Raw genomic sequence first — 72089 nt, 5'->3', positions numbered from 1 at the left:
TTTGTCTATGTTTGTGTCTTGTGATCATTAGTGTCTTAGTGTCTATGCCTTAAAGTTATGAATGTCCTATGAATCCATCACCTTTCTTAAATGAAAAATGTTCTTAATTGAAAAAGAAAAGAATTGCATGAATTTTGAATTTTATAACAGTTTAATTATTTTGATGTGGTGGCAATATTTTTGTCTTCTGAATGTATGCTTAAACAGTGCATATATCTTTTGAATTTGTGGTTCATGAATGTTGGCTCTTGAAAGAATGATGAAAAAGGAGACATGTTACTGAGGATCTGAAAAATCATAAAAAAATGATTCTTGAAGCAAGAAAAAGCAGTGAATACAAAAAAAATCCGAAAAAAAAGAAAAGAAAGCGAAAAAAAAATAAAGAGAAAAATAAAGAAATAAAGTTGTGATCCAAGGCAAAAAGAGTGTGCTTAAGAACCCTGGACACCTCTAATTGGGGACTCTAGCAAAGCTGAGTTACAATCTGAAAAGGTTCACCCAATTATATGTCTGTGGCATGTATGTATCCGGTGGTAATACTGGAAGACAGAGTGCTTTGGGCCACGGCCAAGACTCAATAAGTAGCTGTGTTCAAGAATCATCATACTTAACTAGGAGAATCAATAACACTATCTGGATTCTGAGTTCCTAAAGAAGCCAATCATTCTGAATTTCAAAGGATAGAGTGAGATGCCAAAACTGTTCAGAGGCAAAAAGCTAAAAGCCCCGCTCATCTAATTGATACTGATCTTCATAGATGTTTTTGGAATTCATTGCATATTCTCTTCTTTTTATCTTATTTGACTTTCAGTTGCTTGAGGACAAGCAACAATTTAAGTTTGGTGTTGTGATGAGCGGATAATTTGTACGCTTTTTGGCATTGTTTTTAGTATGTTTTTAGTATGATCTAGTTAGTTTTTAGTATATTTTTATTAGTTTTTAGTTAAAATTCACTTTTCTGGGCTTTACTATGAGTTTGTGTGTTTTTCTGTGATTTCAGGTATTTTCTGGCTGAAATTGAGGGACCTGAGCAAAAATCTGATTCAGAGACTGAAAAGGACTGCAGATGCTGTTGGATTCTGACCTCCCTGCACTCGAAGTGGATTTTCTGGAGCTACAGAAGCCCAATTGGCGCGCTCTCACCGGCTTTGAAAAGTAGACATCCTGGGCTTTCCAGCAATATATGATAGTCTATACTTTGCCCAAGATTTGACGGCCCAAACTGGCGTTCAAAGTCACCCTCAGAAATCCCAGCGTTAAACGCCGGAACTGGCACCAAAATGGGAGTTAAACGCCCAAACTGGCATAAAAGCTGGCGTTTAACTCCAGGAAGAGTCTCTACACGAAAATGCTTCAATGCTCAGCCCAAGCACACACCAAGTGGGCCCGGAAGTGGATTTTTATGTCATTTACTCATCTCTGTAAACCCTAGGCTACTAGTTCTCTATAAGTAGGACCTTTTACTATTGTATTTTAATCTTCTGATCTTTGGAATCTTTTGATCTTTAGATCTTTTGATCATTGGGAGGCTGGCCTCACAGCCATGCCTAGACCTTGTTCTTATGTATTTTCAACGGTGGAGTTTCTACACACCATAGATTAATGTGTGGAGCTCTGCTGTACCTCGAGTATTAATGCAATTACTATTGTTCTTCTATTCAATTCCGCTTGTTCTTGTTCTAAGATATCACTTGTTCTTCAACTTGATGAATGTGATGATCCGTGACACTCATCATCATTCTCACCTATGAACGTGTGACTGACAACCACCTCCGTTCTACCTTCGATTGGGTGAATATCTCTTGGATTCCTGATACACGATGCATGGTTGATCGCCTGACAACCGAGCCAGCCATTCCGTGAGATCAGAGTCTTCATGGTATAGGCTAGAACTGATGGCGGCATTCAAGAGAATCCGGAAGGTCTAACCTTGTCTATGGTATTCTGAGTAGGATTCAATGATTGAATGACTGTGACGTGCTTCAAACTCCTGAGGGCGGGGCGTTAGTGACAGACGCAAAAGAATCACTGGATTCTATTCCGGCCTGATCGAGAACCGACAGATGGATAGCCGTGCCGTGACAGGGTGCGTTGAACATTTCCACTGAGAGGATGGGAGGTAGCCACTGACAACGGTGAAACCCTTGCATAAGCTTGCCATGGAAAGGAGTAAGAAGGATTGGATGAAGACAGTAGGAAAGCAGAGAGACGGAAGGGAAGGCATCTTCATACGCTTATCTGAAGTTCCTACCAATGAATTACGTAAGTATCTCTATCTTTATCTTTATGCTTTATTCGTTTATCACCATACCCATTTGAGTTTGCCTGACTGAGATTTACAAGGTGACCATAGCTTGCTTCATACCAACAATCTCTGTGGGATCGACCCTTACTCGCGTAAGGTTTATTACTTGGACGACCCAGTACACTTGCTGGTTAGTTGTGCGAAGTTGTGTTTATGCCATGGTATTGAACACCAAGTTTTTGGATTCATTACCGGGGATTATTTGATTTGTGAAAAGTATTGATCACAATTTCGTGCACCACTACACAAATAAATAGAGGAGAAGAAGAATTTCATTGATTCATTGGAATTACAATAGAGCTCCTCCCACTAATAAAATTGGGGTTTAGTTCATCATTGCTCTAGTACAAAACAGAAAGAAAAAATGTAAAAGATGAAAAATGAAAAATAAAAATGGAATTGAGTGCAGAGCTTTCCAATTTGGGTCTCTCACTCCCTCATATCTACTTGCCAACTAACTAAAAAGAAAAGAACTCTTCATAAAATCAAATTATTTTCTATTTATACACTTTCTACTTTAGTCATCAAGTACTTGGATTGAACTTTTTGGCCTTGGTTGAAACAGATCAGAATGGGTCTTCAGTTGGTACGGTGGGATCATACTTCAGGAGAACATAGCGTTCATTAAGACAACGTAGCACTCGTTCACCAACGCGTACGTGTCACCCACGCATGCGTGTCTATTGGCGTTTTGAGCATCCACGCGTACGCGTAATGCACGCTTGCGCGTCCCTTGCAGCACTCTCCAAACGAGCGTAGTGTTCGCGCCACGAACGCTACCCACGCGTACGCATGACCCATGCGTATGCATGGATTGCAAAATATCACTTCTGCGCTGATGCTTCATCCACACGTTTGCGCCGTTCATCACAAAATGCCCCATCCACGCGTACGTGTCATGCACGTGTACAGGTCGATAGCAAATCTTCCTTCCCAAATATGAAAGTGTCGCAGGCGCTCGTTGAAAGAAAGCGTAGCGCTCTTAGCTTGCGAGCACTGATCCCCCACCCACGCGTACGCGTGGATTTTTAAAAATGCCATTCTGCGCGTGCACATCCCATACGCATACGCGTTGCTGGAGAGCGTGGCGCTCTTTTGAAGGTGAGCGTAGCGCCAAGGGTGAGTTGCAGGGGAACGTAGCGTTCTTCAAATGAGCGCTACGTTCTTCTGCCTACCTCTATCTCTGCTTCTTCTTTCCATCTTTTCACTTGCCATCAATCAAACATGCAATCAAAGCCTCACCAAAATCATAAGGTTTTGCATCATTTCATAATAATCAAATAAATCTTGGATAAATCTCATGATAACGCATAAAATCAACAATATTTGATTGAGTCAAGATAAACATGAAATTCCAATCCATTCACTTACTTATTATGCAAGAAAGTGCATGAAACCTAACAAAAACAAATAAAAATGCTAGTAAAACTAGCCCAAGATGACTTGTCATCACAACACCAAACTTAAATCTTGCTTGTCCCCAAGCAAGCAGTAGAACATGAGAGAAAGTGAAAGAAAACAGAAGAGCATACTTGTCCTTATTTGAAAGCATTCAACCTAAGTTCACGGGGTTTCATGTAGAATGTAATTAAAGCTCTACTTTTATTAGTTTCTAGGTTTGAGATGTCCCTTTAAGTGTCAACTATGGTGCTGCAGATGAAACCTTGTTATATACCCATCCTTGGTGTTTGATTTTTTTTTGTTTTTCTTTTGCTGAGAAACTTATTCTCAATTGCAACTTAGTGTCATGTGTTAGCTTTGTTTTTTTTTTCAGTCAACACATATTCACCACAGACACTTGGCTCACAATTCTTCTTAAGAGCATTGATGCCCAGCACCTCTTTGGGTACTAAATGCTTTGTAGCTAGGTTGCTCTTGATAGTGACTTTCAGTTGATAATCCCGGGTTAGTTAACCCAAGTTACCAAGTTTCAAAATACTCCTTAGAACCTAATTGTCCAAGCAAATCCTAGCACAAAAAGCACCACAGGCATATATTCCTAAGGTCCAAGCTATTGGTGTCTAGCTTTATTCCTTATTTCTTTCATTTTTTTGTTGCCAATTCTTGGCTTTTCTTTCTTTCCTTCTTTCCAAGGATATTTACTCATTAAGGTTTCATCAAACAGCAACTAAATTCACACTACAAGGTAACCTTCTAACCTTTATCTTTTATTAGTGAGCTTACTGAACTATCACACATATATACCACCACTAAACTTTATTCTCATCCTTATCAAATTGACAATTTCACTTTCTATTTCAACATTTTCTTTTATTCATGCAAAGGAAAACAAAGCATACATTCAAGTAGGGTGCATATAAAGCAGACACTCAGACTACGACACTTTAAATGATAATTGAAAGATAGTACTCACACAGAATGCAATCAACTTAAACTAATCATCAAGGTACACTTAAACTTCCAATTTGGAGCATTTCAAATCAGATGGAATTAAGTAACAATACAACCTCTTGGTGGTGTCTTCCAGCTTTTTCTTTGTTATCATCCTCCATAACTTTTGTATCCTTCTTTGTGTCTGTCGATGATGGTGCATAGTTCCTCCAAGAGATTGATTGAATTCCTGCAAAGTTATTGGAAGTTGCTTGTTCCCCAAGCACTTGAAAGACGGTTAGCATGCATGAATGGTTGTAGGCTTTTTGAACTTATTTTTGGTGTGTGAACACCAAACTTAGTTCCTTGCCACTGTCTGTTATGCATCAGATTAATCACATACATGAAACCTTGTGCTTTTATTAAGGAAAGAAAACTATAAACTAGAAACCAAACAATGGTTAAGTAGTTTCTCTGATTGTTTGGAGCCAGTGACCATTTATGCAGAGGGTTGAAATGTGTTTTTAATGAGATCTTTGGTGGACCACAAAAGTTAGCATCTTTCATTCACCCTTGAATTGTTTTGGTGTGCAACACAAAAATGAGCTCCTTGCAATACAGATAAATCTGCTTAAACCTTTTTTGAAATAGCTAGGAAAAGAAAACTACCTCTGGTTGGGTTGCCTCCCAACAAGCGCTTCTTTATCGTCATTAGCTTGACATTAGATCTCTGTTAGGGTGGTTGATGATTATAGTGCCTCAGCTTGTCCCCTCTCACTGTGAGTCTTTTTCCTATGCTTTGATGAACAATCTCTATATATTCCAATGAGAGTATTTTGTTAACAGTGTAATAATCATCTGATTGTGGGAATGTCTCCAACTGTTGGTAGACCAGTTTCACTTTGTTTCCTTCTGAGAACTCTTCAGTTGGGATTTTCTTGTTTCTCTACCCTTTTGAAACCTTTTTCTTACTCTTCTTTCCTTTCTTTGGTGACCTTTCTTTCTTGGCAACAGGCTTTATGTCATTGGCTTTCTTCCTAATGATTGATCTTGTAACCCATTTATGTAATCTTTTTTCATCATTCTTATCCTCATAACCCTTTTGTTTTTCTTCAATGTCAGTCTTCTGCACCAAGGGTGAGTTAATGAGTACTTCCTTGGGTTTTTCCTTCTAGTTTAAATTTTCCTCCTCAATTTTCATGCAGCCTCTCTTTTCAGCAGGGTGTTGCATCTCCTTAAAGACATGTAAAGTTATCTGCTCATCATGTACCCTCAAGGTCATTTCTCCTTTCTCCACATCAATGATGGCTCTTGCTATAGCTAGAAAAGGCCTTCCTAATATAATAGAGTCACCTCCTTCTTCATCTAGATCCAGGATCATAAAATCTGCTGGAAATATAAACTTACCCACCTTGACTAAGAGATTCTCAACCACTCCATTGGGAATTACCATTGATCTATTAGCAAGTTGCAAGGACATTCGTGTAGGATTTACTTCTTCTATAGACAACCTTCTCATCATAGATAGAGGCATCAGATTGATACTTGATCTTAGATCATACAGTGCCTTATCAATGGACATGTTACCAATGGTGCAAGGCAAAAAAAGCTCCCAGGATCATTGAGTTTTGGTGGAAGACCTTTTTGAATTATTGCACTACATTCTTGTGTCAAGATCATGGTCTCCTTTTCATTCCAGCTTCTCTTCTTGTTGATGAGTTCTTTGAGGAATTTTGCATACAATGGCATTTGTTCCAATGCTTCAGCAAGTGGAAGATTAATTTCTAGCCTCTTAACAATCTCCAAGAACTTGGGAAATTGTTAGTCCTTGAGATCTTTTTGTAACCTCTGAGGGTATGGCAAAGGAGGGGTGTAAGGCTTCACCACTTTCTTCTGCAATTGTGGTTGCTCTTCTATGACTTGCTTCCCATTCTTTGAGACTTGAGGCTCTTCTTCCTTCTTGTTGGACGTCTCTTGGTCATTCTTGTCCTCCTCTACTTGCTTCTTACTGTCAACTTTGTCATTCTCCAGTGTCCTTCTACTTCTAAGTTGAATGGCCTTGCATTTTTCTTTGGGATTAGGAATGGTATCACTTGGAAAAATATTGGTTGACTGTTCAGCTTGTCTGGCCAATTGCCCCACTTGTCATTCAATATTCCCCATTGTGGCCTCTTGTCGCTCTTATCCTTTGGCTAAACTTTGTGTAGTCTGAGCAAGTGATTGTGTGATTTGGGACAGAGCTTGCAAGGTTGCTTCAAGATTTGAGATCCTGGTTTCTTGATGGTCAATTGGTAGTGGTATGTTGGGGTATGATTGTTGTTGCTGGAAGTGTGTGAAGAGGTTATTCTGGTGGGTATGAGAATTGTTATTGGTTGGTTGATATGTGTTTTGTGGTTTCTTGTATTGGTTAATGTTATTGGATGAATGGTTTTGGTTGTTTGTGTTGTGGAAGTTGTTGGAGTTGTGGTTCTTTTGCCATTGGTTTTAATTGTCACCCCATCTGAAGTTAGGATGATTCTTCCAGGATGGGTTGTATGTGTCACCATGGAAATTATTTTGGAAAGAGCTTGAGGTGTTGTGCATGTACTGAACTTTCTCTGGTTGCTGCTCAGTGTTTCCTTCTTTAATTTGGCCCCTCACCACTAGTGGTTGATTGGTCATGCTCACTACTGCTAGTTGAAGGCCATCTATCCTCTTTGCCATCATCTCCATCTGCTGTTGGATTTATTGATGCATCACTTTGTTCTGTGCCAAGATAGTGTCCACACCTTCGAGTTCGAGTACACCTTTCTTTGGGGCTGTCTGGCGTTGCCTTTGATGAGCATAAAAATATTGGTTGTTGGTCACTGTGTCTATGAGATTCTGAGCCTCTTCAACTGTCTTCATTAGCTGTAGTGAACCTCCAGCAGAGTAATCCAATGCCTCTTGAGCTTTTAGAGTCAAGCCCTCAGGAGAACATTTTATAATAAGGGCTTTGTATCTCTCTCATGCCTCATAAAGTGACTCTCCATCCATTTGGGTGAAGGTCTGTACTTCTGTCTTCAATCTAATGATCCTCTGAGGTGGGTAGAATTTGGCTAGAAATTTACTCACTAAATCTTCCCAATTATTGATGCTCTCCTTGGAAAATGTCTCCAGCCATTGGGATGCCTTGTCCCTTAAAGAGAATGGAAACAGTAGCAGCTTGTAGATATCTGGATGCATACCATTTGTCTTCACTATTTCACATATCCTCAAAAAGACTAATAAGTGTTGATTTGGGTCTTCAAGAGGACCCCTTCCATAAGAACATTTATTCTCACCAAAGTAATGAGTTGAGACTTCAACTCAAAGTTATTTGCATAAACATTTAGGGTGAGGATACTACTCCCACAGTTTCTTGGATTGGGGAAAGTGTAAAAAGCTAGAACTCCTTGGAGGCGGGCCATTTTTGTTGGCCATATCCTCTGGTGGATTAGGGAAGTTACCCTCCATCTCTTGATCTTTCTCTTTTGATTCCTCTTCTCCAATCAATCCCTTCCCTCTTGCTTCTCTTCTCAATCTCAAGAAGGTTCTCTCTGGTTCAGAATCAAAAGAGGTGGATGCACATCTTCTCCCTCCTGGCAAAAATAAGAGTTAATAGGCTTAACAAAAATAAAGAAAAATGCTTAACAAAATCACAAACAGTTAATAGGCTTAACAAAAATTAGAGTGAAATTAGAGTTAGCAAAAACTAGAGTTAGCACTCTATTGCTAGAGTGAAATTAGAGTTAGCAGAAACAAAATCACAAACAGTTAATAGGCTTAACAAAAATAAAGAAAAATGCTTAATCTAGATTATCACATACTTAATCATTGTCAATCTAAATCAATCCCCAGCAATGGCGCCAAAAACTTGATGGGTGAAAATTAGATTTCACACAAACTAATCAGCAAGTGTACCGGATCACATCAAGTAGTAAAACTCACCGGAGTGAGGTCGATCCCACATGGATTGATGGATTAAGCAATTTTAGTATGGTGATGAATCTAGTTAAGCAAATATTTGATGATTTGGGTGGAATTTGAATAACAGAATCTAAATTGCAAGAAATCTAAATTGCAGAATGTAAAGAGCTTGAAAAGTAAATGGCAAGAAGCTTAAATTGCTGAAATTTAAAGTGCAAGGAATTGAAAGGACTGAATCTTAAATTGCAAGAAAGGTAAATAACTGAATCTTAAAATGCAGAAAATTAAAATTGTAGAAACTTAAAGGACAAGGAAACTTAAATTGCATAAATTATAAAGGGATTTAGATGCTGGGAATCAAAATAGAACTGGACAATGTAAATTGCAGTGAAATCAAAGATATCTAAGTTGAAAAAATTCAAAGAAAATGATTCATCAGGGATTGGAGATATCATAATCCTTCATGAATCAAATGGGTCTCAACTCCTTTCTCAATCATATGGGTAGATCTATGGTAGATTGAAATTGATTGGATCCCAATTCCTTGGTAATCCAATCTCTCTAATCATAATCAATCTTGCCAATTCCTTGATCTAATTGTCATGAGAAGAGGTTAAGTGCATTTCTCCCATCCATAAGCCACACTAACTCTCAAGATATCAATTCCTCCCGAATAGTGTTGATCAAGAGAGTAGTGAAGGATAGAGCTCCAAATCTAATGCAAGTGATTCTCCTTCCGAGGCTCACACAAGCATTCACTGAATTAAACCCCCTTCTAGAGTGAGTAATTCAAAATCAAAACAGAAGACACCCAATAGCTACACAAATGAATAGAGAAGAAGAAGAGTTTTATTGATTCATTGGAATTACAATAAAGCTCCTCTCCCTAATGAAATTAGAGTTTAGTTCATCATTGCTCTAGTACAAAACAGAAAGAAAAAATGTAGAAGATGAAGAATGAAAAATAAAAATGGAATTGAGTGCAGAGCTTCCCAATTTGGGTCTCTCACTCCCTCAGATCTACTTGCCAACTAACTAAAAAGAAAAGAACTCTTCATAAAATCAAATTCTTCTCTATTTATACACTTTCTACCTCAGTCATCAAGTACTTGGATTGGGCTTTTTGGCCTTGGTTGAAACAGAATCTTCCTTCCCAAATTTGAAAGTGTCGCAGGCGCTCGTTGAAAAAGAGCATAGCGCTCTTAGCTTGCGAGCACTGATCCCCCACCCACGCGTATGCGTTTATTTTCAAAAATGCCATTTTGCGCATCGCTGGAGAGCGTGGCGCTCTTTTGAAAGTGAGCATAGCGCCAAGGGTGGGTTCCAGGGGAACGTAGCGTTCTTCAAATGAGCGCTACGTTCTTCTGTCATGCCTCTATCTCTGCTTCTTCTTTCCATCTTTTCACCTGCCATCAATCAAACATGCAATCAAAGCCTCACCAAAATCATAAGGTTTTGCATCATTTCATAATAATCAAATAAATCTTGCATAAATCTCATGAAAATGCATAAAATCAACAATATTGATTGAGTCAAGATAAACATAAAATTCCAATCCAATCATTTATTATTATGCAAGAAAGTGCATGAAACCTAATAAAAATAAGTAAAAATGCTAGTAAAACTAGCCTAAGATGACTTGTCATCACTTAGTCCAGCTCTGCACAGAGTCCCCGGATGGTAGCTTCCACACCTGTTGCATGTCATTTCGTTTTGTGGTTGCTCCCCAAACCTTCTTCCCTAATGGTTGTTGGTATTAAATTGCCGAAAATTGTTCTAACCCTGAGGTTGTTGAGGAACATAACCTCCTCGCTTGAAAGTCCTTCCTCTAGGTGCAAAGTTTCTTTTTTGTTTTCACTGAAAGGGTGCTCTATGACCTCCTTTCTCCAATGCTACTTTCTCCCACACAATCCTTAGCAACTCAGCTCTTATTCACCAGTTCAGAGAAGGTCATGATCTCTATTGGTCCTACTGTGCTCAAAATAATGCTCCAGAGTCCACCTTTGTTCTTGATACACTTCCACTCCTCAAAGTCTCCCAGAGCACCCTGACAAATCCTGGAAAGTCAACACAATTTCTCAAATTTACTCGTAGATTCAGCTACCGACATTGAACCCTGCTTCAATTGTAGCAATTCAAGCTCCTTAGTCGTCCTGACTGAGTTGGGGAAATACTTTTTGTAAAACTCATATTGGAATGCATCCCAGGATATCGCAGCATTGTCTCGCTGTAGAATACGTCGCATTTCTTGCCACTAATACTGAGCTTCATCCAGTAACTGATAAGTCGCAAACTCCACACATTGATCTTCAGGCACTTGTTGTGCTTGTAAAGCTTATTCCATTGCCTGAAACCAATTGTCAGCCTCTGTCAAGTTCGTGGTTCCTCTGAAAGTTGGTAGATTTATCTTCAGTAAAGTTGCAAGTATCATCGACCCATTATCACCATTATCGCCATTCCCATTATTAACTTGATTTTCTAATGCCTCTGCAATAGCCTGCATAGCCGCAACCATATTTCTAGGGTAGCCATGAAGTTCACGGGGTTATTTCTAGTCGTTTCGGGTTCTATATTGCTATTCTTACCTCCCCTTTGGCCACGTTCGCATCCACGAGTCGCCATCTAGTCCCTGTTCACACCAAACAAGTGATATTAAGGTGATCAGTCTCAATATCTCAAGTCTAGTATTTCAAAGTCCCAAATGCATACTCATGAACAAATATGCCACATATATCAGTTAGATATCCTTATTCAGTATCCACAAACACTCAGAGTATGCCCAAAAGTATGGCCATTCCATCCCTCAGGCTCTACAGGAACAAACTATTCTGATACCATCATGTAACTCCCTACCACACAGAGCCTTATGCTTAAGTTGTAGAGAAGAGATGGCAAGGTATTACGAGCTCTAAAAGAAAAGACATATATATAAATATAGTTGAAGGAAGATTATAAGGAGGAGCCTTGAAGGAAAGCTTAAGCAAAAACTGCAAAAGAAAAGCGCATCGCACACATAAGAAGATAACCATGTACAGAGGAAGGATGAAGCTTATATGCATAAAGAGCAGAATGTCAAAAGATAAAAAAAATATCGAGCTCCGAACTCAACCTGCAAAGTCAAGGCTGGCCAGAGTGTAAATACATACATATACAACCGAAATATCCCAAAACAGAAGAACCGACAACCTGTTTCTCCAAGTCACGTCTAAAAGGACAAACATAAAATAATATACAGAGGAGAATCTATTTATATATATACATAGCATAAAAACAAAATACAAAATCCCAAAATAAAACTTCGCTTGCTCAGCAAATCTCCGGACGCTCAGCAAGGTGTCTCTCGACCTGCATCTGAAAAATAGTAGAAATATGTATGGAATGAGAACCAGGGGTTCTCAGCATGGTAATGGTGCCAACATAGGTAACATATAAGGTCCCGAGAAAGTCAAAGGCAACCCCAGAACTCCGACACTCAGAATTAAACATAAAGAAGTATATTAAACCAAAAATTAGGTAAGTTATCTAAGGTATTCAAATTCTATGTCTATCTTTAACCTAACACTCCACTTTTTGTCTCCTCCAACCCTCTGTATCACCAGTAGAACTACCCTCAGCGTCACATCCGCCAGCATGAGAGATCTCTCAATTGCAAATACATACAAGACAAGCAAAAAAAACACAGGCAGAATGCAATTACAGCAAGTAAGACATACAGCAGATAAACATGGTTAATCAATTAGGCAAACCAAATAATGCACACTCAAGCAAAACAGACAACTACATATGATGTATATCTGCCCTATAGCTGATGAGTCTCATCTGTTGATTATATAGCCAAATTCGACATGTCCGGTAGCTAACCCTGGACAGTCCCTCTGTGCGCGCATCCCCAAGAGTCTATGCATATAATCACAATCTTTCATTTATCATCTCATTGGGAGAATTTCCAAGGAGTTAAATTGCCCAACCACATCTTGCGACATAGTGTCAACAGAGTATTGAGTCTCAACCTGGAACAAGTGATGGTAAGCCACCACGTCTATCCAGAAAAACTCGTATCTCAGATAATAGAAGTGCAATAAGCCATATAATGCATTCAATATCAATCATTCATTTTCAACACAGCCTTCATTCATTACATATACAACATTTTCGCACTTCTGAAGCATAAATCATCACTTCATAATCTTTCTTCACTACCAAGTTAACTCCCTCTCTAGGTTCACCCCACTCCTTATGATTAGGAACTAAATTTGAGATCTTAGATAGAAGTTTAGAAGCTAGAAAATATTTTTAAATCACAAAAATACTTTTTCAAAACAAGGTGGTCATGCATACGCATGCCACCCCATGCGTACGTAGGTGCCGAAAACATATGGGGTTGCTCGCGTATGCATACATATCGTCGCGTACACATGCGTTGAAAAACTGGGCATTCTCGCCTACGCATCCTCATGTGTACGCATGTTTGCAAATTTTTGACATTCTCACGTACGCATCCACTCCATGCGTATGCGAGTATTGAAAACAGAAGGAATTCTCGCGTGCGCATGCATGTGCCCGTGTACACATGCCCTGTGTTTTTCAGAAAAGCTGTTAAGTCTGCAGAAATCAATTTTTCATACCAAACTTCAAACACGCATAACTTTTTCGTTAAAAATCATTTTTAATCTGGTCTTTGAACGGCATAAACTTCACGGATCTAATTTTCAATTAAAACAAGTTTGACAAAATTTAAGGATCCGGAAGCCAAGTTATGGCCTGCCAAATTTGGTCAAAAATCAAGTTTTACCAAAAGTACCAAACCTCTATTTTTATCAAAACCTCAATTCTTAACCAAAATTTCACACCCTAAAACAACACCAATTATATTCAAAGTAATGCCATATCCTTTCCATAACAAGCCCATACTCAATTTTACTACTTTTATTCCAATTATTCCACAATCAAAACCACATAATTCATTAAAAATCAATCTATCATCGTCACAATTCATTGCCATAATAAATCATCAATAATCAACATGTTATCATAATAAACTCAACATTTCCACCAAATTTATTAAACCTTATCAAATTCACAATGTTCAACTTATCCTATGGTATTCTAGCCTAAGTTTTCACGTTATATTAAACATTATCTATGAGAAACTAAAACCATATCTTGGACGATTCCTCTCTAAGTTCAGAACACCTTAAATTTCCACTATTCACAAACTCCAAGCCTCTACCAAATGGATTTTCAGCACCCAAAACTCAACTCAAGCCTCCAACTTTATCAATTTGGTTTCAATTCATATAATTTAATCTAATTGCACACAACATCATCATAATTAACAATATGGTTCGTTATTTCAACAATTTCATAAGGGTTTTGAATTCCTTATCGTTACCCACATCTGTTTTGAACAAAACACCACAATTCCCACAAGCTAGTTTGATCCTAACACATCAAAACATCAAAATCCTCACTTACCAAAATTTTTGTATGGTTTCAAAGAGCTCGACATGGTGGTCATGTGACCACAGACGGTGCGGTGATTCGAGTTTTCATATTGAGAGATATGTAAGAAGGTAAGTGTTTTGTGTTCAACCCTTACCCCCTTATTCAACGTGATTGCATTTCATTTTGGAGAAAAGAAGGTAAGTGTTTGGCTTTTAGGCCTTAGGTTCAGTTTGGATCCGGTCCAATTGGTATAGTCTGTTAACCCAGTTTTGGGCCAAATTCTTTAAAATTAGTATCGAAATTTATATTTTTAATATTTCTACTTCACTAGATTATAAAATTTAATTCCCTAATTTCTTTGAATAATTATTAATTTATTGGCTAATTATTTATTAATTTTCACTACAGATGACGACATTGATGATGAGCCTGAGCTTAGTGCATGTAATTGTGTTTATTTTAAAGTTTAAGTTTAATTGTATGGTATTTTATTAGTTGGTTGATTTATTTTTTGTTAGTGTTCGATAATTTTACCTGATTATTTGGACTAACATGTTAAATTCAATTTATAAGCAAGTGTTATAAGTAAAATGATAGGTGGTGCCTTAAATCCAGTTGCTCGAGGCAAGGGATACAATCTTAGAGTTGACTTTGTGTACCGTAGCCGAAACTGGCATACCCCATCAGACATGGAATTCACCACAATCACAACTCTGAATTTAGGCCATTGGAGAATCTTGGAGTTGTGATTGTGGTCCGTGATACATAGGCCATGTTAAAGGTTTTCCATTTCCATTGATTTGCTTGCAAATTGGAGGTAACAAGCTTAGAGAATACTTGTCTAGTATTAATTTGAGCCTCAACCTTATCCCTTTTTTGTGAATAACTCAATTAACCTGTAAAAAGTTGCTTTAACAAGTGCAGGGACAGAAAGATTGCGCTCCCCTTTCAAAACCAAATTGATACACTTAACTAGATTCATGGTCGTATGACCCCATTCGTGTCCATCATCAAATGCCAAAACATACTATGCACGCGGATCTCGTTCATCCACTGAGTGTAAACCTCAATTCGTTACATAAATATTAGTAACGCATGTCGTGTTTGTGCACTCTGCTAGAATATCTTATGGAAAAGAAATCAAAATAGAATAGATAAAAAAATAATGTGTATCGAACCGCATCATTTGGTAATGCTAACAATCACAAACTATAATATATTATTTACCTATGCTGATAATAAACTTTAGCAAATACAATATCTTGAACCACCTCAAAAAATTGGATGCTATGTACCTGATGTAAAACATGTAAATACCTTTTGAAAACTACTAAATTCCATTACTATAAGTAATGGAAATTATTTCACTCAGTGTCACTTGCTTTCTTTTGTTGAGTTTTTACTGAAAGAAAGAACGAAGACAAAGAAAAAGAAGAATACAAAAATAAAAAAGGCAAAGTGTTTAAATTAACCTTTCCTAAATCATACCCATACAATTTTATATTAAAACATACATAATACAAATTGGATTCATCGATTTATTTTTTAAATTAAAAAATTACTTACATAAATCAAACCATATGATTTGAGAGTTTGAAATTTTAAATATAATCAAACAAACAAATCGAAACCCTCCAATTTATAATTCAAATTTTAAATTTTAATTTTCATGAATCAGACCAATCAGATTTTTTTTCAAAATTTTTAATTGTGCAATATATCAAATTGTACCCAACAATTTATTTAATTATAATTAAAAGAAAACTCTTTATTAAGAAAAAAAACTAAAACGTTCAATATTATTAGATTATACACCTCTGTAATCTATTCTATTATATAAACATTGGGTTTCTACACTTAATGATGGAACTGACGTGGCATGCTCCGAAGAGTGTTTCTCGATTTAATTATTTTAACTCATTCAATGCAGTTTATTGCAATGACTTAATTATTTCAACTAATTGATTTGATTAAATATTTACATATCAATATAATTTATTCTAATTTATATTACTTAATTAATTATACTACATTAATTGTAATTCGTTATATTAGTGAATTGATTTTTTCATTTATGAAGTCTAAAATAAAATAAATAATTTATTATTTATTCTAATTAAATTCATTAAATTTAATTATATACTATATATGAATTAATGTTAATTTATAAATTATTTTATATTATAATATTCAATCAAATAAATTGTAAATTACTTTAAATTATATACGCACGAAAAAATGAATTTAAATGTAGTTTATATAGTATAGATAATATTTAATTAAGAACGGTGCATTTTTAAGTATTTTGATATGACTAAATTATATTAGCTAATTGATTTGATTAGATATTTAAATATCAATGTAATTTATTATAGTATATAATACTTGATTAATTTTACTATATTAATTATAATTCCTTATATTAGTTAATTGAATTATTCATTTATAAAGTCTGAAATAAAATAAATAATTTGTTGTTTATTCTAATTGAATTTATTAAATTTAATTATATTATATATAAATTAAAGATAATTTATAAATCACCTTATTTCCTTAACCTTTTATATTCTGTGGATTGTTAAGTTTTAAGTTTTATATTTCCGTAAGCAAAAGTAATATAAGACAAAACTTTTTTCATTCTAAATAGAATTATTCTATGTATTATTAACTAATATCATTAGATTTGATTTATTAAAAATATAAAATAATTGTATATAATAAATTATTAATTAAACTTATTTTAAAACATAAGCAAAATAAATTAATTTTCTAGGCGGCCCAATGTAGATCCATGATTTATACAACAATCAAACAAAGCATAGAACTTGTGAATTGTGATAAAAAGGGAATAAAAAAGTAAGACACACACCATGTTGGCTTGCTTGCCTCCATTGCATCTTAACAAAATATAGGCCTATGGAGACTAATCTCGATTCCAAGCTGGGCAGATAGAAAACCTATCTGGATCTCATACAATTAATTTTAACCCACATCCAAAGTCCTCTTTTAGTCTTTTTGGATCTTCTCTCTCCCAGCAAGCAAGCATATACGCCAGCAATGGAGAACAGCGTCTTGGCACTGGCAACTTCAGAACGGCGAAGATGAGAAGATTGGTTGCTCATACGGCGACGGGATGATGACGGGGCTGTGCTGGCGAGGAGGTCAACGACGATCGGAGATTCTAATGTGACCAGAGAGGTTAGATAGCGGTCCGGCAAGAGGAGACTTTCACTGATGTTGTTGTTCAAATTGTCGTCACACTGGGACACTCTGTATCTGTAATTGATGGAGGTGAGCTGCTGCAAGGAAGGGATAAATTCAGATCTTATTTTCATACCCTTTTTTTATTCAGTACATTTTGATTCGTTAGTATTTATGATGTAGAATAAATGTTTTATTTTCAATTCAAATCTTTTTTCGTTTTTTTAAATCATTAAGACGGATTTTTTCTTCTTTTGGATTATGAAGGATATGTGATTTTGGATGCACTTCGATTTTAAAATGATTTACTCGAAAATATACCTCTTCTTAGTTGCTATAAAAGTCTAAGAGGTGTGGTCTTACAATCTTACCATACGTACTAGCTAGAATTTATGTTTGCTCTTATTTTTTTCACTGGAGAAAAAATGGTTAGACGATATGATTTGTTGGAGATGATTGCACCGCTAAAAGAATGTTGGAAGATTCATGCCAGAGTAATCAGACTTTGGTCTTTACCAAGATTTAAAGACCCCAGATACATTAGCTCCATTGAAATGGTGTTAATAGATGAGCAGATACGTCTAATTTATTCATACACATAATTATTTCTCTGTTTTCATACATTTAGTCCTATATTTGTATGATCCTCACCTCATAATTATCATAATTTCAACCTCAGCAGTTTCTACTTTTCTTGGGACAATTTATTCAAAAATAGAATAAGAACAAAATCCAGTTCTGTGTTTTTCTACAAGAAAATATAAGTTTTTCATCATAAAAAAAGGTTCTACAGTCAAAAACAAATTTAATATATAGCTCATGTTGTATTCGGCCAATAAAGAGAGGGATTGGAGGACTTTTAGCAAGATTTTCATAAATAGTTATATAAAATTATAAATTTTAGGTTGCAAAGGTATGCACTAATGCCAAGATACATAATCACTAAATAATGCAGATTGGATATAAGAGTTTATGTCGACCAAAAATAACAAAATTTGAGTCACTCTTGCTTTCACATCCTTAAAAAGCATAATGTATATCTTTGATAAGAAATAAAAAGCACATCACAACAAAATTGAGAATCAGATTATTCTTACTTCTTTGTTTATTATTCTCATCTTGAATACTTAAATTTTCTCCTCCTGTATGGGTGACAACTACCAAGAGAAGTTTGTATTAGAAAAGTTTGTGCCAAGCATCTCCAGGTAGTGTTGACTGTTGAGAACCAAGCAGTATAGCCTCCGTTGATTTAACATTCAAAATTTTAGACTAAATCAATCTCATTAAACAAATATGTATGGAGGAGAAAAAAGCGTGAAAAATAATAAGAGCATGACTAAATCGTATACATGATTGTCATTAATTTTAACCCTCTTCTACATAACACTTAATTCTCATGTATAATTGTCATCACAAATTTTTTCTTTTTAATACCTATGGTTAAAAAAAACAAATCAAAAATTTTCTCAACCTGTTTTTCATGAGTTGCATGAAAAAAAAGTCAAGTACAAAAATTTTATACTCAAGTAAAAGTCACTAAACAATAAAATTAATCATTTTAAATTAAATATTTTAATTATTGTGTTAATATATAATTAAATTTTTGTGTAAAATATAATGATAGTATACATTAAAGTATTAAATATTTGAATCCATTATATGTATATTCTTCCTTTTGGGTGAATATAAATCCGTTAGTTAATACTTAATACTTAATATTTTGGAATTAAATCATATTTTTAATTTATTCAGTTATTTTTGTTGAAAGAAATATTTTATATAAATTTTGTTTGTTTATTTAGTTGGATCTTTTTGGTACTGTGTAGAAAGTGAATAATAAAATATTTTGCTTTGTGAAAAAAATAGGAAATAACTATGCATGCTTCTATAGGTAAGGATCTAATATTTGTGCTCGAATCATTGATATCGGAGGGAGCTGTGTATGTTTTTACATACTTTAGAGTTAGCAACAACTGTGGGTTGTACTGCACAACATCACATCATTTTTTATTATTTTTTCAAAAAAGAACTATTGTCTTACCATCTTTCTGTAATGCAATACCGTTATATGGTATTAAGTTGGTTCCTCTTAAAAAAATTATGAGATACTCTCCTCAACATTTTTTTTTGTTGGTAAGTGTTTGATTTATGACAAGTACATAAGTTGATTTTTCTTTTGTTTTTATGACAAAATATCACTAAGACGGGTGATTTGTGCATAATCTTCTTTTTGATATTTATTTTAGACATTGCTGGAGTTATGACCGATGTAGGGGGTGAGAGAAAATATGTGAAGGATGGCAAACTTATTGACATATTGGTCATTCATATTGAGAATGATGAGTGTATTTTTTGATGCCCTTACTCAACACTTAATATGTTTATATAAGTAATTTTTTACTTTTTAAATAATTTTCATTTTCTCTGCAGTTTAAAGCTTAATATTGTTGTTCTTGGAGAGATGGTGGACCAGATCAAGGGTCTTATGGTAGCGGATGAGCAACAGCTACCAGAAGTTATTTTTTAATTTGCAAGAGTAAAGAATTTTTAATGTATGTGAGGATTTGACCACTGTCGAGTGGTTATATCTTATTGTAGCTATTTCTACTAATTATTAGGATGTGATTCAATAGGTATTTTTAGTTTTAAAATTTTATGGTGTGATGTTATATATAATAGTAATCTTTTATTTTTAAATTTTAAAGTGTGATACTACATGTCGTGGAAGCAAAATTATAAGTATTGTGTTTTGTATTTTAATACTTTTGATCATATGAAATTACAAGTGAAATTATAGAAAACAGTAATAACGATTCCGGCAAACGGCTGGCGTTTTAGAAATTAAAATTTGAAGTGATAAAAAATATTATTATATTTTTTTTTTGGTGACTCAAAATATTATTATATACACGTGGATAAATTGTATCACCAGTTTTTTATTTATTTTATTGTAAATTCTGTGTTGAATTACTCAACAATTAATTAATCAATATATAATTTTAAGCTATATTTTTGTTATTATTTAATATTTTTATTATTTTATATTTGTAATAAATATTTTTTTGTATAGCTCATTGCTAAAAAAAATTTACGAATTGATTAGGTTCACAATAGATTATAGTTATTTTTTTAGATCTAAGAACACTTTGGTTACTTTTCATCCGATAATTTTTCTATCATGTATAATTGTACAACTCATTTAAGCAATGATTATTGTACATAGGTACCAATATTTTATAGAACATTATGTATGGTACCAGGCTCTTGATAAATCCAGATGTTCCTGAGGCTGTGATGCTTCGAAAAATGTATTATACCAATATTGTGAATTATTTATGGTTGTACATATTAACTGTATCTTTATGGCATTGTGATTGATAAGTAGCGTGTACTATAGAGAGATATCGCAGTACTTGTCTGTGCTTTTCTGGCAAGCCAGCATATGTTAATGAAGATGAATTTTTATATTCCACTGAAAGGAAGACAATAAAGGAGTTACATGCGGCTGCTGATATGAGTGCCTTATAGAAATCTACTTTTTTATGTATGGTTCATTGTTTATTTTTTTTTTTACTTTCAAACTGTTCCTATGTAGGTTGAATTCTATGTTGTTTTGACCATTGTTCTTGATGTTGAACCCGTTTTAAGTTGGTGGTATAAATCTTGTGTTTGCAGCATGAAGGCAGAAGCTAATGCGAATACATACTTCAGCGATGGCTATAATAAGGACATGAATAATGTGGTTGATAGGTACGGCTCTAATTGAATTTATTTGTACAATCTTTTCATAAAAAATCAATATAGTCATGTAATTGATTATGTCTCTTTTTAATTTATTTAGCAATATCTAGCTTAATACCAACAATTAGTAGACAATAAGAGAACAATTTATTAAAAACAAAAATTGCTTTGATGGATGAAAATATTATCTATCCACAAAAAAAATTGGTAAAATGAGATAGAGTGCAAAGAAAAAATTCATATACCTACAACAATTTTATACCAAAGTCTCTTCTGCTAGACTAAAATCTAGAAAACTGATAAGCCTAAAAAAATTGTGTTTGAGCATTTAAATTGTGTTGAATATAATTTTTATGATTTTATTGTAACTAAAGGGTGACAGACCAAGTGTTAATTAATGTTTTTGAATAAAAAAAACAAGTATAGGTTGAATTTGTTGGTTTTTGATGGTACTGCTACAACAACTTTTATTGTGTTCGATAAGGAGGCCGCAACTCTATTCGGTTTGACCTGTACTGAGATGGTGAAAGAGTTGAATGTATGTGATTTCTGCTGTTGAAACTATTTGAATGGTTATGATGATTCAATGTCAGATGTGAATATAGAAGATAATTTTATACCATCCTCAGAAACTTTAGACGGTACGTAAAAATTTCATTTGTATGTTTATTTGCATCTTTGTGTATATCGTAGACTAAATTGCATCGGTATGACAACTGAGTATCTAAAGAAAGTTCATTCAGAAGATGTGTGGGATATAGAAAATCCTATTTATCAATGTCAACACTGTAAATCATGGATGTAGTATGAAGAAAGGCTTGCTAAATTCAAACTGTCGCCCCAACCAAAGCTTTCATTATGTTGTATGGAAGGAAAGATCGAGCTTCCTCTACTTTCTGTGCCTCCTAATGAGCTCATTCAGCTTCATACTGGAGGAGATCAAAGAAGTATTCATTTTCTAAAAAATATAAGGACATTTAATTCAATGTTTTGTTTTACATAAATGGTCAAAAAAATTGACCGTGGGGTGAACAATGGAACTATTGCTTCAATTTTTAAGCCTGGGGGGTCAAAACTACCAAAGCATTAGTAGCTTACTTCCTCTGGATAGTCTGCAATCAACATTTACCCAGCTATATATCTATGACACATAAAATGATATTGATAATCAGATAGGCACACTTTGGTAATCTTCATGCAACCAGTTATACATTATAGTTATTTTTTATCTGAGAGAAAATAACATAAAATTTATTGTGTTTTTTTTTTGCAGTCCCAATGAAGTTATAAATGAGCGGGATAAGAAAATTGTGGCAATATTAAGAAACATGCTAGACAAATATAATAGCTTGGCAAAGAGTTTTTGCTATGTAAGAGATAGGTACCAACAGAAAAATTGCACAAACATAAAGTTTAAATTGATTAGTAAAAGGACTACAGATGGCAGGACATACAACTTGCCATCTACATCTGAAGTGGCTGCATTGATTATTGGTGATGTCGAACAGCTAAGCAAAGATAGAGATATTATTATAGAGAATCAAACTAGAAAGCTCCAACAGATTGATATTTTTCACCCATCTTATTTAGCCTTGCAATATTCATTGTTGTTTTCGTATGGGGAGGATGGATTTCGTTTGGGTATTGCAACATCAGATACTATCTCCGCTAGGCCTACAAAAAAAATAAAATAATCACTTTGCGATAATTCTTTACTTTTCAACTACGTACAGAAAAGGACGGGTGAATCTCTGTTAATTCTGAGATCAAAGAAATTATTCCAATAGTTTCTAGTAGATGCCTACACAATGGTGAAATCAGAGAGGTTAAAATTCTTTAGGTGTAAACAACCACAGTTGAGGGTTGATAAATACAAATGTCTGCATGAAAGTCTTATAAACAGGGATGTAGATGCTACAAGGCCTGGCAAAAGAATCATTCTTCCCAGTACTTTTACTGGTGAACTTAGGTACATGATGAATAATTGTAAAGATGCATTTGCAATTTGCAGATATGCATGATATCCTAGCTATTTTATCACTATGACCTATAATCTTGAATGGGATGAGATAAAAAGAGAAGTGACTCCCATTGGATTGAAGGCAAAAGATCGCCCTGATATATTGTGTCGAGTTTTCAAGATCAAACTTGATGGTTTGATTGATGACCTAAAAGAGGAAAAAATCTTTGGCAAAATTTTGGGATGTAAGTCTATGTTTATGTAACACCTTATTAAAATCTTATGTTGTAATGTTTTGCTTATTTGTCTTTTTCCATTTTCGAATGTTTGCACTATAGAGCTTTAAAAGAGAGGACTTCCACATGCACATATCCTTTTATTCATGAGTAATGAGTTCAAGCCACAAACACCAGATAACATAGACAAACATATAACAGCTGAGATTCTTGATGAAAATGAGAGGCCAAATCTTCATGGAGCTGTTCAAAATTATATGGTACATGGTCCATGTGGTCCGTACAACAAGAATTCACCTTGCATGAAGAATGGATCTTGTTCAAAATGTTATCCCAAAGAGTTTAAATAACGAACACTCATTGATGAAGCCAGATTTCTCAAATATAGACGTAATGATAATGATCGAACAGTGAAGAAAAGGGAATGTGTACTAGACAATAAGTTCATTGTTCCTTATAATCTAGAATTGTTGATGGGTGCCACATAAATGTGGAATACATGTGCCAAACAAGTTCTATTAAGTATCTGTTTAAGTATGTACACAAGGGCAATGACCATATAACAACTACCCTATACACCGCTGGTGATCCGTCAGAAGCCACACAAGTTGTTGACAAAATTAGGAATTACTATGATTGTAGGTACATTTCGGCATGTAAGGCAGTCTGGTTTATTTGGATATGAAATTCAAGAGAAAGAATCATTTGTGATTAGACTTCTATTCCATTTGGAGAATGAGCAACCTGTGGTTTATAGTAAAACATCTAATGTGAATGATATCGTCGAATGAGCAAAATCTCAAGTCCATATTTTTGGGATGGATGGCAGTGAACATGTCATATTCCTATGCTCGAAGTCTGACTTATGCTGAGTTTCCAACCAAGTTTGTTTGGAAGGACGATGCTTCAAAGGTTTCCTCGAAAGCAAGGCTTTGCAATTGGATGGTTGACTCATGTACCTGTAGGTAATGATGAGTTTATATTTAATTTTGATCTTATTTATTTTATGATTTAAATTTAAAATCTTAACAGCATGTACCCCACGTCTATTTTATTCGATTTATCTACATTAGAGTTGTTCTATATTTTTTTATAAAAATTAATCTTATGCGGATGTGTAGCTACATAATAATTGAAATCACGTAACCTAATCCATTTAGCAATTTAAAAGTGAGATTGTAACCAAGTTTTTTGCAGCAAATACCAAATAATATTACCAACGACTTCTCTTCAATACTCAAATAGGATGTATGAATTTTTGAGATATAAGAACAGTAGGAGGAACAATTTATGCTACATATAGAGATGCATGTTTCGTCCTTGGACTCTTGCAAAATGACAGAGAATTCATGGATGCAATTAAGGAAGTAAGCTTATGGGCCTCAAGATCATAAGTTAGAAGGTTATTTGTCATTCTATTAACATCCAACAATATCTCAAGACCAAAACATGTCTGGGAAAGATGTTGGCATGAACTCTCAGATGATATTTTGTATCGATAGAGAACCGTGATGAACATGCGGAGTGAGTTTTTATAATTGCAATTATAAAAGTTCTTCATTATTGATCATTTTTAGTTTGAATGAATTTTTTAGTATCGCATAATATGCATAGTTAACCATGTCAGATGATGAGATTAATCAGTTGTGCTTAATGGATATAGACAAGATCTTACATTCCTATGGTAAAACCTTGAAAGACTATCCTCTATGCCTTTAGCAACTGAAGTTGATAGTTCTTTGTTAACCGAAAGGGTTATCAGAGAAGAGCTAAACTTTAATAGGGATGATTTAAAGAAAAATTCCTCAGACATGTTAGCCATCGCAATACCTGAGCAGAAATATGCATTCGATTAAATTGTTACAGCTGTGTATTGTGATGAAGAGATTTTTTCTTTGTATATGGTCATGGGGGTACTGGAAAAATATTTCTCTGAAACCTTATGTCTGCTAAGATTCGCTCAAGGGGTGATGTTGTGTTAAACATTGCTTCAAGTGGTATTACTTCTTTACTTCTTTCCAATGGAAGAACGGCACACTCAAGGTTCAAAATACCGCTGAATATAACTGAGAATTCTATATGTAACATCATACCTGGTTCTTCTCAAGCAATGCTGCTGTTGAAAGCTAAACTTATAATTTGGGATGAGGCTCCAAAGGTTAGTAGGTACTGCTATGAAACGCTTGATAAATGCTTAGGTGATATCATGAGGTTTTCTCCATCATATGAAAAAGGTTTGCCCTTTGGAGGAAAAGTGGTTGTACTAGGTAGAGACTTTAGATAAATTCTTTCTGTCATTTTACGAAGATCGAGACAAGATATCATTCATTCAACCGTGAATACGTCTTACCTTTAGAAGTTTTGTCAGGTGCTCAAACTAACAAAAAATATAAGACTCTCTGTAGGGATGACTACTTTAGATCAAGATGAGACAGAGCAATTTAGTGAGTGGTTATTGAAAGTTTGTGAAAGTCTAATATGTGACAATATGGATGGTGAATCGGAGATATGTCTTCCAAGAGATATTGTTATTCCTTCTTCGGACCAAGCATTTAATGAGTTGGTTCATTTTTTTATCCAAATATTTTGGATAACATGTCCTCAAAGGATTTTTTTTCAAAGCAAGAACTATACTGGCTCCCAGGCTGGACATCGTTGAAGAGGTCAACAATCATTTGATGGATATCATTCCTGGAGAAAAAAAAGTATATCTTAGTTCGGATTTGATTTGTATGGATGAAGGGAATAGGAGAGTCAATTAGATCTCTATGGTCCTGAATTACTGAATAGCATAAATTGTTCCAGTTTGCCTCCACATAAATTAATAGTTAAGATTGGTGTTCCAGTGATGTTAATGAGGAATATTGAAAAATTCAGTAGTCTTTGTAATGGTACAAGGCTACAAGTTAGGAAGCTTGGAAATCATGTCATAGATTGTGAAGTCTTAACGGGTAACAATATTGGTCATATTGCTTTGATTCCAAGAATGAATATAGTACCAACAAATGAAACCGTCCCAATTAGATTCCAACGAAGACAGTTTCCTATAATAGTATCGTTTGCCATGACAATTAATAAGCCTCAGGAAGAAACCTTATCTCATGTTGGATTGTACTTGCCCAAACCAATTCTTACACATAGCCAACTATATGTGGGACTTTCAAAAGTTAAGAGTAAAAGAGGTTTAAAAGTTTTACTTATGAATCACGTAGGAATGTCTGCAAATTCAACCATCAATGTTGTTTATAGAGAAGTCTTTGAAAAAATAGGATTCTAATATAAATATTTTAATTTTATTTTAAATTCTGTATCAATGTATAATTATTTTACTTAAAACAAATGTAAAATGATTATTACTCACTATTTTTAAGTTAAATTTAGATTTTAATAATAATTTTATAAATTTCTTAACATAATAATTATTTTGTATTTTTTTTAAATATTCAAACACACAAAATTTTTTTTTTTACTTTTATAAATTTTTTGTGTATAGTTCATACACTACTTCATAACAAAAAATAGTAAATTTTTTGTTTTTTTCCTTTTGGAGTCAGGTAAATTTTTTTTTAAATTAGAAAAAAAACCCTCAAAACTGGGCTAGTGTGAATAAGGCCGAATCCAACATAATGGACCCTAGGGTTGTGTATGGGTCGGGTGAAACCGGGTTTGATGTGACCCAGACCCGACCCGAAATATATACCGGGCCTATTTGTTAGACCTGAACCCGACCCTAGACCCGATGAAACCTATACACTTTCGGGCCACGATTATACCGGGTAAAAATAGGGTAAAAATCGGACCGTTAACATTATATTACCTTGATACCTTCTTGTAAGTTAGCATGTAAAAATATCCAAATTTCCAAGACTCCAACTATTATTTGACATGGTAAAATTCACTTAGAAAAATATAATAAGAACCAACTTTTCTCTAAAATTAAAGCATAACCATAATCAATATAATATTGCCTAATAACACCAAATATTTAAATCAATACAAATAACACAAGATTATGCATTAGTCTAAAGTCTTATGCATTTTAAATATAAAACATGAACTTATAGTCTTATATATAATGACTAGTAATACAAAATATTAAGGTTTACAATACTTAAATTTCACATAATAATAGCCATTATCCATCACTAATAACACAAAATATTAATTGTGTATGATGACCGGGCCACCGGGCCGATTTCGGGTGACCCGAGATATGGCCTGGACCCGACCCAAAATAATGACCGGGTCTATTTTTAAGACCCATACCCGGCCCTAGACCCGATGAAATCACACCAAATTAATCCCAAAAGTGTTCGGGACCGAGCCGGGTCTTCGGGCCGAGTCGGGCCATGCACACCCCTAATGGACCCACCAAAAAGAAGATATCTACAGGCAATTTAAATAAAATAACACAAAAATTCACTGCCAACTCTCTCAGCAGGAGAGCGAGATCTCTCATGAGGAGAGCTTTTTAGAACATAAGGTTCTAGTCGAACACGTACCTGAATATCATCCCTTCCAACAAAACCAACCTACAACAGAAAACTTGTTAGATCAGCTATAGTTTCACCCACATATAACACTGAATAAGCAAGTATTACATTCCATCACTCACACAACCAGCTTATTTATACACCACACAACACAAAAACATGGCAAGTGATTGCAATCAACCAGAGAATAGAAGAGGAATACAAAGCTAACTGCATCAACTTGGTAGGCAAGATAATATCGGAGAAAGAACTAAGTTTCAAGGTGATAAGGAATGCTATTATGGAGATATGGAAAAATCCACAAGGTGTTGCTATTTCGGAGGTAAGAAGGAACAAGGTCCTTATCAGCTTCAAAGATCAGGAAAAAGGCTTCAAATATGGAACCAGAGGGAAAAAAACAGAGGGCAGCTAGTTAAGCTGCAGATATGGAACCAGAGGGAGTCCATACATGAGGTAAACCATGATAGAATAGAGTTATGGGTGCAGATGCATGGATTTCCACATGCATATCTCAACAATAACACTGCAAGAATCATTGGAGACAAGATAGGAATAACAATAGAAACAGAGGATCCAAGAAGAAGCAATATATTGGAGAGATCATTTCTCAGGGTGAAAGTAGCCTTGAATATAACAAGGCCACTACCAACTGGGTTCTGGCTGGCCAGAGAGGACTTGCCAAATACCTAGATTAAATTTAAGTATGAAAGAATTCAGGATAGCTATTGTTTGAAGTGTGGCTTACTGGGACATGGGAGGAAAGACTGCCAGAGGCCTTAAGCTATGGCAAGCTGGGATCCAAGTAAACCCAGATATTCAGCTAGCCTTGGAGTTAACAAGGAAAAATCGCTCATGTACAAAGAGGCATGGAGAACTAGGGAAGAAACTTCAGACAGCAAAGAGGGAGAAGATGAGGCGCGTGCAATCAACCAAGTTGAAAAGGAAGGTGAGGATCTACAGTTCTCAGCTGAGAGTGACACTGGAGGAATGGAAAGCATTGGGAAACGAAGAGGGAAGGAGGGTGCAAGCGAAAATCAAGGAGAGGGAGTAGCACATAGCCATAGAGCAGAGGAGCAAGTAGGAGAAGGTCCGGAAAATCAGCAACTGGAAGGATTTGTGTCAGAGAAAGAAGATTTGAAGCAGTTAGGAGAATTGGGAAGATATTTTCTGAAGTTAGGTAACTTAAAAACAAAATTGCAAGAGGCTAAGGAGAAAAAGTTAAATAGAAAGGCTGGAAATAATTGGGCCAACAGGACCATTCAATCAAAAAATACAACCTGCATGGAAGTTGAGCAAAGCCCACTAAAAGAAAACAGTAATGGATTACACATGGTGAAGGACAATCTAAAGGAAGGAAAAGTCCAGAATACACAGAGACAGCAGAAACAGAATGCAAAAACAGGCCTTATTATAATTCAGTTGTTAAAGGAGAAATGGGGAAGAGGGGCTATAATTAAAGATAAGGAGTTAGTAGAAAACATAGGAGAAACAGAAAACAATAAGAAGACTGAAAAGGTAGGAAAAGAAAAGCAAATCTGGGAATTCAGAGGTAAGAGGGATGCAGAATGGAAGGACAAGAAACTGATGTCAAAAATAATGCAATGCAGTGGCAACAGAAATTTTTATTATGTTGAATTGCCAAGTGAAGATGAAGGGGAAGGAATTAAGCCTGATGGAGGAACTGATTTAATGGATACAGCGGGGAATTAGGAGGTAGAATTAGTACAGAGTATGGGAATGCAACTGAGTTTGAAAAGGAAGAGGGAGATCACGAAGCCAAAGGCAACAGCAGAAAGCATGCAAGATGAAGAATATGAGGCAGAAGAAACTGCAAGGAAGAAAAGGTACCTGAACATACAAAACATGGCTGAGGAGGCGGGCCTTAGCATGCCCCACCTGCAATCATGAGTTGCATAAGTTGGAACTGTCGCGGGTTAGCAGCGCCTGTGACAGTGGCAGAGGTGCAGAACCTTTGCAAGCAGTATAAGCCAAGTATTATCTTTTTTATGGAGACTAAAGCCAGTGAAAAAATTGTTGATAGAATTAGGAGAAAAATCCATTATGATAAAGCTTTTTGTGTAGAATCCCGGGGTTTGTCCGGTGGTTTATATTTATTTTGGAATGATAATATCAGTATTAATGTTTATGCATGGTGTCTTAATTATATTCAAGCTACTATTAAATATAAGAATGGAGATGAATGGGAGTGTAATTTTGTTTATGGGCATCCGGATCCAAAGAGAAGGAAAGATTTATGGAAAGATTTATCCATAGAGAATGAAAATCTTAATAAACCGAGAATGTTAATAGGGGATTTCAATGAAATTTTAAATCAAGAAGAGAAAAGAGGCATGCACCCCAAACCAAGAAATCAGATTTTGGTGTTTAGAAATTTTGTGGATACTAATGCGCTTATGGATTTTGACTTGAAGGGTATGAGATTTACATGGTTTAGTAATCCTAGGAATGGTTTTATTACTAGGGAAAGGATTGACAGGGCCCTATCCATGTGGGAATGGAGGAGAATGTATCCAAATGTTGTGTTAACAGCTATACCTTCTATTAGCTCGGTTCATACTCCTCTAATTTTGAGGTTTGAACCAAAGGTCAAGATTAGAAAAGAATTTAAATATGAGGCATATTGGGAGGATCATGATGAGTGTAAAAATGTTATCAGAAGGGGATGGGGTAGGGAAGGCAGACCAGAAGATGAGAACTGGAACAAATTAATTAAGAGAATGGAAGGAAGCAAGAGGGAATTAAGAAAGTGGAGTAAAGTGACGTTTAAGAGAGCAGACCATGAGATCGAAAGGATGAAAGCAAGACTACAAGAGATTATGAGCTCAGATTTGGCAGAGGAAAGACAAGAAGAAATTAAGGAATTAAAGAGAAGAACTACCTTTCTATGGAAGCAGGAAGAAATATTCTGGGGAGAAAGAGCCCGGGTCAAGTGGCTGAGGATGGGAGACAAAAATACATCTTTTTTTCATGCGTCTACAGTTCAAAGGAAGGACAAAAATAGGATTAAAAGATTGAAAAATGCAAACGGAAAATGGATAAGTGAAGAAGATAGGGTGAGAAAGATGGTAGAGGAGTATTTTGAGAGCTTGTTCAAAGCCACTAAAGATATCAGAATGGAGGATTGCATTGGTAAAATTCCAAAATGAGTAACACAAGAGATGAATAATAGTCTCATTGAAGATATTACTGATAAGGAGATTAAAGATGCAGCTTTTAGCTTAGGCAGCCTTAAAGCTCCAGGCCCTGATGGACTTAATGGCCTGTTTTTCCAAAAACACTGGGAGATTGTAGGAAAGGAAGTTACCGCAGTAGTAAAGAACTTTTTTAAGGAAGGAACACTAAATGAACAAATTTGTGAAACTACTATTGTCCTGATCCCGAAGGTAAAGCAGCCAGAAACTCTTAATCAGTTGAGACCGATAAGTTGCTGTAATTTTGTATACAAAATTATATCAAAAGTCATGGTGATGAAGCTGAGAAAAATTTTGGACAAGATTGTATCCCAACTCAAAGTGCTTTTGTGGGTGGGAGGTTGATACAAGATAATATTATCATAGTGCAAGAGGTGTTCCACAGTTTGAGTAGAAAAGGGAATGGGGGATCAAAGAATTTGGCCATTAAAGTGGATATGAATAAAGCGTATGATAGGCTGGAGTGAGATTTTATAGAAGCCACCCTAAAGGCGTTTGGTTTTGATATTATGTGGGTAAAGTGGGCTATGGAATGTGTGAGACGAGTAACATACAGAATTAAAATCAATGGAAAGTTATCAAGAAAGATTCGACCTCAGAGGGGTCTGAGACAAGGGGATCCCCTTTCCCCATATTTGTATATCATTGCAGCCGAGGTTTTCACAATACTTATGGAAGAAGCTCTGAAAGATAAAAGAATATCAGGCATTAAGGTAGCTCGCTCAGCACCTACACTAACCCATCTCCTTTTTGCGGATGACTGTATCATTTTCTCAGAAGCAAATGAGGATGAAATATACCAATTGATTTCAATCCTTAACTCCTTTATGGAGGCTTCAGGACAAAGGATAAATTTGGAAAAATCTGGCACAATTTTTGGGAACCAAATATCTATTCAGAAAAGAGTGAATATAGAGGAGATTCTGAATATGACTTCTTGGGAAAATCCTGGAAAGTACTTGGGGCTTCCAGCTCAATAGGGAAGGTCCAAGAACAGAGCCTTAGCATGGATAGAAGACAGGGTCAGGGAGAAATTGGGAGGATGAAAAGAAAAGCTGTTAAATCAAGCGGGCAAAGAAGTACTAATCAAAGCAGTGATACAAGCCATCTCATCATATGCTATGAGTATTGTTAGGTTTTCTAAAGGTTTTTGTCAAAAATTGAGTAACAGAGTGGCTCGATTTTGGTGGGCTTCAAACGGAAAGGATAGGGGAATTTATTGGAAGAGTTGGAATAACATAAGCTTAAGCAAAAAAGAGGGATGTTTGGGTTTCAAAGACTTTTACATTTAAAATTTAGCTTTCCTAACTAAACAAGCATGGAGGATGGTAGAGAGATCCAAACGCCATCTGGGTGAAAGTACTTAAAGCTGTGTACTTCCCGAATGGTAATTTTTGGGACGCAAAGAATACAAGGAACTCCTCTTGGGCATGGAAAAGCTTGGTACAAGGAAAGGATTTTTTGAAAAGGAATGGAAGATGGATAGTGGGAGACGGGACTAAAGTGAGAACTTGGGAGGACAATTGGATTTTGGAAATGAATAAAATACAGGAATGTAGAAGGTCTGAGTTTGAATATGTAAAAGATTTGTTAAAGGAGGGGGAAGGATGGGATTTAAGTAAGCTCACTACCTGTTTTAGGTAAAAAGATATAGAAAAAATTATGAGAACCCCAGTAAGTATTATAGATAAAGAAGACAGATTTATCTGGCCTCATACTTTTGAAGGCAGGTATTCTATTAGGTCAGGGTACAAGGTTGCGAGAAAAGAGATTTCAGCGGCTGGTGTAGGAAGCTCTTCGACAAGTGAGGATATTAAGAACTTGTGAAAAGAAATATGGGGATGTCAGGTCCCACAAAAAATCAAGATGTTCTTATGGAAAGCTGCCCAAAACATAGTGCCAGTGTATGCTAATTTGTATAAGAAAAAAGTTACTAACAGTCCTATGTGTCCCATTTGTTTGCAAGAACCAGAGACAACAGAGCATGCCATGCTATTGTGTCCATGGATTAGGGCAGCATGGTTTGGATCCCAAGTTCAATGTAGCCCAACACCATAGACAGTTACAAGTTTTGGCACATGGATGCTTAAATAGATAGGAAGAATTAGAGAAGAGGGAAGAGAAAGTCAAGATAGGCTCATCAGCAAACTAGCTTTCCTAATATGGAAAATATGGAAATCAAGAAATCAGGCAGTTCACCAACATGTCAGCATCAATCTAAAGACTACTATAATGAGAGCCAGACTAATGGAACAAGACTTCATAGATAAGAAAAAGCAGCAAAGAGTAGAACCACAGACAACTAAAAGGGACATGGCTAGGAGGATTACCCGGAAACCACCACCATTGAATTGGGTCAAGATTAATGTTGATGCAGCATATAACAAGAGCACTGAAAGTGGAGCAATATCAGCAGCAGTTAGAGACCACAGGGAAAAGTTGATTACCGGTTCTGCAGTAAGGATCAATGCTAGTTCAACACTGGCAGCAGAGGCAATGGCAATTAGGAATGCACTGATAATATCAAAAAACATGCAAATGGAAAGAGTAATCATTGAGATTGATCACTTACTTTGACACAAGCAGTCAAGTCCAAAGGTAATATAGGTGAAATACAACCTATACTTCAAGACATTAATTTGCTGATGGAGAATTCTGACAAATGTGGTATGACATGGGTACCTAGAAAAGGTAATGTTTTAACCCACTCCATAGCTAAATTGGCTGCAGCGAATAATCTAGGATCTCGATGGTGCTTGGAACCGCCAGAGACAGTCAAGATGATTTTGAACAGAGAGGCAATAAGAGTAAGTCCAACGCTTAAAGAGCAGAGCACACGCGTATATGCAAGCAATTTGGAAACTGAAGTCAATAGAAGAGGTGATACCGAAAGTGGAAACCAAGGTCTAGTTAGGAGAAGAAGGAACAACAATCAAAATTTACAGAGGAACCAAATCAGAGCTGATAACTATGGCACGATGGCTAGACGCGGCAACACAGAAAGCAAGTCAACTTGGTATCGATGAGGTGCAGGAGCAGTATCTTCTTTGCATGGAGAAGACAACAATGCAGTGTTGGTTTTTGGGTGTGTCATCCATGTAAATGGAACGCAGCTGCAAGCAATTGTGGAGAAGAAGGATTTTAATACCGGGTCGGGTTGGGTTTTGGGGAGTGTTTGGCCTGGGCCTTTTTGGACACCAGACAATGACCAAAAAAAAATAAAATAAAATAACAGAAGTGTAAAAAAAAATAATAATAAGCGGCTAAAATGAAATTTAGCCAAAAATAAGGGGCGAGAAACAATAAAAAATAAGTGAGAATTGATTTCATCCAAGTGATTTCAGTTAAATGAGAAAAAAAAAAGGAGGAGAAGAAGCTTCCTTTTGGAAAAGACACTGAGCAGTAGGAACTTGTTCTCTTCCACAGATTTCTCGATATGCCTGTAAGTCGATCTAATTGGGAACCAGATCGAGTTGAACGACGTCGTTTTCCTTTAGGGTTTACTGTTCTCACTTTTCAGTCTTCGTCTTTCTTATTCATTTATTTGGGATCGGAACGTTGTGGTCGTTGTGGATTGTGATTTGCGATAATGGTGCAGGTAAGGACGTTGGTAGAGGTGGAGCCGCCAAGCCCACTGAGGTACCTGATCGGAGCCGCCGTGATGATGATCGGAGTTGTGCTTCCGGTGGGTTACATGATGTTCCGAAACAAGCGCGTACCTTCCTCTTCTTCATATTCCAAACAGACGTAGGTGTGCTTTTCTTTTTCTTTTTTTTTTCTTTTTTCTTCTTTTAGTTTTCAATTTTTTGTACCAAAATTTCTATTTGCTTACTTGGATCTGGAAATGATTCGTTACATTCATAAATCACGTAACTAAATTGCTTAAAATGCCGGTGGCTACTCAGAAGATCAAGTAGACGCTGAATTTCTTTTACTTTCTTTGTATTTTTATTTCCTTATTTCTTGTTATTTTATTTTTTGTTTTGTGTGAATGCTTAATCAAATGGTAGTGGTAGTAGATTGAAATATAGGGATACTGAGAGATAATGAGATCTTGATGTGCCGTGCGTTCTTGCTGTTTCAGGAGCAAGGTTTTGATATAGAGAGGTATGATATTGGTGACATTGATGATGATGATGGTTTTGATGATAATGATATGAGAGCTCTTTGATCTAGCTTAGTGGATTTGTATTTGTTGGATATGCTTGGAGGAGGTGATTGATTATTTACTATTAGATTAGAAGATTTTTAGCAAATTTAACCATCACTACTATTGCTTCAAATGTAAATCAGTAAATGCATTTAGTTACCAACTTACCATATCTCAAGTGGTTGTTTTCCGCGTACTATGAACTCATCTATCGGCAGTTCAGCACTGTTTAAATTCATATTTTTACATTTTGTGTACCATGGTTGGCATAGATTTTTTTGGACATGATTTCTGTATTTTCTTTTCACAAAATAGTAAGAATAAAGACACAAGCTCTTGCTGGTTTGATAGTTGATCATTTGAGGTTCTTTCACAGTGAAGGATTGTGGATTTATCATTATTAGGCAATGGAACTTGCCTCTGGAAGTTATCTTTTAAATTTAGGAAATGGGAACTTTTTTATCCAATCCTTGGGATCTTGGAGGGAAAGAAGGGAAGGGAATGGCTTCTTTATAAGTAAAGCCAAGTCTGTTTACTGTTAAGATTCCTTTTTTCCCCCTCCCTCTTTCTCTCCGGATTCCCAATTCACAAGTACACCCTTAGGTTATCAGAAGTTCAGAACTATGGTTCATGAGGGTAGCTGGGTGAATGGTTATTCTGTGCAACCGTGAGAATGGGAAATGTTAGTAACATAACATCTCTGCTCTAATAAAGCTGGAAACTTGTCTTAGTTAATGGTATAGTGTCTTTGCAATATATAAGTAAGTTCTGATAATTCATTTCTAGGAGCATGTTTTACCAATGTTATGCATTAAAACATGTAAACTGGACTGCTTGCAATGAGTTTCAATGTGGATACACATCAAGGAGTTGTTGAAGAGCTAATGAAATATGAAAGCTATCTCTTGGCTGTAGAGGATTGGCTGGTAAATTATTGCATTTTCATGAAGTATTTAGGTGGATTTTACTTCATTTATTTTATAAACTGACATATGAGTATTATATTGTGATAAAATCTACATTTTTATTTGAAATGTCGCTGTATAAATGGACGGAGCACGTGCACATCAACTCGTGATATATCTTAATACTCCATTAGTGTGCAATAAGATTTTGGAGGCAGGTAAGGAGGAATATTTGCATGCTTAGCGCATGTTCTAAGAATATTTACAACAATTTCATTTGTTGTCATTTATAGTTCGTAAAAGTTATGGTTAAAAGTAAAGATTGTCTGTCCAATGTTGCTGAAAACATCGCATGCACATAACAATTTGAGGACATTTGTAATGATGAATAGAACTGATTTAAATGGTTTAAACATTATTAGAATTAAAACATTATCATTATCGTTTTCCGGAAGTAACGCGCCGTATGGCTCGAATACGGTGTCAAAGTAAGAGCCGCTGCATCGGTGCCCGGATGTAGTGTTAAATGAGCAAGGGTTTTCGCGTTTTCGTGAACGGACGAGGGTAAATAAGTTAGTTCACAAAGGAAAAGGTAAAGGTCGAAGTGACAGAAGGTTGAGATTTGGGACATGGAACATAGGCACTCTAACAGGAAAGTCCATGGAGGTGGTGGACACCATGACAAGGAGGAAGATTAACATTATGTGCCTACAAGAAACGAAATGGGTTGGTGCAAAGGCTAGGGAGTTGGATTCTTCTGGTTTCAAATTTTGGTATACAGGAAAGGTGAAGAATAGGAATGGAGTTTGAATAATTGTGGATAAGCAGTGGAAGAAGGACGTAGTGGATGTCAAGAAGGTGGGAGATCGGATCATCTCTATCAAACTTGTGGTGGAGGGAGGTGCTTTCCATGTGATTAGCGCCTATGCACCGCAAGTGGGTTCGGACGAACAACACAAGATAAGGTTTTGGAATGATCTAGAGAGTTTGGTTCAAGGCATACCTTTGGGAGAGAAGATTTTCTTAGGAGGAGATTTAAATGGCCATGTTGGGAGAGAAGTGACTGGATATGGGAGTATTCACGGAGGCCATGGTTTCGGGGTGATCAATGCCGAGGGTAAAACTATTTTGGACTTTTCCTCAACTTTTGATCTTCTCATCGCAAATACATGTTTTAAAAAGAGAGACGAACATCTTATAACCTATAAGAGTGGCATGACAAGCTCTCAAATCGACTTCTTCTTGTTGAGGAGAGTCGACCGAAAATTTTGCATTAATTGTAAAATTATCCCGGGAGAGAGTTTGACAACACAACATAGGGTGCTCGTCATGGATTTTCGCGTTGAGCAAAAGTTGAGGAAAAGACATCATACGAAGAACCCAAGGACGAGGTGGTGGCGGATGAAAGGTGAGGAACAAAGAAGCTTCCTAAGACGGGTAGGAGAAGAGGCAAAGTGGGATGGGAATGGAAGCGCGGAAGAGATGTAGAGGGAGATGGCAGAAGTTATTAGAAGAACAGCAAAAGAAAGTTTTGGTGAATCTAAAGGAATAGGACCAAGAGACAAGGAGTCCTGGTGGTGGAATGTGAGTATACAAGAAAAGATAAAGATAAAAAGGGAATGCTTTAAAGAGTGGTCTTTATGCCGCAATGCAGATAACTGAGAAAAATATAAGGCGGCTAAGAAAGAGACAAAAGTGGCTGTAAGTGAAGCAAGAATAAGAGCATATGAGGGTCTCTACCAGTCTTTGGGCACGAAAGAAGGAGAAAAAGGTATATATAGAATCGCAAAGAGCCGGGAAAGAAGAACGAGAGATTTGGATCAGGTTAAGTGCATAAAGGATAAGGATGGAGAGGTGTTGGCTCAAGAGGAGAAGATTAATGAAAGGTGGAAGAGCTACTTCTACGAGTTATTTAATGAGGGACAGAAGACTCTTCCGAGCCTTGGTCGATTATGCACAAGGAAAGAAGATCAAAACTTTGACTACTATCGAAGGATTCGAGACTTCGAGATAAAAGATGCTCTAAAGCAGATGAAAAATGGCAGGGCAGTAGGACCTGATAATATCCCGATTGAGGTTTGGAAGGGTCTTGGAAGAAAAGGCATCAACTGGTTAACCAAGCTTTTTAATGAGATTTTAAGGTCAAAGAAGATGCCTGATGAGTGGAGAAAGAGCATCTTGATACCTATCTACAAGAATAAGGGGGATATACAAAGTTGCGGAAACTATAGAGGGATTAAGCTTATGAGTCATACTATGAAGTTATGGGAAAGGGTGATAGAACGGAGGTTGAGAAAAGAGACACAAGTAACAGAGAACCAATTTGGATTTATGCCAGGCAGATCTACCACTTAAGCGATATACCTATTAAGAAGGATGATGGAGAGGTATCGTAGTAATAAAAGGGATCTACACATGGTGTTTATTGATTTGGAAAAAGCGTATGATAGGGTACCAAGGGAGGTCTTATGGAAGGTTTTAGAAAAGAGGAGAGTAAGGATCGCATATATTCGGGCAATTAAAGACATATATGATGGGGCCACAACTAGTGTGAAGACTCAAGGTGGTGTGACAGAGGAATTCCCTATTGGTATAGGATTACACCAGGGATCATCCTTAAGTCCATACCTTTTCACATTAGTCTTAGAAGTACTCACAGAGCACATCCAAGAGCCTGTGCCATGGTGCATGCTTTTTGCCGATGATATCGTCCTTATGGGAGAGTCAAGGGAAGACCTAAATAAGAAGTTGGAGTTATGGAGAGAAGCTCTAGAAGTGTATGGTCCGCGCATAAGCCGTAGTAAGACGGAATATATGGAATGTAAGTTCAGTCTGAGAAGGGAAAACTCCAATATAGAGGTGAAAATTGGAGAGAACATCCTACGAAAAGTTAAAAGTTTTAAGTATCTTGGGTGCATCATACAGGATAATGGAGAGATTGAACATGATGTAAATCATAGGATCCAAGCAGGTTGGTCAAAATGGCGGAGTGCATCTGGTTTTATATGCGACAAAAAAGTGCCTTTAAAACTTAAAGGTAAATTCTATCGCACCGCTATAAGACCGGCTATGCTGTATGGCACGGAGTGTTGGGCGGCTAAAGGGGAGCACGAACATAAGCTGAGTGTGGCAGAGATGAAGATGTTGAGATGGATGAGTGGTCATACGCGATTGGATAAAATAAGGAATGAAGATATAAGGGAGAGAGTTGGAGTAGCACCCATTGTGGAAAAGATGGTTGAATCGCGTCTCAGGTGGTTTGGACATGTGAGAAGAAGACCGATAGAACATCCAGTCAGGAGGGTGGATGAGATGGAAGATGGACAAAGGGCGAAAGGCAGAGGAAGACCTAAGAAGACCATCCATGAGGTGGTCAAACGAGATCTACATATAAACGGTCTCTCTGTAGACATGATACATGACAGAGCACAATGACGTCGTTTGATTCATCTAGCCGACCCCACTTAGTGGGACAAGGCTTTGTTGTTGTTGTTGTTGTATCCAATCAGAATTATGTGTTAGATCTTGTATAATTTATCTATAAGACATGATTAATTGTTTATCTTTTTTTATTAGTATTTGACTAGGGTTCAGTTTAGGTAAATAACTTAAATAAGTTCTAAAATATAAGGACTTTTATTAATAGCAGCTTATAAATAAGTTATTTTGTATTTGGATTTTTAGTTATAAGTACTTGTTTTAAAGTTGTAGTATTTGGATAAATGACTGAAAAAATACAATTTTGTTTAAACAAGTGAATGGAGATATTAAAATGGTGAGTTTTATGGTACCTTTGTTATAGTGTCTAAATTGCCTAACTTTTCTTTTAAAGTAAAAAATAAAATGTTTAAATAAAGAGTAAATCATGTAAAATTTATTAAATATATTATTTATTTACCTTTTTTAGTAACTTAAGTAGAAAGTGATAGGCATTATAGCATTCACCTATTAAAATAAGGATAAGTACTGTTTTGGTCCCTAAGGTAAAGGGTCAAAATCAAAATCGTCCTTAATCTTATTTTTTATTTAAAATCCTCCCCCTCGACCTCGTGTCGTCGCGCATTGCCTGCCCCTCGCCCTTGCTTCACCGTGCCTCGCCTCTTGTTCGTTGTCGCCGTCGGAGAGGTGGTGGTAGTCATGGTGGTTGTATTCCTCGCGTTTCCAGTATCACTGCTGCGCCTTCCTTTTCCTTCCCTCCTTACTCTCCGCTATCCAGATTCACTGCCACAACTACCACGTAGCTCTACCATCACTGCCATCACAAGTAAGTTAAGATTCAAGTTTCTAATTTCTGTTCTTATTCATCACAATCCCTAATTTTCAAATTCATCACAAACCCTGCAGTGGTTTCCATCGAGGCTGAAGGAGGTCGCCATCGAGCTGCTCCCCTCCTTACGTCGCTGCTGCCACTGCAACCACCTTTTCTAATCTTTGTTCTTGGTTTTAGATTGTTGTTGCTTTTTTCATTTTTTGTTTTTTTTTAATAAATTTGAATCTTCTGTTGTTGTTGTTGGATTGAAAAAATAATTTTTGTTCTTGTTTTGTTCTATTGTTTCTGGATTGCTTCTGAATGTTGTTGTTTTTTCATTCTTTTTGTTTTTTTTAATTTGAATATGTTGTTGTTGTTGGATTTGAAGAATTTAATGATAATTTTTGTTCATCACAATCTTGAATTTTGTTAATTGTATTTAAGTATTTATATTAAATTTTGTTAATGGAAGTAGAAGGATTTGTAGTTTTGAATTTTGTTAATGGAAGTGAACTAGTGGAAAAAGGGCATTTTTGTCATCTAAAAAAAATTATTAAAAAGGACGATTTTAACAGCAAATGAAACGTTGGGGACAATTTTAAATCTAAAACAACATTGGGGACGAATTTGATTTTAATCCTAAACTTTAGGAACCAAAACAATACTTATCCCTTTATTAGGCAATTGATTCTTTATCTGTTCTCTTATTAGTTCCATTTTTCTAGCGCTTTCGGTTCTTCCCTAAAATTCCCTCCACCTTTATTGGGATCAAGAACTTGTTGTAACAACTATCAAAATCATGTGAAAAAATAAAAATGAAACAGATTTTATACTACACACAATATTAAATATAAATTTAATAATAAAAATAGAATGGTAGAATGATAAAAAAAATCTAGAAATGACATATGTAACAACTGGTTCAGATGGAACATTGTGTGAAAAAGATGGTAGAAGAACCGTACTTCCAATAGATGAAACAAAAAACATTTTTCATAAAACCAAAAGTAGCACAATGGTCTCTTTTATTTTAAAGTCAATTTTTTAATGGGAGTGGTAAAATAACTTTTGAGAAGGAGAGAAGTCATATTTTTTATTTTTTCAAACTCTAAATTAACTTTTCAAAAAGTTAAAAGCATTTCTTAAAAATGATACCAAACCCGTGACCTTTCATAATTCAAAAGAAAAAAAATTTGCTACTTCTCTCACGAGTTCTAAAAGTCACTTGTGTAATTTAGATATTCCTTTAATATTAATGAGTTTGGATAAAGGCATCAGAGAGCGCAATTGCCTTTAAAAAATTAAATATCTTAATAATGGTTCTGGAAATTGAATTGAATCGTTTAGTCAAACTATTCTATTAAAAATCAATAGCCAATCCAATTCAAACCTTAGACAAAACCATCCAATTCTTAAATTAGTAATGAACGGTAAAATTATTGGAAAATTGGTGAATCAATCGTAATTAAAATATGAACCGTTTTTGACTTTTTTCCAAAAACAAAAATGGTGTATACACCAAAAGAGCAAGAAGATCGTTAGGAAGTGAAGAACAAAAGAAGAAAAATTAAAAAAAAAGGTAAAACAGTTTGTATATTATATAAATTTTTTTTTATTTTTTTAATTTTGTCTTGTTTAACCGTTAAAACAAAACGATGTTGTTTAGTCTCGTATTTAATATGACAAATCAAAATTAACTCAACACTTTATTTACTGATTTGGTACTAGAAAAGGTTCAAAAAGTAATATAGTATCTAGAATTAAATATGAGAAATCAATATTGTAAATTTTAAATTTGAGAAGATAAAATAGTAAAAGCTATAAATTTAAGATATTACTTTAAAAATTTAGTCATCTTTTATGATGTGTTATTAGTATAATACAAGGAAGTGAGAAATGATACGTTTGAATTTATATTTTGCTCTTAAAATAGACTAATAGAAATATAAATTAGTCATTTTTTAGGTCCAACAAATATTTTTTTTCTTTTTATTAAGATTTTTTCTCGTTTGGGGTAACATTTATTTAATTTATTTTTTTAATCATAGGTCATACCTATATTTAAAATACTAAATAGATAAATTATAATACGTATAATTTTAAAAATATGTTAAAAAAATGTTGAGTTTAAAAGGTAAAAATAATTTTAAAATGATTAAAATTTCTAAATTCTTAATAAATCTATTGCAAATTCAAAAAATACAAATCACCAAAAGATTTTAATCAAATGATTATATAGCACACTACTAATATAAAATTTTAGTCGAAAAATTATAATTTAACATATTAATATTGTTTAATATAATAAAAATATAATTTAATATAAATATTTGTATTTTTATGTATTTATTTATGATTATATAAACTATTTTATTATAATTTGATTATTTTGATTGAATTATTATTAAATTAATTAAATTCCAAGACCAATGACTCAATAGCCGTGCAAATCATATTAGATTTTTAATGTTAGTGTATAACTTTCTCCCAATACAAAGTGAAAGACGATATTTTAGTAAGACGTTAAGAGGTAAGAAGTATGAGTGTACATGAGTCAGGTGAAATTGCGTTTGTCCTAATTCAAATCTAGCCTTAAATATATACCAGGCCTATTTTTTAGATTCTAACGCGACTCTAGACGCGATGAAATTTATACACATTTGGGCCACAATTATATCGGATAAAAACCGTGTAAAAATCATGCCTTTAATCATAATTTCATGCATCTTTGTATCTGATGCATCCACATCTTTAGTAGCTTTTTCTTCTTTATTTCAGTACATAAACTAATGATTCTTGTTATTTTAAGTAATCAATTCATGGTTTAGTACATATTATCTTGAGTGTGTGAATTTCTTTTGTTACAGGAAATCTTGAAAGAAATCAAGCACAAACAAAAAAGAAGAGAAACAAGCAAGAGCAACAAGCAAGACAAAGATAGAACAAGCTAAGCAGAGGAGTTTTGTTCATCACAAAGCCTCCAAAGACAACCAAGCCTCCAAGTATCCTCCATCGCCAGCCCCACATGCGCCTCACGCAGCATCCAAGCACTCTCCTAGGGGGCACTATCATCCCATGCGCTTTACGTACTCCTCTATACACCTTGCGCAGGCTCCAACCTCACCTCCAGTGGCTGCCCTCCAAGCTTGCGCTTCACGCATGTGTTGGTGTACTTCACGCAACACACCATACACCTCACATGTAGCTTGGTGCGCTTCACACTACTAAACAGAGACCTCCAATTCTTCTTTGTTGGGCTTGCACTTTACTTAAGGTTTCATGCGCCTCACACACTATCATAGGCCACTCCGAAGACTTGTGACTCCTTGCTAAATCTCTCTTAATCTCTAATTCTTTAAAGCACTTGAGTTAATGATTAAAGCTTGAGCACAAGGTCCATGATTTGAAGCATTGATGATAATTATTTACAATTTAACTTGGGATGAAAAACTATTTGAAAAATATTAATTAATTTAGATTTGATTCTGTTTTAATTTTAATTTTTTTAATCTTAAATTAGGGTTAGTATTTTAAAGGGGAGAGATACTCAGGTGGCTCTCTTCTTCCGGCCATTTTCACAATTCAGAGCTTTTGTTTTTGTACTAAGAGCAACTAATCTCCTTTGTTAATGCTAAAAGATTTGTTTGTTATTATGGGCTAATGTTATTACTTTTCTACTTTTGATTAATGTATTGATATTTTTTTAAGAATTAAATTTTCGTTCTTCATCACAAGGGTTTAAATCTATTGGAAAATAGTTTAAATCTGAATTGAATTCTATATTCATCTTGAAAAAGTTGTTTGTTAGAATTAAACTTGAAAACTCTTCTCTCAATTCTTTAAGTTTTGAACTTGACTTGATAGGTGACATTAAATCAACTAGGTTTAAGTATTGAGAATTGTGTGGTTTTTGATCAGTATATGTGCTTCATCTCTTATCATAATTAATTGATCAAGAAATTGACAGTTTGTTAAGTTAAGAGAAATCGGATTACTAAGAAATTGAGATTTTATTAATTAGGGTTCGTTGTAAGATATATCTTTGCATAATTAAAGTAGATAGTGAAAAGTATTCTTTCTGAAGTTTTAAACATGTCCGAAACCTTAATGTTTCTTTATTCGTACTACTTCTTTAACTATTTACAATTTTCCTTCAGTTTACTCTCTGTTGTGTTACAGGATATTTCTAAAATTCTAATTTGCTATTGTGTAATTAGAATAATTGATTAACTCTTGCATGTCCAATCTATTAATTCTCATCAAAACGATAACCTACTTCCGTGGTATTACTTGATACGATATGGTTTACTTGTCGAGTTGTGGTATTGCAAAACTTCGCATTAGTATTTCTTTCCTAGTTTAACAATTATTTTTATTAAAAATAAATAGATTAATTTATAATTAATTTTAAACAATATTGGTTAGAAAACACAAATATAAGACAAAAAGTATTATCTTCTTGAATGCTAGTATGAGAAAAGTTCAAAATCTCTAACAATTATTTTATATGACAAAATTTACTTAAAAAAATATAATAAATACTAACTAAATTTTAAAATTAAAGCATAATCATAAATTAATACTAATAACATTAAATTTATAAATCTCATACAAATAATATAAAATATTATATATTAGTCTAAAATTTTATACTTTTTAATTCTTAAACACAAAACAATAATTTTAAAATATGTAACCCGAAATATGATTCGAATTCGATTGAAGTATTCTTCTGAATGTTTTTTTTTTTTTTACCAAATTAAATTCAAGCCACTTCAAGTCCAGACCAATATGTACAAAAATGCTTCAGATCCGGATAAGTCTTCATACCAGACCGAGCCATGTAAACCCTGCTGTGAGGCTCCGTTTGGTTGATGTATTTGATGAGACATAGACACAGAGACACAGACATTAAAGACATGGACATAAAATATTTGTGTCTATGTATTGTGTTTGGCAAAAATAAGAAACAAGACACATATATTTAAAAAAGACTGAATTATCCTTCATTCAACCATAAATTTTACCACCATTACAATACACCTATTATCCCAAACAATGCATGCCATCACCATTAAATTTTTATTTCTTCTAATAATTTTTTATTTCTTCTAATACCATCTTAAATTATCATTTAAATATTAAATATATAATTATTCTTGAAAAAAATAGAAAATTAAAGTTCAGAATTTATCAAAGATTAATCAAAATTTAAATAAATAAAAAAAATTAAATGTACAAATTTTTTTTGAAAAAAACTAGAAAAGTAAATTTAGTTGTAGAATCTAAAAGAGAAAGAGAAAAAAAAAGATTTGGGAAGATAAGAAGACAAATTTTAAAAACTCAATAAGGGTAAAAGAGTAAAAAATTAGTGTCTCACAAGTTGTGTCTCAGTGTCTCACCAAATTGGAGGTACACAAATTTAGTGTCTCCGTGTCCATCCGTGTCCTCCCTTGTCCTTTGAAAATCTGTGTCTCACCAAACCAAACAGCAGACATATGTCACCGTGTACCACTGTGTCTATATCTCAGTGTCTATGTCTCAGTAACCAAACGCTACCTGAAAGATGTCAAACAGTTGGTTAATGCTGACTTGTAATATTGTCGGATACCGAACAACCAATAAATGGATTTCAATTTCCATGTCTCCTTTATGACTGTCAGATTACTCACTCCATAAACAACAACTTAGATGTGAAGTTTTTAGTTTTCGGAACAGTTAGTGGTTTCAGAAATTCAGAATCCATGGCTGCTATAGTGAAGTATGGGATCATAGGTGTGGGAATGATGGGAAGGGAGCATCTGATGAACTTACACCATCTTCGCGGCGAAGGCGTGGCGGTTGTGGCGGTTGCTGATCCTCATGTTCCGTCGCAGCAACTCTCCCTTGAATTAGCACATTCCTTTAGTTGGCCTCTCAAGGTATCATCAATCATTCTTTTGAATTGTTCATCATTTTTAGGGTTTACAAGTTTAGGTCCCAAAGCATAAAAATCTTACCAGCTGAGGAATTCTTTTTGATAAACTTGGACACTGGTGATAATATTAATAATAATATCTTTACTTCGAATGGTGAAATTTATTGTATGAAGTTCCGTTTGAAAATTTCTTGCTGCAATTATCTTGAAAAATCAACTCTTCATGAATCTTATTTTGCTGTTTATAAGGTGAATGACATTGAAAGCTGTGAAGGTTTTCTCAGGTCACAAGGAGTTGTTGGAAAGTGAACTGTGTGATGTATTGGTGGTATCCACACCTAACATGACCCATTACAGAATTCTAATGGACATAATCAATTATCCTAAACCCCATCATGTACTTGTAGAAAAGCCACTGTGCACCACTGTCTCTCACTGCAAAGAGGTTTGGTCTTCACTCTATGGATTTGTCTCTGCTAACAGGTCAACTGGGTTATGATTATGAGTAAAGGTTCAATCTGGTCCTAGACCCGAAGATTCAAATTGGTCCTCGAGATATTGAAATAGCAATTTAGTCCTTGAAGTTACACTCCTCTATTCAATTTGATCTTTGCATTGAAGTACTTCACTAACGGTGATTATGTGTCACTTTGTGATACAGAAGGTACAAAGTGACGCCCCTCACATTTAGTAATGCTCATTGACAGAAAGATCAAAGTGAATCACAAAGTGTAACTTTAGGGATCAAATTGATATTTTTAAAATCTTGATGACCAATTCAAAACAATTGCGAGAATCTTGAAAACCAGAAAGAAGCTTTACTCTTTTAATGTACTTTTACATTAAGGACAGACTAGTAAAAAAAATATTTTGTAGATTGTTATCTTCTTGGTTGGTCTCTCAATCAAAATCGGAGATATCAACTATACTTTTACCGTTGAAGTTAGAATTATTGGTAGCAGAGTTTTGATATAAATTGTAGTAGTATGTAAACCAATGAAGCATGCTACATAAATGTCGTAAACATTTTTCCTTTGGCAAATGAGTAGATGCCATGGTTACGGTGTAATACAACTAGCATTCTCATCTCTCTAAATTCAACACGCAGAATATTTGGATAAATGATGATACATACTCCTAAATTGTCACCCTGGTTTCGAATTGAAGATAGTGAGTGTATTTTATGTTTTCAAGAGACTAAGTACATTTAACTTTTTACCTTGTTTAGAAATTAGGAGAATAATTAGGATGGAGTGTAGGAGGGTATATCATTTCCGTATGTGGTACGATGCATCTTTTGATGATGATTTGAAGCATTAGTTGCAGATGTTAAATAATGCTGTTTATATTTCCTTTGATTATTTGGAAATGCACTAATCTGTTTTCCTATGTCTTTGGATTAGGTTGTTGAAGCTGCTAGAAAGAGACCAGATATATTGGTACAAGTTGGCTTGGAATATAGATACATGCCACCTGTTGCAAAATTGATAGAAATAGTTAAGGAAGGAAGCCTTGGACAGGTCAGAATGGTAGCAATTCGGGAGCACCGTTTCCCTTTCTTGGTGAAGGTTAGTCTTTTAGAACTAAGACTATATGTTTTGGTTTTCATAGCAAGTAAGCTGAAATGCTGATACTGATCATAGGTGAACAATTGGAATCGGTTCAATATTAACTCTGGGGGAACTCTAGTAGAGAAGTGTTGCCACTTCTTCGATTTGATGAGGCTGTTTGTTGGTGCAAATCCTGTTCGTGTGATGGCTTCTGGAGCTATTGATGTTAATCACAAGGATGAAATATATGATGGGAAGGTAGATCTGATGCTGCATTTAGTTACAGTGATACCAAACTTTTAATCACAATATTATTAGTGGCCTATATGATTTACTACTACTGACTTATTATAATATCTAAAATCATTCTTCAATCCAGAAATAGAAATTGCACTAAGCTGGCTTAAGTTCCATGATATATTGAACAAATTAAAGTTTTCAAATGATAGTGAACTAAATGTATAATAGATAACCTTTTTATAGGACTGAGCAAAAGTCTTTCTGAATAATGAATGTAATAATCTGAGAGAATGCTAAATTGAAATATTCTAATCTTATGCACCCATGGCAGGTATGTTAGAGAGACATTAGTGATTAAATATGTGATTAACATGAAGCCTTGATTAAACAGAGTTGAAGTTCCCTGGTGTTTTTTCTTTGTTGGTAAAATACTGCTGACTGGTTTTTTGCTATGTTGAGATATATTTTGTTTTACCAGGTTCAGATTTAAGAACTTAAGTTCTTATTGTCACAGTTCTAACTTCCAACTGAATGATGTGATTGTGTTTTAAAAACTGCAATTAGCATCAGGTTTTTGCTTCATGCAATGTCCTTTTATATTGTAATTACTTGAAAAAAATTATTTTGGACAGGTGCCAGATATCATTGACAATGCTTATGTTATTGTCGAATTTGATAATGGTTCTAGAGGAATGCTTGATCTTTGTATGTTTGCTGAAGGAAGTAAAAATGAGCAAGAAATATCTGTTGTTGGTGATGTTGGAAAGGTAAATTACTCTTCCTTTCACCACTTAATGTACTTAATTTATGGTAACCTGCTTAAGACAACAACAAATTTGACTGTTTGAAGCCAATCAATTATGCTGCAGTTTGATCTCTTTCACTGATATAGTTCATTTAAGGCTAGAAAAGAAAGTTTCATCCATTATTCATGTCAAGATGGTTATTAGTATTCTTTGCATCTGAATTCAAAATATTTTTAACAGGGAGAGGCTTATGTTCCTGAAAGTATCGTGCGCTTTGGTACACGTCAAGCAGGGAGAGATGGTGTTCAGACTTTAAAGGCTGAAGATCCCAGAATAAAGTTGGTGGCTTCTCTATCTGTTAACTAGTTCATCATTATCAGTATAAGATTTAAGTTGCTTAAATGAATTTAATGGATCAGTTGGAGTATAGTTCTATAGCTATATACATAGAGGGAGACCCAACAAAGTCTAGGAAGAAATTAAGATTTTTTAATATAATTGAGCTAAACAAAGATATAATTTAAGACAAAGCACTTTAATGTAGTTTGATCCAAGTGGGATATCACTTTGTAATTGTTGCTGATGTATATGATCATGAGCTATCATCTGTGAATATAATCATTTATTCATGTATTTTGTATGCATCTACAGATATGATGGGTTGCACCATGGGTCCAGCTATCTGGAACACCTTAACTTCTTAACTGCAATAAGGACCAAAGGTGAAAAGGGTCCTGCTGTAGATTTGCAAGATGGATTGATATCTGTTGCAATGGGAGTTGCAGCACAGCTCTCTATAGAATATGGAAGATTTGTTACTATTGAGGAAGTTATGGATGAGATTAAAAATTGATATGTCTATTATCACTACGTAAATAGAAGTACTTGAATACTTTGTGAATATTACATTCCTTCCACCCAGATGCTATGTTTTAGTACTTTGCGAAATTTAGCTCGTAGCTCATGCAATATACTTTCAGGAAAACTGAAATGTTAATTGACTATATATTGTTTCAGAAATAGTGGGCTTCTTTGGCCAACAGATATTATTGGATTTTATTTACTCATATAATTGTAGGTTAATATAATTGATTGTGCAATATACTGGATTCAGATCATCCAAATCAATTACCGCTGAAAACTCAGCCGCTAGAGAGAAAAAAGTCCTTTTATTAGTCTGGTACATTTTCTGTTCTCATTACTTTGATAATTTCCGGGATATAGTGTGGCTTCTAATGTAGTAATGTCTATACATGGCTCTTAAATCCGCAAAAATCCGAGTTACTTGGCCTCTCAATTACATATTTACATACGATATTTGACTTTTTAAGATTTCAAAGTTTTAGCATCAATCTAAATCATGAAACTTGCAAATGATCAACTTCGGCTTACTAGTAGTGAAAGCTCGCCTGCAATAATTTCATTCAGTGCAGTTGGATAAATTATTCTTTTTTCCTGCATTCATTAAAAGGCGCTTTATTTCATTGTTTACATTCATCTCTTGTTCTAACGTGAATCTAAATTCCATGACTTAAAATTACAAGTCTAGTACATACCCCAAAATTACCATAGCACGAGATTTCCCATGAGAAAGAACTTACGAAAGCAACACAAGAAAAATTTTCTGGCATATAACAAAACTTACAATATTGGTCTCCACTACTTTAACACTAATGAGGTTCCGGAGAAAGATGACCTACTGGTTCAAAACTCATCAATATCCAAGTCATAAAAACACCATCAACATATAATGCATTCCAAAAAGTAATGAAGCACCATAAAATAACAAGTGAAATCAACGGTAACGGCGGAGGGAAAGGGTATTGTTTCTCTTCCAGGTTGCCCTGCGGGAAGGACGATTTTTGTGGTAAAGATGTCCCTTGCCACGTAAACCCCTGTTAGACTTCCCAGCAGAGGTGAGGCCGCAAAGTTCCCTGTGTTTATGGACCGGATTGCAGAGCCAATTGATCCTTGGATCATTTCTAATAGCTGCGTGCGCAACATCCACCATAATGATCTCGAAGTATTTGTATGTCGAGTCCTGTAAGCATGAAACAATTGCACTATGTGATGAACAAGACTGGTGTATAATCATGTCTCACTTAAAAAATGTGAGAAATTAACAAACCTCATTCACCCAGTAAGAATTGAGGACCCTGAGGCCACCTAGCTTCCGTCCAGCCCTCTCCTCAGCAACAGACCTCTTGCTTCGCTGAAATTTCAGTTGAGTAACACCCTGGTTCGTGGGCTTGCCATAAACAATACCCTTTGGAACAGGTCTCTTGCGGCCACCCCTTCGCACACGAACACGGTAAACCACATATCCCTGGAATATTACAAAAGACAGTCAAAATTAGATAGTATCGAATGCATAGGCATTGTGCCAGATCTTGACAAAAGCAAATTTTGTAATAAAGAAATTTGCTTGGTCAGATGATTGGCTGCTTAGTTTGCTATAGCTTGGCTCACAAAGAGTCTAATTGTTGCATATATGCAACTCTACAAGAGAGATTGCATATGAATCAAAACACCCGCTTAACCCCCAATGTATTTCAAGATCTCATAAACAATATATATTATTGCAGTAACAAAAAATGTGTCGGATCTTGACAAATGCAAATTCTGTATTAAGGGAAAAAGAATGCCTGGTATTGACCGACTCTGAATTTCACTATAGCTGGTCTCAGGAAGCATCCAATCATTGCACATGAAAAATCCCACAAGGGGGAAATGCATATGCTTCAGGACACCGCATAACCAGCATCTCATCATAATCATGGTAAAATACACAAAGGTCACTCAATCAAACAACTATGTCACTTACTCCTAACTCCTAAACAAGTAAAAATAAGAACGACGAAAGAATTTATCATTCCTATTACTTGGTAATTGATTGTTGGCACACTTCAAGATAAATTCTAGCAAAGAAAAACACAACATAAATAGTGCAATACGCAATAAAACCATCACATAAACGGAAATAGACCTGTTTGGCCTTGTAACCCAAGCGACGAGCCTTGTCGGGGCGGGTTGGCCTAGTGACACGGACAATGGAAGGCTGCTGACGATACTCCCAGCACCTTACCCTCTGCAAGAATCTCATTACATCCGATTGCTTCTTGCGCCAGAGCTCCGAAACATACTTATAAGCACCTATTCAAGTATTCATACCCAACACAACACAACGCAAGATAAATACCAAATCATATAACAACCATTAATTTCTCTCACAGATACAAATAAAATGCTAGGCACACTGCGGTCAAGGAAATCGAAAGCACAAACAAGTGGAACAGACTGTTATCATCTGAAACCGAAATATCTCAAGCTATATGATATACCAATGTCCATCACTATGGAAACAATTTCCATGAAAACTAAACATCATGCATGCCAATATTAACAATGAGAATAGACTAAAACGTCACGAGGGCATCAATGCGAAATGGTCGTTGAATCGTAAGAACACAACAGCGGAGAGAGAGAGAGAATACCCATGGTGGCGGAGGAACACCCGCAGTCGCAGTGAAGGAAGGTGGTTCTTTAGGGTTTGAAATGTAACTGAGGGTGCTGCTCGAACATTTTATAGACAGGGCCAGCTACAGTGAAGCGAATTCTGAGCCCTTTTATTTATTAATTTTTAATTTAATGTTTTTCCCGTCGCAAGGAAATAAGCCCTAAATGTTTTGTTTATAAATACCTACAATAATTCGATCATTGGATTTTTTTTTCGAATAAATAAATTAATATGTAATTTAGTGAATATTTACTCTTTATCTCCTATTACATCATTTTTTGTACTGTAACCGAAATATGTTATATTTTTTTAAAAAGTATCTCGAATACAAATAAGATATATACTAAATTTTATGTGATTATAAATCTAAAACTCTAAATTCAAAATAATGTACATGATATATGTGTATTCCACTATAAACAAAATATAAGTAGTTGGAGGTATAAAATATAATCTCTTAAAATAAAATTATTTATAGTATAATTTAGATGAATTTAAAAAGTAAGAATTGATATAATTTATTAATATAAAAAATTAAAATTTAAAATTTATCAAAAATAATTTAAAACTTTTGAATTACAAAACTTTTTACTTATAAAATTTAGATGTGCTGTGATTTATTAAATCAAAAAATAATTTAAAATTATAGAGAGTTTTTGAACTTTTTATTTTTAATATTGGGTCAATATTGTTTTTAATATTAGTGTTACCCACCAAAATGAGCTAGCATGCATGATTAACGGTGTTATGGGAGCCGTGATGAAAACATCGGTGCCGTTATGAAGGAAAACGTCACTGACGTATTGAACAAAATATAGCCGACGTTTTATTCTGCATGGACGACACTTGGCAACTTCCTCTCTCTTGCTGCATGTCAATCCAAACGCCAACTCCCTTCTTCCTTCATTCTTTCTTCTTCAGTCGAATCTCCATCCTCATTCTCATTCCATTTGAAAAATAAAGTTCTGAAAGTTGGATTTTTCTTATCCTATAACAAAAAAAAAAAAAAGCGCCAGCTAATGATATATAAATAAAGTTAGTATTTTATACGTTTTATTAGTAGTTAGTTAAAGTTAATCTTATGTTTTTGAACTAAATATTCCAAAAACAAACAGTATATAATTTTTTAAATTAATTTTTTGTTAAGTAGATAAATAAATTAATTGTTAGTGCCGAATAGTTTAAAAATATATTTTTTTCGTTGTAGTTATAATAGTAGTATTAGTTGTTAGTGTTAATAAATTTCTGTTAGTGTATAGTATTAATAAATTGTGTTAGTATAAATTTTACTTTTAGTTTAATTAATTTAAAAAAACAGAAATTTTATTAATTTTAGTTTCATTTTATATATTTTTTTTAAAAAACAGCCCGTTTTAGCAATTTTAGTCTTTTTTTTTGAAAATTCACTTTTTTAATAACTTTAGTTATATTTTAAATAATTTATTAAAAAACATAATTATTTAGCAATTTTAGTTTTGTTTAAAATAATTGATTTTAAAACAGAATTATTTATTTAATTAGGAAATAATTTTTTAGCCTTGATTATTATTTAATAAATATGGTTTCTTTTTAGAATTTTTTATATAAAATGTTAGATGTTTTAGTTTTTATTAATTTGAATTTCTAGTTAATTTATTTGTGTAGTGCGTTTAGAAATTAATAATAAAACCGAATTCTTATTAATTATTAATATATATACCGTTAGCCTTTTTTATTTTAATTATTGTTATTAAATTTTATCTATGTTTACTAATTTTAGGCTTTTTTGCAATATATATTTTAAAAAAATAGAAACAAATTTAGATCGGATAATTATTAATATTTAGGATATGTGTTTAGTAAATAGATTAAGAGTTATAATTATTAATGTTTTCAGTAAAAAAGGAAAAAGAAAAATATAAGCAACGGTCGTATATATTTTTTTTTTACTGTAGAGTTAAAGATAAAAATGTGAAAACGTGATATCACACGTGCTGACGAGCATATATCAAAATATCTTCAACATCCTGTATATGTAAGTAATTTTTATGTTTACTGTGTGCTTAATAATTAATAATTCAATTAATGATTATAAATTATTTGGATTTTTAGTAATTATTAATTATATTTATTACTAAACCGAGTATTAATTTAGTAATAATAATTATTGACTAGTTCTGGTTATTGACTGTTAGTTATTACTTTTGTTTTCAGGGTTTAAGAAATTTGTACACGAGACAATTACACCAAATAGACTCATATGATGCTAGGTAGAAGAACAACTAAGAGAGAGTGGGTTCTATCATATATCTTAGATTGGGAGGATCATGACTCACGGTCCAACTATAGACGCAATGGTTGAAAGGTGGCGGCCTGAGACGCACACGTTTCATCTTCCACATGGCGAGTGCATGATTACCTTGGAGGACGTCGCCATGATTTTTTGATTCCGAACTCACGGCTTGCCAGTTACTGGATCAACTAACCACAACACAAGTGGATTAGAGAATAGGTGCATGACCAATTTGGTAGTGCTCCTGGCCCGAACAACCACAAAGGAAGCGGAATCAAGCTAGCATGGTTCTGCACCCTAAAGTGGCGCCAACATTTGACTGACCCAGTAAGTAAGAAAATTTATGTAAAATTTCACATAATGTGTCTATTTGGAATGACGTTATTTAGTGACAAGTCTGAAATCCCTATGCACTGGAAGTATTTGCCGTTACTTCGTGAGTTTTCTCAGATTCATAAGTTTAGTTGGGGTTCACCTTGCCTTGCACAAACGTATCGATCTTTATGTTGGGCATCTAGGTATGATTGTAAGGACATGAATGGTGCTCTGCCGTTGCTCCTTGTATGGGCATGGATACGAATGCCGTCAATAGGACCACTACCGATGGATACTAGCTTTCCACTCACTCACAGATATAATTTAGATAAGATACGGATTTAGTGATTTTTACTGTAGTAACTAATATTATGAATAATTTATGATTTAATTTGATGATATTGTGATTGATGGTTGAAATGATTTATGAATTGAAGGAATCATTAAAGGTGGTTAAGTCCACTTTTAGGGGAGGTTATGTCCGAATTTTTATAAAAATACGGGTTGTTGCAATATGTCAGGTGCAATGATTATCAATCAGCTATGGAGCAGTATAAAAATTGGACAACTGCGGAGGTCAGGAGCAGGTTGGACGATCTTTCTCTGGACTAGGTACGTGTTTCATCATTTATGCTTTTTCTTATGCTAAATTAAATTGATGATTGCGCATTTATAACTTTGAGATTTGATATGTTTTTACAGTTTGTGTGGGACGCATACGGTCCCAACCGGATTGCGTCGCATGTTATTCCATTTGAGATCAACGATGGTGCAGATCTCTAAAGTGCGACTGTGCCTTTAATATACTTTGAGGCTGTGGAGTAGCATCCCACTGATAGGATCAGAAGACAGTTTGGCTTTCATCAAGACCCGCCAGTCGGACCTATGAAACTCGGCGCGTCCCATAACATAGTGCTGACAGGTCCAAAAAACAAGAACAAGGGTATGGAACACGAAGAATGGATCTCACAATGGTTAAATAGTCCTGCATCCATATTGACCGGTGCATATGTCGACCACTACCAACCATCTGACCAGTACATGGACTAGTATGTTCGTAATTCGGTGATCACCTGTGTTTCTCCAAGCATGCCAATGAAGACCAACAATCAGAGCAAGTGCAATCACATCAACAAGAGGAACTACCTCAGCAACAACACCCACCTCAGCAAGAACAACAACCATATTCACAACCATATACATACCCACCATATCCATGCCTACCACATCCACAACCATATGCATACCCACCACAAATTTCATACCCATCATATGCAGAAGAATATCAACAACCTTTCACTCAGCCTGTTATATCATATCCACCATACTCATAGGAATATGCACAACCTTCCACTCAGCCTACCGTACAACCATATACATAGCCCTCTACCATGTGTGAGGAATACATACCGAACCAGGCCCTGCACTTTTCGTTGACACAAATACCAGGGACATCGGTGCATGATGAGGATCAATATAAGCACATTATTGATTGGGTTCAAGGTAGTGGGCAAATAATTTATTCTCTACCCAGGACATTGTACAGGTGTCGGTGCTTGAAGTTGTTCCTGATCGATTATCTTTGGATGGGAGGTGGTGGACGAAATTGTGATTCATATGTTTATGTATTTTGTAAAATTCATTGCTCTTTCTTTCCCTGACAATGGCGCCAAAAAAACCTGGTGCCAATACCATGGTTTACAACTTCGCACAACTAACCAGCAAGTGCACTAGGTCGTCCAAGTAATACCTTACGTGAGTAAGGGTCGATCCCACGGAGATTGTTGGTATGAAGCAAGCTATGGTCATCTTGTAAATCCCAGTCAGGTAGATTCAAATGTAATTGGATTAGATATTTAAAAGATAAATAAAATAAAGGGATAAAAATACTTATGTAAATTAATGGTGGGAATTTCAGATAAGCGTATGGAGATACTGTGCCCTTGCTTTTTCTACTTTCCTACTTCTTCCTTCAATCCTTCTTACTCCTTTTCATGGCAAGCTATATGTAGGGCATCACCGTTGTCAATGGCTACATCCCATCCTCTCAGTGAAAAAGGTCCAAATGCTCTGTCACAGCACGGCTAATCATCTGTCGGTTCTCAATCAGGTTGGAGTAGAATCCCTTGATTCTTTTGCGTCTGTCACTAACGCCCAGCCTTCAGGAGTTTGAAGCTCGTCACAGTCATTCAATTCCAGAATCCTACTCGGAATACCACAGACAAGGTTAGACCTTCCGGATTCCCATGAATGCCGCCATCAATTCTAGCTTATACCACGAAGATTCTGATTAAGGAATCCAAGAGATATGCGCCCGGCCTAAGGTAGAACGGAAGTGGTTGTCAATCACGTGCGTTCATAGGTGAGAATGATGATGAGTGTCACAGATCATCACATTCATCAAGTTGAAGTGCAACGAATATCTTAGAATAGGAATAAAGAGAATTGAATAGAAATAGTAGTAATTGCATTAAAACTTGAGGTACAGCAGAGCTCCACACCCTTAATCTATGGTGTGTAGAAACTCCACCATTGAAAATACATAAGTGGTAAAGGTTCAGGCATGGCCGAGAGGCCAGCCCTCTAAATGATCAAAAGACCAAATGGCCAAAAGATGTCTAATACAATAGTAAATCATCCTATTTATACTAGACTAGCTACTAGGGTTTACATGAGTAAGTAATTGATGTATAAATCCACTTCTGGGGCCCACTTGGTGTGTGTTTGGGCTGAGCTTGATCTATCCACGAGCTGAGGCTTCTTTTGGAGTTGAACGCCAAGTTGTAACGTGTTTTGGGCGTTCAATTCCGGGTCGTGACATGTTTCTGGCGTTTTACTCCAGACAACAACATGGAACTGGCGTTGAGCGCCCGTTTACGTCATCAATTCCTGAATAAAGTATGGACTATTATAGATTGCTGGAAAGCTCTAGATGTCTACTTTTTAACGCCGTTGAGAGCGCGCCATTTGGAGTTCTGTAGCTCCAGAAAATCCATTTTGAGTGCAGGGAGGTCAGATTCCGACAGCATCAGCAGTCCTTTGTCAGCCTCCTTCTCAGAGTTTTGCTCAAGTCCCTCAATTTCAGCCAGAAATTACCTGAAATTACAGAAAAATACACAAACTCATAGTAAAGTCCAGAAATGTGAATTTAACATAAAAACTAATGAAAACATCCCTAAAAGTAGCTTGAACTTACTAAAAACTACCTAAAAATAATGCCAAAAAGCATATAAATTATCCGCTCATCACAACACCAAACTTAAATTGTTGCTTGTCCCCAAGCAACTGAAAATCAATTAGGATGAAAAGAAGAGAATATACTGTAAATTCCAAAATATCAATGAATATTAATTCTAATTAGATGAGCGGGACTTGTAGCTTTTTTCTTCTAAACAGTTTTGGCATCTCACTTTTTCCTTTGAAGTTTAGAATGATTGGCTTCTCTAGGAACTTAGAATTTCGGATAGTGTTATTGATTCTCCTAGTTAAGTATGTTGATTCTTGAACACAACTACTTTTATGAGTCTTGGCCGTGGCCCTAAGCATTTTGTTTTTCCAGTATTACCACCGGATACATAAATGCCACAGACACATGACTGGGTGAACCTTTTCAGATTGTGACTCAGCTTTGCTAGAGTCCCCAGTTAGAGGTGTCCAGAGCTCTTAAGCACACTCTTTTTGCTTTGGATCACGACTTTAACCACTCAGTCTCAAGCTTTTCACTTGGACCTTCATGACACAAGCACATGGTTAGGGACAACTTGATTTAGCCGCTTAGGCCAGGATTTTATTTCCTTGGGCCCTCCTATCCATTGATGCTCAAAGCCTTGGATCCTTTTTACCCTTGCCTTTTGATTTTAAGGGCCATTGGCTTTTTCTGCTTGCTTTTTCTTTTTCTTTCTATTTTTTTCGCCACTTTTTTTTCACAAGCTTTTGCTTTTTCACTGCTTTTTCTTGCTTCAAGAATCAATTTTATGATTTTTCAGATCATCAATAACATTTCTCTTTGTTCATCATTCTTTCAAGAGCCAACAGTTTTAACATTCATAAACAACAAGATAAAAAATATGCACTGTTTAAGCATTCATTCAGAAAACAAAAAGTATTATCACCACATCAATATAATTAAACTAAATTCAAGGATAAATTTGAAATTCATGTACTTCTTATTCTTTTGAATTAAAACATTTTTCATTTAAGAGAGGTGAAGGATTAATGGAATTATTCATAACTTTAAGACATAGTTACTAAACACTAATGATCATGAAGTAGAGACACAAAACATAAATAAACATGAAGCATAAAAATCGAAAAACAGAGAAATAAGAACAAGGAATGAGTCCACCTTAGTGAGGGTGGCGCCCTCTTGAAGAACCAATGGTGCTCTTTGAGCTCCTCTATGTCTCTTCCTTGCTTCTGTTGAATGATCCCTAGTGATTTTGGTGCTCCTATCCTTAGTTGCTCCCAATAATCGTGTGGAGGACAATTTATCCCCTGGGGTATCTCAGGGATCTCTTGATTTGCAGTCAAATGTTCTACCACTGAGCTATAAACCCTTTAGATGAGTCTTTCCATCTCCCATGACTTAGAGGTGGAAGCTTTTTGTCTTCCCTTTTCTCTTTTTTTTTTTGAGGTTTCTCTGAATTGTTGATTTTTAGTCTCTCTTGACTTCCTCTTCAGAGTCCTTTCAGGTTCAGGATCAGCTTCATCAAGAGTGCCTTTTTCCTTGTTCCTGCTCATATGAAAGAGAAGAGGAAAAGAAAAGGAAGAGGGATCCTCTATGTCACAGTAAAGAGGATCCTTATTATTAGTAGAAGAAGAAAGGGGATAATGGAAGGAGAGGGATGAATAGTCTGTATAAAGAGTAAGGATAGGGGAGGTGATAAGAGATGAAGAGAAGTGTTAGTAAATAAATAAATAAATAGAAGAAGATGAGAGATGGATTTTCGAAAATATTTTTGAAAAGGAGTTAGTAATTTCGAAAATTAAAGATGAATTAAAATTAAAATTAAAATTTGAAACAATTAGTTAATTAAAAAGAATTTTTGAAAAAGGGGTGAGATATTTTCGATAGAGAGGAAATAGTAGTTAGGTGGTTTTGAAAAAGATAAGAAACAAACAAAAAGTCAAATAGTTAGTTGAAAAAGATATTAAAGTCAAATTTGAAAAGATAAGAAGATAAGAAGTTAGATAAGATATTTTGAAATCAAATTTTTTTGAAAAAAGATAAAATTTTGAAAAAGATATGATAAGAGATAAGATAAAAAGATATGATAAAAATATATGATAAAAAGATAAGGTTTTTAAGAAAAAGATATTTTGAAAAAGATCTAATTTTTAAAATTAAAATTGATTACTTGACTAACAAGAAACTAAAAGATAAGATTCTAGAATTTAAAGATTAAACCTTTCTTAACAAGAAAGTAACAAACTTCAAATTTTTGAATCAATCACATTAATTGTTAGTAAAATTTCAATTTTTTTTAAATATAAGAAAAAGATTTTGAAAATAAATTTTTAAAATTTTGAAAATTACAAAAAAAATGAAAAAGATGTGATTTTTGAAAAAGATTTTGAAAAGATAAGATTTTTAAAATTGAAAATTTGACTTGACTTATAAGAAACAACTAATTTTTAAAAATTTTTGACCAAGTCAACCCAAAATTTTGAAAATTTGGAGGGAAATAAGGAAAAGATATTTTTTTTATTTTTGAATTTTTTTAATGAGGAGAGAGAAAAACACAAACATGACCCAAAACATAAAAATTTTGGATCAATACACAAGATGCATGCAAGAACACTATGAATGTCAAGATGAACACCAAGAACACTTTGAAGATCATGATGAACATCAAGAACATAATTTTGAAAAATTTTTGATGCAAAGAAAACATGCAAGATACCAAACTTAGAAATCTTTAATGCATGGATTCTAACAAACAAAAAATGCATATGAAAAACAACAAAAGATGCAAAACAAAAAAACATAAAGATCAAACAAGAAGACTTACCAAGAACAACTTGAAGATCATGAAGAACACCATGAATGCATGAATTTTCGAAAAATGCATAATAATTTTTTTAAAGCATGCAATTGACACCAAACTTAAAAATTGACTCAAGACTTAAACAAGAAACACAAAATATTTTTGGTTTTTATGATTTTATTATTTTTTTGTATTTTCTTTAATTTTTTTCGAAAATGTTCTTTAGAAGAACGAAAATAAAAGAAAAATTTTGAAAACTTTTTGAAAAGAAAATTACCTAATCTGAGCAACAGGATGAACCGTCAGTTGTCTATACTCGAACAATCCCTGGCAACGGCGCCAAAAACTTGGTGGACGAAATTGTGATTCATATGTTTATGTATTTTGTAAAATTCATTGCTCTTTCTTTCCCTGGCAATGGCGCCAAAAAAACCTGGTGCCAATACCATGGTTCACAACTTCGCACAACTAACCAGTAAGTGCACTGGGTCGTCCAAGTAATACCTTACGTGAGTAAGGGTCGATCCCACGGAGATTGTTAGTATGAAGCAAGCTATGGTCATCTTGTAAATCCCAGTCAGGTAGAGTCAAATGTAATTGGATTAGATATTTAAAAGATAAATAAAATAAAGGGATAGAAATACTTATGTAAATTAATGGTGGGAATTTCAGATAAGTGTATGGAGATATTGTGCCCTTGCTTTTTCTACTTTCCTACTTCTTCTTTCAATCCTTCTTACTCCTTTCCATGGCAAGCTGTATGTAGGGCATCACTGTTGTCAATGGCTACATCCCATCCTCTCAGTGAAAAAGGTCCAAATGCTCTGTCACAGCACGGCTAATCATCTGTCGGTTCTCAATCAGGTTGGAGTAGAATCCCTTGATTCTTTTGCGTCTGTCACTAACGCCCAGCCTTCAGGAGTTTGAAGCTCGTCACAGTCATTCAATTCCGGAATCCTACTCGGAATACCACAGACAAGGTTAGACCTTCCGGATTCCCATGAATGCCGCCATCAATTCTAGCTTATACCACGAAGATTCTGATTAAGGAATCCAAGAGATATGCGCCCGGCCTAAGGTAGAACGGAAGTGGTTGTCAATCACGTGCGTTCATAGGTGAGAATGATGATGAGTGTCACAGATCATCACATTCATCAAGTTGAAGTGCAACGAATATCTTAGAATAGGAATAAAGAGAATTGAATAGAAACAGTAGTAATTGCATTAAAACTTGAGGTACAGCAGAGCTCCACACCCTTAATCTATGGTGTGTAGAAACTCCACCATTGAAAATACATAAGTGGTAAAGGTTCAGGCATGGCCGAGAGGCCAGCCCTCTAAATGATCAAAAGACCGAATGGCCAAAAGATGTCTAATACAATAGTAAATCATCCTATTTATACTAGACTAGCTACTAGGGTTTACATGAGTAAGTAATTGATGTATAAATCCACTTCTGGGGCCCACTTGGTGTGTGTTTGGGCTGAGCTTGATCTATCCACGAGCTGAGGCTTCTTTTGGAGTTGAACGCCAAGTTGTAACGTGTTTTGGGCGTTCAATTCCGGGTCGTGACGTGTTTCTGGCGTTTTACTCCAGACAACAACATGGAACTGGCGTTGAGCGCCCGTTTACGTCATCATTTCCCAAATAAAGTATGGCCTATTATATATTGCTGGAAAGCTCTGGATGTCTACTTTCCAACGCCGTTGAGAACGCGCCATTTGGTGTTTTGTTGCTCCAGAAAATCCATTTCGAGTGCAGGGAGGTCAGATTCCAACAGCATCAGCAGTCCTTTGTCAGCCTCCTTCTCAGAGTTTTGCTCAAGTCCCTCAATTTCAGCCAGAAATTACCTGAAATTACAGAAAAACACACAAACTCATAGTAAAATCAAGAAATGTGAATTTAACATAAAAACTAATGAAAACATCCCTAAAAGTAGCTTGAACTTACTAAAAACTACCTAAACACAATGCCAAAAAGCGTATAAATTATCCGCTCATCAGGAAGCATCCACCACAGTCCTGTTTTGAGCACTCTATACATAGAATCTCTATTAATTCTGGTAGAAGTGTCCATAGGGGAATTGGATATCGCCAGACTCTAATACAGATTTTTATGCCTGAAGAGGACGAGGAGGAGACTGACGATGCAGTTGACGAGGAGGAGACTGAGGGGATTGAATTGTGTGAAATGTGCCTTGAAAGAACCAAACTTCAACTGAATTTCACCTTAAATACGTTAAATGGACACCACTAAAAATAAGATTAGATAAGAGTGAGTTAAATGGATACAAATGAATACGAGATTAAATGAGATAAATGGACACAACTAAAAATAAGTCAAGCTGACAACTACTCATTCGGAGCCGAGCCACTAGCACTAGCTCCCCCATGGTGCAGGCATTTACTTCGGCTGTGACCCTCACCACCACAAAGCCTACAACGCGTCGGACCACGCAAATCACACACATCCATCTCATTCAAAAAGCGTGTTTTTTTAGGACGACATTTGGCTACTCGCTTAAGGTGAGGATAGGGAACTAGTCGTGGTCCTTGATACACATACCATGTTGTTGGATTTCCTAGTGGCCTGAATTGGGTTCTGTACACCTTTCGGATCTCTCCCATCGTATATACCTCATGCACATATTGCTTTCAATCTGATGCACGTGTGACTACCGTTATACCTCCTTATCACCCAACAATACTGTCTTTTTATAAGACTAACTCTGATAAGCTAATCACAACTTGTTCCGTATTGTATGCATTTAGTATAAAATATCGTCAGTTCTGATTCATACACCCTATAATTGACACCCTTCTGAATGGTATACTCTTTAACTACTGCAATCACAGCCTCTTTGGAGTTAAACTCTATTCCAACAACGAATTCATTGTCTGCGACAACAGCAGACACTGCACGAATGATAAAATAATAATAATAATAATAATAATAATAATAATAATAATAATAATAATAATAATAATAATAATAATAATAATAATAATAATAATTAGTAAGAATAATAATAATGTAACAATGCTAATAATAATTCAAATAATCCTAATTACACATATAATAATAATAATAATAATAATAATAATAATAATAATAATAACCTGTATTGACATATCCAGAAAATTCTGGTACAAGCATAACATCAAAATTCAAAGTATGCATAAATAATGACTCTCCAAATAGATGTTGATATATCAGTGTGTTAGCAACATGTTCCACATTTCTTTCAATTGATATATCATCTTTATTCACATCTTCAGCTAGACCAACAACTTGATAATTACTTTCAAATTCTTTCTCACTTTCAGTATTATAATCCATCTATTCTATATTGGATTCTAAAAAATCATCTACAATTTCTTCGAACTCAACGTATAATTCGATAAGTGAGGCTCGTGCTCTAGTTTGATGATAAGTCGAAAACATTCCTTGTATTCTAGTCTCATCAGCCACATGCATTATTTGAAATTGAATGAAATCATCAAATACTAACACAGACTGCCTGTACAAAATATTTGTCACTCTCTTTAGGCTTTGATGATCTACAATCTGACAAAGTACACTTTTAAGTCCTTCATATGTTATTGAAAGAGCAACAACAATAACACATGGATTCTCACACAAAAAACTTACACCCTCATGTGTATCATGTAAAATTTGACTATTGAAATATATTCTTAAACTAACATAACTCTCCATTTTATATACTTACTACATTTACCTACAACTTATTTCACTCAATAAATGAAGAACAACTTCAACTGCTAAAGAACTAAGAACTCTGAACTCTCAAAATTTAAAGACAAAGAATTTTATCTTGTTCACTTTCTACTTTGCTCAAAGTGGTTTCAGCACAACACCAACACACCTTTTATAGTTAACTTTATAATTTTTTATTCATACTAGTACTAAATGTCGACGATGATTTTACTTTTTTACAAAACATCAGCACCATTTTGACTAGTCTCAATGATAAAAATTCATTTTAACACAAAACGTTATCGGCGTTTTCCGTTTTTTAAATTAAAAAATATTATTTCATTACAAAATGGTAGCGCCGTTTTCCATTTTTATCTCTTTTTAATTATTTATTTTTACACAAAACGGTAATACCATTTTTGTTTAGGCCATTAAAAAAACTTTAGTCACATACAAAACGTTTCTATCGTTTTGTGTATTCTGAAAATTTTTTTTCTCATTACAGTGTCAAACTCACCTGCACACAAATATAAAAAAAATCACACGTATTCTTATAATATTAAAAAAAATTCAGCCTTACCATTTCTGCATTAGTATTAATATTTTTTTGTACCAGTATCTCTCCTTTGTAAAGGTGTTAAAATTCTCTTTTAAATATATTTTAAGCAAATTAATTTATTTATTTATTATTTTAAATATTTTAATATTTTTCTTTTTAATTTTTATTAATTTTTTGATAAAATTATTATTCTTATTATTATTATTGTTATTATAAATTGCATTGAAAATGTTTTTTATTATTACACGCACTCACTAAGTACATCTTTGTAATTATATGTACTCAAAATTCTATTTGTAATTTTAAATTTAAAATTTTAATTGATTTAGTTAAAAGATACTGCTGTTATTGCAGTTCACGAAAAAAACCACCTAATTCTTAAAAAGATACCTTTAAGTAAAATAATTACAAATCCTTTTAGTTATTAGCACCACATCTTTTTCTCGTAAATTTTTATTGTTATTGTTATTTTTATAGTAATAATAGTAATAGTTGTTGTGAAATAAATAAATAAGAAAGAAGAAATAAATATAAAATAAAAAAATATAAATAAAATACTCTAGAATTAATATTTGTCGATATTATTATTTCAATATAATAGAGATGATTCATACGTATATATGTAGCCGCGTATATATAAAAGAGAGAAAAGTGTTTATTGTTATTGTTGTGTATATAATATAAGAGGTTTGACCTCTTTTTATACATGTATTACACTCATATTTTCAAACTTCTTTCATGCAATTCATTTTTGAAAACTTGAGCCGCTCAGAATAAATGGACATTCACATATCTGTTTTTATCACAACACTCCTCTTTAGATGTCCATATAAGATTATCTTTTGTTAAAACCTTGTTAAAGAAAAATTTAATGGGAACAAAAATTTTAGTGAAAAACAAAAATACAATATCCTTTATGACGAGGACTGTCTCGTTAAAAACTTTATCAAGAAACTCAATAGGAAAAAAAACCTAACCAAGAAAAAAAGAGTATAGCATCCTCCTCTTGCCGACATTATTTAATATTTCAAAATCGGCACATCCTAATTTGATGTACCAATCTTTCAAAGGATGATTTTGGAAGTGACTTTGCAAATAAATTTGCCAGATTATCACTGGAGCAAATCTGTTGGATATCAATTAGTCCTTTTAAGATCTTTTATTTCAAACTCTTCTTTTAGAGCTTTTATAATTATTGGAATCTTTTCAGGAGATCCAATGATATTTAAATCATCAACATAGACAGCAATTATAATGAATCTAGATGCAGATTTCTTCATAAAAACACATGGATAGATATCATCATTCTTGAATTTGTTTTTTGCCAGATACACAGTAAGACGATTATACCATATTTGTCCAGATTACTTTAAACCATATAAAGATATTTGCAATTTGACTGAGTATAACCCCTGTGAGTATTCATTGGATGGTTTAGATATCTTTAGTCTTTCAGGGATTCTCATATAGATATCACGATCTAATGATCCGTATAAATAAGTTGTCACCACATCCATTAGATGCATATGTAGTTTATGGTATACGAATAAACTAACCAAATAATGCAATTACTACAGGGGAATATGTTTTTTCATAATTTATACCGGGCTTTTGTGAAAGACCTTGTGCTACAAGTCGAGATTTATAGTGTACAACTTCATTTTTCTCATTCTATTTTCTCACAAATACACATCTATATCCAACAGGTTTTACACTTTCTGGTGTACGAACTACAGGTCCAAAAACTTCGCTTTGTAAGTGAGTTTAACTCAGCCTTCATGACTTCTTCCCATTTCGTCCAATCATTTCTTTGTCGACATTTTTCGACTGTTCTTAGCTCAAGATCCTTACTTTCATGCATGATGTTAATGCCACATTATATGCAAATATTTTATTGACAATTATTTTATTTCGATTCCATTTTTCTCCTGTAAAGACATAATTTATTGAAATTTCATCATTTTCACAATTTTCATAATTTTCAGGTACGTAGATGTCTTTTGGTGTAACACCCTACCACACAGAGCTTTACACTTAAGTAGTAAAACAGAGGTCGTGTGGTATTACGACCTCTAAAATAATTATATATATTAGTATAATAGTCGAAAGAAAGTAGTATGCTAGGAGCCTTGAAGGATAGGTAAAACAAAATCATAAAATTAAAAGCACAATGCTCAAGATTACGGATTACTTGTGCACGAAGAAAACTAAGATTAACATATATATATATATATATATATATATATATAAAACAAGAGTAGAGGGTCAAGAATACAGAATATCAAGCTCCTAACTCAGCCTACGAAGCTAAGGCTGGCCGGAGAATATTTACATACATATATACATAACCCACAATCCAAAATACATCATAAAGTCCTAGCTCTCCATACACCTCTAAGAGATACAAAAGTAAAACAAGTACATATATATGAGGAGAGTCTATACATATATAACAAAAGATCAAAAGTAAAGTCCCAAAATATCCACGTTGCTGTAGAACTCCAGACGCCTTGCGAGGTGCCTCTCGACCTGCATCTGAAAAACAACAATATCGTATTTGATAAGAACTGAGGGTTCTCAGTATGATAAAGGTGTCACGTACATAAGATATGAGGTCCTGGGAATGCCAGAGGCAATCCTAGAACGCCGACACTCAGATTATAAAACTTAAAGAACTAAAGTAGAAATCGTAAATCAAGGTGGCTTTCTAGGAATTCCTAGCTTAACCAAGTCTTAAACCTAACTAAATTCCTAACTTCCCTACCTTTCCTCCATTCCTCCAACTCTAGTGAATTTACATAGACAAACAAACAGACAATGGCAAACACAGATAGAATACAAGTAACACAGATAGCAAGTATAACAGTTAGCATATTAAAATCATTTAGGCAATCCCAATTAATGCACAAGCAAGCAAAATCAAACAATATGCATATGATGTATGCCTGTCCTATGGCTATTGATATCAACTGTAGGTTACATAGCTAGCACGGCATGTCCTAGCTAACCGTGGACAGTCCCTCTATACGCACATCCCCAAGCTAAAAAATATACCATGGGATGGAACCCAAGCTGACATGGGGGAGACAACACCCCAAACTCAATAATATTCCATGGGAAGAATCCCAAGCTGACATGGGGAAGACAACACCCCAATCTCAATAATATTCATACATGCATGCCCATGGGGGAACCCAGGGAATTAAAGTGCCCGGTCACATATTACGTACAGGGGGTCAATAAATGTCTTAATAATAATCAATCATATCTCATAAATATCATTTTCATTCTCAATAATAATTCATAGCTCATCTCATTATTCTCAATTATTTAACATCATCAATTGTCTCACACATCATTCTCAATGTTACTTTACTCTCTTAATTGCCTTATATACCACGTTCATCATCTTTATCAAATCAAATACCATCTTCTCCAACCATATATTGCCTTTTAAGAATCTTTCTTCCTATCCAAGTTACCACTATTTCCTAACTTCATCCTATCACTAGGCGTATGCGTGGACATGCAGTTTGGCCCATTTCACATACACAAACTTGTCCACGTACGTATGTACACTAGATAGAAATGACCCTTCGCGAATGAAGGGTATGCGTACGCATATACTGCAGTCTGATAAAAAATGGCTAAGTCTACAGAAATTCATTTTACATACCGAACTTCTGATGTTTTGAAATATTTTTTATTCGTTCTTCAAATGGCGAAAACTTTACGAATCCAATTTTCATATGAAACAAGTTTGAAACAATTTGGGGGTCTGAAAATCGAGTTATGGTTCGCCGAAGTTCGGCCAAAAATCAGATTTTTCACAAAATCCTCAAACATCTATTTTCATAAAAACATAACTCAATTCCAACATTCTATACTCATAATAGCACCAAGACATACCATTTACAGCACTACAGCCCCACATTCTACCACAAACAATCATACCTCAAGCTTGCATACATTTCCTTCCAACATTTTCAATCATAACATAAAAATCATTATTCTTTACATATCTACAACCAACATTCTTATTTACCACCATCAAAGTCATCATTCATTAATCCTCTTACCATATCAACTATACTCATATCATAAAATCATTAACTCTATCATGTATTATCAACAAAATCAATTGAATTTATCATGCATTATCAACTCAACATACCATGTCAACTAAATTACCAATCAGTTTCCAAAACTCATAATTTTCACTATATCATCAACTACCAACCATAAGAAACAATCATCAACCATTATCATACTAATTCGACATCCTTCATAAACTTTACTAAGCATTTAACACAAACATACAATTTCAATCTATCCTATGGTCATCTAGCCTAAGTTTTCATAAGACATTATATATTAAATATGAGAAACCTAAACAATACATTGGCCGATTTCTCCCCTAAGCTCAAAACCACCAAAATTCAAGCTTCAAGATTCCTAATCAACTCCAATGATTTCAGCCACCAAGAAATGTTTCAAAAGCTCAAATTCACCAACTCAAATTTCAAATTAACATAAATTCAATCTAATTTATACAATTCACTAAATTAGCACTAGGTTACACAAAAATTAGATAAACCACAGGGTTTAGAGTTTCTTTATCTTACTCATTTATGATTGGAGTATAATCCAATAATTATCCAATGTTAGGTTGTACCTACACCACCAAAATCATCAAAATTACTCAAAACTCAAACCAATTTTGTGGAGAAAGGGGGCACAGATAACTGGGCCCAAATTATAGAGAGACTTACCATTTTGTTTGAATAAAATTAAAGAAGACTCCGAGAAGAACGCATGGTCACAAATGGCTCGTCAATCGGAGCTCCGGATTGAAAGTTATGAGGATTTGAAGTTGGAAGTGGAATATGGGGCTAGGGTTCTATCACTCTTCTCTCTTCTCACCATGGGTTCTCTTCTCAAAAATGAAAGATGAAGTGTTGTGGCTACAAAGGGGAAGAAAGGGGTTATATGGGTTGGGCCTTGGGTCCAATATGGGCCCAGTTCAACCGGTTTGGCTCGTTCAACCTAATCTTGGGCCAAATTTTTTAAATTAGTGTCAAAATTCTTATTTTAGTTAGCTCTATCTTATTAAACTATAAAATTCATATTTTTAATTTCTCTAATTAATTATTAATTTATTGACTAATTACTTATTAATTTTATGGGTTTTACATTTGGCATTAAAATTATATCAGAATTTTGGATAACTGCAGGTGTCTTTACTATGTCTTTATCCTTTTTTATAGGAATAGTATTTATCTCTCTTCTTTTTCAAGAATTTTTGTCTTTAGAACTGACAGGTCTACTACGTTTCTGACGTGAATTTATTTCGGTGGTCATTTGTCCAACTGGGACATCAATTCGAATTGGAGCATTTTCAGCTGATATATAGGGATTTAGTTATCCTTTTCATAAGAAAAATACATCAGGCAATTCATTTGCTATTCTTTACAAATATATAATCTTTTGAATTTCTAGTTCATATTGCCTTAATCGAGGATCTAAATGCATCAAGAATGATGCATTCCAATTAAATTTCTTTTCAAGAAGCTTATTTTCTCCCCTAATGTTGAAAATTTTGATTCATCAAAATGACAATTTGTAAATCAGACTTTAAATACATCTCCAGTTTGTATCTCAAGATACCTTCCTCACTATAGAGGGAGAATCATATCCAACATATATCTCCAATTTTCTTTAGAGTCCCATTTTGGTACGATAAGGCGTGATAATTGGAATATATATCACACACCCGAATATTCTTAAATGGAAACATTTGGCTGATGGCCAAAAGCTAATTGCAGAGGAGAGAGTTGATGGTAACTTGTTGGCCTTAAACAAATAAATGCTGCAGCATGTAAAATTGCATGCCCCAAGGATAGGTTGAAAGATTTGTTCTCATAAGTAAGGGGTCTAACAATTAATTGGAGGTGTTTAATAAGTAATTTTGTAACTCATTTTGTGTATGAACATGAGCTACTAGATGTTCAACGCTTATTCCGTTAGCCATACAATAAGCATCAAAGGCTTAGGAAGTGAATTCAGGAAGTGAATTCACTATAATTGTCAAGGCGAATTTTTTTATTGGATTTTCTAAAACTATAATTTTAATTGAATAATTTGAGCAAATAATCTTGCAAATGCCAAGTTGTGAGAAGACAAAAAGCACCCATGTGATGATCTCGAGGATGCATCTATTAGGACCATAAAATATCTAAAAGATCTACATGGTAGATGAATAGATTCACATATATCATTTTGAATCCTTTCTAAGAATTCAGATACTTAAATCCAATATTTACTAGTAATGGCCTTAAAATTAGTTTTTCCTAAGAACGTGCAGCACAATAAAATTCACTAGATTTAAAAATCTTCTGGTTCTTTAGTGAAACTATCTGTTTGTAATGCTTCCTTCTTTTCTTTGATTGAATGAAGTCAAACTAGTGACTGTCTACGGCTTATGCCTTCACTCGGGGGAGAGCACCCATCCAAAAAGCAGAAAAGTGAAGAAGTGACGTCCCATTTTATATTCTCCGGTTCCATTCCAGATCGAGTGAGCCAATTGATTGATCTTTCACCGGGGAGAAAGTGATCTCCTCATATTAGCATCCTCTCCTCTCCCCCTATCCAATTTCGGGCCCCGACGCCACCAGAACACCCTACTTCAGCGCCGTCCAAATTCGCCAACCGTCGCGGAGGTTCCACGCGTCATGAACATCGGCCCCATGGTTGTGGAAGCCTCCGACTTCCCGCCCTATTAACAACTCGTAGCTACAGGAATCAAAAGATTGATACAGCAGAACAATGATGTTAAGACAGGTGGGGCGAGCGTACTGAACGATTCTATCTATTACTTACGTCATTTCTTGCTTTAGTAGCTTGTGTACTAGCCTCTAAAAGCAGGGGTAGGTTGATTTAGGATGCTAACTAAGTAGATGCGAAAGCGAGGTGCGAAAGCAAGCGGGCAACAAGTGGATTGGGCTAAGGCTTTATTTGCCAAGGGAAAAGTCAAGCCCCGGTAAGTAAGCCATGATCATGATAAGAGGGAGAAGACTATTTACACATTGACTGATAAAATACTAGCAGGGTAAGA

At 34.7% G+C, this 72089-nt stretch overlaps 3 protein-coding genes across 5 annotated transcripts; 2 read left to right on the top strand and 1 right to left on the bottom strand.

The window, feature by feature from the left end:
* Positions 1-34140: 34140 nt before the first annotated feature.
* On the top strand, positions 34141-35258 carry LOC112802504 (uncharacterized). Of its 2 annotated transcripts, none has more exons than XM_025845755.3 (3): positions 34141-34293; positions 34450-34598; positions 34936-35258. In XM_025845755.3, exons 1-3 carry the CDS (start codon positions 34288-34290, stop codon positions 34952-34954), a joined length of 174 nt encoding a protein of 57 aa, XP_025701540.1. In that variant the 5' UTR covers positions 34141-34287; the 3' UTR covers positions 34955-35258. The 2 variants fall into 2 exon arrangements, with proteins under 2 accessions (XP_025701540.1, XP_025701548.1); XM_025845763.3 differs by having other exon boundaries at positions 34157-34293; positions 34450-34602.
* Positions 35259-45709: 10451 nt separating this feature from the next.
* LOC112802486 (uncharacterized) lies at positions 45710-49675 on the top strand. Of its 2 annotated transcripts, none has more exons than XM_025845728.3 (7): positions 45710-46076; positions 46347-46517; positions 47476-47640; positions 47716-47880; positions 48495-48629; positions 48849-48946; positions 49260-49675. In XM_025845728.3, the coding sequence occupies exons 1-7, from the start codon at positions 45900-45902 to the stop codon at positions 49459-49461; spliced, it is 1113 nt and encodes a 370-aa protein (XP_025701513.1). In that variant the 5' UTR covers positions 45710-45899; the 3' UTR covers positions 49462-49675. The 2 variants fall into 2 exon arrangements, with proteins under 2 accessions (XP_025701513.1, XP_025701518.1); XM_025845733.3 differs by having other exon boundaries at positions 45724-46076; positions 46322-46517.
* Positions 49676-50205: 530 nt separating this feature from the next.
* Positions 50206-52275, bottom strand: LOC112802500 (large ribosomal subunit protein eL15z). The gene is made up of 4 exons (XM_029298179.2): positions 52103-52275; positions 51595-51761; positions 50737-50934; positions 50206-50649 (listed from the first exon to the last, which is right to left on the bottom strand). Exons 1-4 carry the CDS (start codon positions 52104-52106, stop codon positions 50404-50406), a joined length of 615 nt encoding a protein of 204 aa, XP_029154012.1. The 5' UTR covers positions 52107-52275; the 3' UTR covers positions 50206-50403.
* Positions 52276-72089: the final 19814 nt, after the last annotated feature.

This window comes from Arachis hypogaea, chromosome 1, assembly GCF_003086295.3.
Source record: "Arachis hypogaea cultivar Tifrunner chromosome 1, arahy.Tifrunner.gnm2.J5K5, whole genome shotgun sequence".
NCBI classification, from domain to species: Eukaryota; Viridiplantae; Streptophyta; class Magnoliopsida; order Fabales; family Fabaceae; genus Arachis; species Arachis hypogaea.
The sequence above is the reverse complement of the archived record's forward strand: the minus strand, read 5'-3'. Positions and strand labels throughout refer to the sequence as shown.

Coding starts and splice junctions, on each gene's coding strand:
- LOC112802486 (XM_025845728.3), top strand. CDS start 45,900: ATGGCTGCTATAGTGAAGTATGGGATCATAGGTGTGGGAATGATGGGA. Junction 47,881..48,494: donor ATGAAATATATGATGGGAAG/GTAGATCTGATG, acceptor TATTTTGGACAG/GTGCCAGATATCATTGACAA. Junction 48,947..49,259: donor GCTGAAGATCCCAGAATAAA/GTTGGTGGCTTC, acceptor ATGCATCTACAG/ATATGATGGGTTGCACCATG.
- LOC112802500 (XM_029298179.2), bottom strand. Junction 50,935..51,594: donor TGGGTTACAAGGCCAAACAG/GTCTATTTCCGT, acceptor GTAATATTCCAG/GGATATGTGGTTTACCGTGT. Junction 50,650..50,736: donor ATTCTTACTGGGTGAATGAG/GTTTGTTAATTT, acceptor TCATGCTTACAG/GACTCGACATACAAATACTT.